Here is a 58,653-nt window from a genome sequence, read left to right on the forward strand (position 1 = left end):
ACATAAATCACATTCTGTACAATAAAATCACTGCCTAGTCTGACAAAATTTCAGTAATAAAAATCTCAGGATAATAAACTAGTCTCAAGAGTTTGACACTTCATTTGAAAAAAAAAAAGGAAAAAAAAAGGAAAAACAAAGTTCATTATTCAACGCGTTTTCAATACCAAACTCTATGTTGTCATGCTTATAAAAAGCAGTTTCCAAGTTAAAAACCTTAAAATTAGGCAAGAAAATATTCTCATGAAATGGTTAAGTTAAATGTCAACAAGAAGAGCACATGGGGAACGCCAAACATGCTCTTTATTTCCTATATTATGCAAAAAGGAATGAACAATATACATCTAGAAAAATTTCCTAATAGAAAAGAGTATTTTTGCCCACTGAAGAACCAAAAACAAACTGCACTAGAGCAGTGAAGCTGATCAGAATTGACTCAAATTGGGCAATTAATGGACAAGACAGAACTGTCACTGCCTTTACAGTTTATAAAGTTCATTACAATATTTCATTTGGCAAATATTGACAACCGGTCAATTCATGTTATCATGATTTTGCTCCCATATTCATCTCAATGAATCAAGATACAAGATAAAACTGAAAAGAATACCTTCACAATTGTTTGAACCTTTGATGTTTCTCAGTTCAGTGCTACTATTTCAACAAAAGGATTTTTTCTTCTACTATCACACTTGAGAATAATCTGATATATTGTAAAAGATTTGTTGCTTAACTGACATTAGGCATCCAACAGAAAAGTTTTAGAAAACTTTGACATTAAAAAACCATGTTTTCTTTGAGCTCTGTCTCACATCACATTGAGATCATCTTCAGCTTGTAGGGCATGTAGGTTTCTTCCACAGTGTAGCCAAACTTGTCACCTTCTTGGCCGTTCCATGGGAAAACGAGGGCGTTTTGAGGATGCCTGACGACACGGTCCGGGCCTTGGCTTGGACCTGCTGGTGGTGTGCCAGTGCTATCATCATCGACGGCATTTTGTTGGGCAGCATCCTGCCACTCCAGAAATTCGCCAATTCCCATCCCCAGCCCCAGCTCAAGACTCTCACCTTTAAGACAAAAGAAAAAAAAAGAAGCTTGGATTAGAATGGATTACTGAGACTTTTGAATTCATCCCTGAATAGATTGAATAAGATATACATACCAGGGGCTGGGGAATTGTGTTGTCAGTCGTCGTCCTTCGGTCTCACATACACTTCACCGAATTTGGCCATGTATTTCTTAATGAAGTCTCGGGCTTTGTGTTTAACATTGTCATTGCACTCTAAGTCATCAACATTCCTGCAGTGCTTTAATTCTTTCAGCATCACAAAATGGGTAAGCTAGACAAAAGAAAGAGAGTGTGTTAACAGAAATACAATATTCAGCACTAACTTTAAAAAGGAGTCAATCTGTGCCACTTACCTTTCTAGCTAAGTGCTTGAAATCTTCAGTATTGGTAATACGACCCATTTTACAATCAGGTTTGCGGTATGGATTCAGATGTGTCACTATCACACCTGCCATATTTAGTCTAAATTGGTCTTTGATGCGACGTGCAGCATCACTAGAAGTATCTGCAGCAACAGTTACAGGCTTTTCAAGTGAGTACACAGTTTTAGATTTGTCACTGTCTCTGTGACGTTTTTTGCTGCTTTTGCCATCTCTATCTCTCTGTCTCCTTTTCTCTTTCTGACGACGAAGCTTCTCCTTAATCTGCTTGTAAACTTTAGGATCTGTTCTCTCCTCGTCTCTTCGAGGCTGAAATTTTAAAAAAAGAGCACGTTAGCTAATGGACAACAATACTTCATTTAGTGGTACTAATTTGAATGAAGGGTTAGTAACTCACACTGATGATATGCTCTTGCACTAGTCCTACACGCCGTTTCTTTTTGGCATCCACGCCCGGTCTAGGACTGAAGTTGGGATAGTCTGGATCCGCCAGCATCAGCTGTTGATGGTGAGTCGCCATTCCTAAGCCCTGCTCGACAACCAAGGGCATGTCCACATCCGCCTCTGGATCTTCCTCCTCCTCTTCCTCCTCTTCTTCCAACTAAAATAATTAGAAAAAGAAAAATATGTTTCATTACAATGATGTTTTTTTTTTTTTTTTTTTAAAGAGAGAGAGAGAGAGAAATAAAACCAATGCTTAAAAAATCTTATGTGGCTCTCAAGTCCAACATACCTTGTTCTCCTCAGGCTCGCTAGAATCTGACTCCTCCTCTTCATTTTCGTTTTCATCTTCATTTTCCTCTTCGCTAGAACTTGAAGAGGACTCACTGTCTACAGTCTCCGGGACAGAGACAGGCAATGGCGGTGGCTCCCATTGAGAAATTCTAGTTTTCACATGGTAGTAATAAGTGCGGCCCTCAGCATCCTTGGCACATTTCCACTTTGGTGGAAGCTTCACAGGTACAGGGGGTGGCAAGTACTGAGCGGCTGGTTGCTGACTTTCCGCAGGAATTCCAGAGCCAGCATAAGCCTGTGGTAGAGCATCCTAAAACAGATAATTTTTGGTCAGTGCAAATTTTAAAATATGGCAAATTGAAGTACAGCAAAAAATGCTGTGCTTACCTGGGCTCTGAAAGAATCCTCAGTTCCTTGCGGCAGTTGGTACGTGGCTGACTGAGGATCCACAGCTCCCGCCTGCACCATTAGGGATGTATCTGCAGTCGTGGCGGTGGCACTAGAACTGTGGGGAATTGCCACCAACACTCCGGGGGAGACTCCATTTGGTACAGGTGACACACCAGGTATTCCAGGGGGTAAGTGAGTAGGATCATAGGGTGACGGCTGAGTAGGAGCAGCAGTGTACATGCCAGGGAACGCGGCTGCTTGAAGCTGAGTCGGTATCGGACTGTTGGGATCAGTTGGGAACAGTACAGGGTTTTGACCAACTTCAGATTGATATGAGTTTTGTGGAAGATTAGGATCTGGAAAGAATTGAAAAAAATTAAATTTGCAGAAATATCATGGATAAGTTTTTCAAGAATAGAACAGCACCAACCTTGGGGATGAGTGTACGCCACCCACTGATTGGTTGTTGGGTTGTAATACTGAGAATTGAAAATGGCAGCAGTGACGTGAGGATCCAAGCTCAATTGCCTGCACCTTTCCTCATGATAACGCCACCACTCTTCCTGTGCATGTCTCTGAGCTTCCGCATCCTTCTCCGCTTGAATGCGTCTGGCTTCTCGCTCTTCCTCCTCCTGCTGAACTTTCATAGCAAATGCTTTCCGGCGAGCTTCTTTACTTAGTTTGACATCAATTTGTCTATCATCTACGCGGGGAACTTCCTCTAAAGTCCTGGGACGATCTTCATATCTTCTTTCGTCGTGTCTTCTGTCTTCGTACTTCCTCTCGTCATATCTTCTGTCGTCGTACTTCCTTTCTTCGTATCTTGATCTCTCTCCATAGCGAGATCGTTCGTCATGGCGCCGATCATCGTACCGAGATCGTTCCTCTAGTCTCGGGCGTCGGTACCGGTCATGTTCGGGGGACTCCCTTGATCGTTTCCTCCGGTCATCTCTATGCCTGTCATACCTGTCGTAGGACGGCTTCTCGTCATCTTTGTACCTTTCATCTAACTCTCCGAAGTGCTGGTCAGCTTCCCTTTCATGTTCCTTCATTTGTTCTATGCGCTCTTTCTTGGGAATGCGGAAGACTTCCTTCAAGCTGTTCCATGCCTGCATTATGAGTGCAGCCAGTTCAGCGCAGGCTTTGGCTCCAGCATCAGAGCTAGCTACTTCTTCCTTTGGTTCTCCATCTACTTCCATGCCAGAGTCCAAAGGTGGCTTGATGTCAGCTGATGGTGCATCATTCACTGGAGATATTGTCTTTTTCTCATCAGACTCGACTTTGTCTGACAGGTCATTGCTAGATTCCTCTTCAAATGCTCTAAAAAAGGGAAGGGAGAAACATTAATACATTGTATTAGAAACTGTAGGATTAAAAACTTTAACCAAATTAAAAAAATATCTAAAGAAACAAATAGTAAATACCTGTCAGCATCTGGAGGACTCGGTTCAGCACTCAGTTTACACTGAGACCATCTTTCAACTACACCCCATACTTTACTATCCATAAGCATAGTTTTGTTTGGTATAGGCAATTTCTTTAAGGTTCGCAGAATCTAAAGAGAAGGCAAACACAGAAGCAAAGCGGAAGTTAATATACATTCAACCTTCTTCTGTTCACTGCTTTGGTTGATTTAAGGAAATATTACCTCTGTTTTTGCTTGCACATTATCAGCTGTTCTAACATCAATCATCCAACTCCAAATGAGGCGCAAACCATGATAATCTAGGAACAACCGGCAACAGGCTGCTTCTCCATCTCTTAAAAGCTTCAATAATTTCCCTCGAGAATCAACATCTTCTGCTCGTACCATAAGCCTACATAGTGTCAGTGTGTGAGCACGGCTCTTCAGTCCAGTGGAACATAACTTTTCAATTTCTTCTTCAAGCTGAAATTACAATAACTTAATTAAAAACAGCATATTCTCAAAACATGCACCACACACAAATCATAAAATGTACTCACATCTATATCCTCTCTACGTTTGTCCTTGTCTTTGTCTTTATCACGTTTCTTCTTTGCAGAATCTTTGTACTTCCATTCTTGCCACTGACTTTGGCTCTTCTCAGAGTCCGGATCTCCTCCAATCCAACCGCGGCAAGAACTGGTCTCACAGTAACATCTTTGAGCATCCTTCCCATACCTTTGGAACTGGTAGTCAAAGGTGATTTCCTCTCCAGCTCGGATGGATTTTGTGGTGAAAAACCCAATGCGAAGTTCCCCATTCACAGTCCACTAAAATAAATCAAAAGTTGTTAGTAACATCCAGAAAAGGGACATACCCCCAAAAATTTGTAACAAATCATACACTTATTAGATAATAATATAAAATACAAAGCAGTAATCAACACTTGAATTTACCTTTTGAGTTTCAGCATTGGGCTCACAACTATGGTTTATGAATCTTGAAATGTTTCCCTTGGTGGTAGCATCAATAATTGCATCAGATTTTAGGGCCATAAAATAATAATGTTTGTTTTGGTCTTTGGAATACTCTTTGGCACGTTTCCGGAATTCCTTTGGATCCAATACTTCCCCCACATACTCCATTATGAACGAGCCACTGTCAAAAGAGAAACACCAAAGAACAGTCAGTGACATGAAATAATTTGATCACCAAAATTAACCAATATTCTAGAAAGAAATCCACTAGATAGATTGATTCATTGCAAGACACACACCCTGGAAGATCCTCTGTTGTTCGTAAACCAAAGCCTTTCTTTTCAGTTTTAAAAACCTCGCATTTGGCATATTCAGCAGATTGAAATCTTTTGTTTGAGCACATGTTCTTCACAGGACACCGAGAACCACTGTAATAGATTTTACAAAACATATGAAGAAAAATACAAACAGAGAAATGATAAATAAGAAAAAGGAAATTATTTACCATTCAATCATAAGGAGTCTGTTAAGACAATCTTCTCCACATCCCATTTCAGACCGAGAAATTTCTTCTTTACTCAATGAACAATCGCAAACCATACGCTTTGCTTCTTTGCTTTTAATTCTGTAAAAACAGAACGAAAAAACAAACTTACAATTAATGCATATTTGGTGAATGTTGAATGGAATTTACATAATGGCCAGGAGTCAAAACAACACATTGTAATGATAATTTTAAAAATAATGTACCTTTCAGTCAAATATAAATTCTCCTTCAAGATTTCATAACCTTTCAGTCTTTCTGAAAGTTCTCTCTGCTCCTCTTCTTGTTTAGCCTTTAACTCTTTCTCTGACAAAATTCTACTAGAGGCAGGTGGGGTGCATGCCATGGGAGGTTCAGGTGGTTGGGAAGGTGAAGGGACGGTGGTTCCTATATCTTGGTCTGAAGTGGCCATGCCTCCCATTTCTAGCTCACTTGATCTCCGCCACCGTGATTTCACTTTGACTGGCATAGAAACTTCTGCAAGGGAGGTGTTTGAAGAAGAGCGATTTGATGAGGCATTTGTTGAAGATGAGGGATTCTCTTTGGTGGAATCCACAGAATCTGAAGACGAATTCTTTGGTGTAGTTTGTTTCTTCACAGCAGGTGGTGCGCGGATTCGTGTACTGCGGCGTACCGTCGGACTCCGAGACCCACTGTCTGATCCTGTAGTATCACTACTGCCACTACGATTACGAAGAAGATTAGCAGCTTTAAACTCTTCTTCAGTTAATTTTGATTCCTTTCTGATTGGTTCTATACCCAAATAAGCGTGCCCATCTTTGGAAGCGGGTTTAACTGAGATTTCTTTCTTTAGGGTGACGGAATTTAAATCTACATTATACAGGTTGCCCCCAATGCTTGAAATTGGCAATTCATTACAACTAACTTCTTCCTTCTTACTTGAACCGCCAGGAGTAAATATTGAAGGTGAATCATCTATGCATATCACATTTTTTCTTGGAGGGGTAGTTAATCCACAATTGTTTTTAATCACAGAGCTTTCAGGTGTTTTTGTTGGCGACTTATTTTTCTTAGGATTACCATACACATGAATGGGATTCCCTTTCAGTCTAGAGTTCATGTCTACATCCATATCGATTTCTTCACTACTTCTTCGGGTAATAACACTTTCTCTACGTTGATTAGTAACTGAACTTTCTTGCTTGTCTTTACTAACTTCACACAATTTACGTTCCACTGCCACGTTTGCACTTCCACAGTTAAGACCAAGAACCATTTGAGTTATCTCATCGGGAGAAAGTTTATTTCTCAGGGCAGATTGGTCATCATCCACTTCCCTGTCTGACATGTCACTGTCAAGGGTTGATGGATGCCGGCTGGCTAGAGATGACATGTCAGGGTCCAGTCCTTCACTCTTCTCTGTGATACCAGAAGATGAAACGTTATTCACAGCAACATCTTCAGAGGCTTCAAATGTCTCGAAGGTTTCTACAGTCTCATCTACCTTTTCCATCAGAACAACCTCCTCTTGCCCTGATGCATCGTCCGACTCATTGCCCTCATTGTCTACCTCTTCCACAGCCTCCACCTCCCAGATAGTTGCACCATCTTCTTCAGAGTACATCAACTCTTCATCAACAACCTGCACAATAACTGTGTTTTGATGGTCAATTTCATCCACCATCCCCTCTTCAACCTCAACTACAATTGTTTCAGTGTCGGCATCTTCCATGCCTTCCACATCGTCAACACTGCAACCCCCCGTTTCACCTTGTTCGTGTGCCAAGACCACTTCCAACAGTTCAGTGCCATCACAAGCATCATCATTTCTGGTGTCTTCATCCATTTGAACGTCTTCCTGGTCGTGACTTGAACCCTCAGAGTCCACAGTAGGATCATCGTCCTGTGATTCTGGAGGCAAGCAATTGATTTTACCAAATTTCTTGTGTACAACCGTAGTTGAGGGAGACATTGTTGAATCTTTAGAGGCTTGAGATGAATAGGTAGACCTCACTTCTTCATCATCATGACCATCGTCAGACTCCGAGTCACCATTCACATTATTGTCAGATAAGCCATTCACTTTAGGACCACGACATTTTTGCATAGGCGACTGCTCACTCTCATCAACTTGGGATTTTTTTCTCCGGGCCATCCTAACAATTTGATGATAGATGGAGTCACGTTGAGGGCTGCAAATAAAAGAAGATTAAAAATTAATTTGGGAACTGGAACAATCACATAACCTCACTACAACAAAAATAATGTTTGCTATGAAAATTTTGTCACAATTCTCGGCATTATATTTTTAGTATTAATTGAAAAAATGATACGAAGCCACACATAAAAGTCACTAATGATTTGAATATCTCACAAATTTGTATATTGTCCGACAAAAAATTAAAAACTCATGAAAACAAAAAGTTGTAAAATTTTAAAAAAGCTTTTTTAGGGAAGAGGCATGAAGACTACAGTCAATTTCTCAAATTTCAGAGCTAAAACAAGTAAATTAGTCCACAAAAATGAAATAGGAAAACTTATTCCCCTCCTAACCTCCAAAAACAGCAAAATTACAAGGAAAAAAATAAAAGTCAACCCTTTATGAGGGTAAACTAACTCAAAATATATAGACACAAGATAGACAATGATTTTAAAGCAGGACTTATAAAAGCAATATTTCCAATGTAATTAATAACACACAAACCCCAATCAAAATGGGAGGGGGCAGATGAGCAGATAATGGATTTATATATAAGTTTCCAAAAATTAGGAAGGATACAAATTAAAAACGACTTTTTCTGAGGACCAACACAACCAGTGAGTGCTATAGTAAACTTAAAATACGACAAGAAAAAAGATTTAAAAGCAAATAGCCATTACCAAAAAAACAGGGCATGGTCCTGTACCCATTGAGTTTCTGAGGCCACCTAATAAATCTCTATTGAACCGTGCTAAGGGGCTTTGCCGGTCGGTTGTAGGTTTGTAGAATTCAACCACAACACAGATGTGACTTGAAAACAAATACATTTACAGTTGAAAGAGAATATCCTGCCCCAGAAAAACGAAAACGAAAATGGTACTGACTGAACTGGACAGGGACTGTTCCTGTCTATACAAATCAATACCAAGTTACCGTCTAAAGAACTAAAATTGATGATGTCATAATTAACAATACTCTGCCGAGGCCCCTCGAAACAAGCAAATCACTCGGGCATGCTACGAGGGATATGCAGAGGGATGTGTTGATTGCTAGTGCCCTTTGGGTAACTGCTGTAAAATCTCACATGCTGACCGCCTCCTCGGCTCTGTACGGCTGGGCAAAGCCGGGTGAGATCAGAAAAATACTGAATAGATTCGAGCCATAAAAACCCCAATGTTACAAGAAATGCCTTGCTCCCTGAACAAATATGAATAGCCTTCACAATATATTCATATGGCCTCAACCTCTCAACAGACAGCTAGGTTCGAGACCGACGTGTTCCTTTGGCAGAATAATTTTTACCTTCACATTGAATCATGAGGTCGCCGTCTAGTGCAGAAAACAAACCATTTCGTTGCGTGCATAAAAAATTTCATCTAGTTCCTCACGAATTCCATTAATCATTCACAACATCGACGAAAATTAGTCGGACGCTACAACAGCAACGCCATATTTCATGATCTTCAAACACGAACGACACCGTACCAAAAACATCGACGTTAGCAACCTGGTAAAGATCTCATAAACAAGTCGATTTTGAGGTGATTGTGTCACAAATACAAATCTTTGAATTGTCGAGTGAAAAAACGGCTAAAATTGTCATTCTCTAGTCGAAACTAACTCCAAATGTAAAGGTCAGTGGGCAAACTTGACCACAAAGTGGCAAAAGAACAAAAGCAATCACAAAGCAAAGCGGGGCAGACGACACAAACTTGAAAACATGTGTACAACATAACCCTCCTCTCGAATCTTCTGTGATACTATTTTTGTTCCAACTTCTTGGTTATCGTTAATCAAAATATTTCCAGAAGCCTTTTGAACCCTACAAAGATATGATTGTAATTTTGAAGTGCAGAAAATGCCGTCACGAGTTAGTGAGAGAAACTGCCACTCGGCATATAGTTGTCTCTTTCCATGGGGAAAGGCTTGATTTACACTCCAAAGACGCTACTTGCTCCAATTCTGAACAAGATTCTTTATATTTCCTTGAAGAAACAGGAACGCCGTGGATTTCAGATATTATCGAAAAGGTGCCTATCTCTCTACCTTACTGAATCCTTGGATCTTGTCGTCTTTGTTCCTTGTGTTCCTTGGTGATTGTGCTTTCAACATTTGAATCTCATCTCCACCCTATTGATTTATTTGTTTGTGCTTTTTCAGTGCGATTGGACCAAGGGAAAGCTGAACTGTCCTAACTGCGAAGCTCGGGTTGGGTCCTTTGACTTTGTGTCGCAATCCAAGTGTGCCTGCGGCTCCGCATTACTTCCAGCTGTTCATCTAGTTAAAAGTAAAGTGGATACATCTTTCCAGGACAGCAATGTTTTAACATCATTGAAAACATAACTGTGAACATATTAAAGGAATTGTTAAGTGTTGTGAGTAAAGAACAGTCAGTAATTGAAAAACAATATTCAACATTTTGAATTTTACTACAATTTGAAATATTTGAAATATACATCATTTTTAAGAGGCTTGAATGAACAAAGTTGCCGGATCTATTGAACAATATGTTCTTAACAACCAAAGTCAATGAACACCAAAAGAACAACTTTAGAAATAGAATCAAAAAAACCTAGGAATATAATAAGAATTCTGGCAGTATTCCTCTACACATAGTCAACATTGCAGAAGCTCCACTATGTTAAATAACATTTCTGAAACTGATTCAGTCTTAGCTCAAGGAATACCACATTTAACAAAACAAAAAGTACTACAGTAAGTACTATCAGGATGTTAGAAACTAAATAAGAGATATGATGACAACAATTAATGATGGGCATTTACAGTCCGTTCATAAAATGATAAGAACTTCTTCACATAGGAGAAAAATTGAATCGACAAGCCACTAGGGCAGGCTGACAAGCTCTTAAGCTCATGTCTTCAGTTCAGCCAGTCAAGAAAGCAAAGTGAAGGATGGCCAGCTAAATATTTGAGGGAGTAAAATCTTAAATTTCTACCAACCCTCAACCAGCATTATTTACATCAGAAAATTATGCCTAACTTAAATATCACTTGTAGTTGTTGACTGTCATGAAGAGATTTTTTTTAAATCTATGCCAGCAACATTTTTAACGCCTTGAGGCTTCTTCCACTACAGCTGAAACAAAAATGCAGAGAATTTGTAAAAAATGATTATTGGTACTCAAAATATTTCATAATGGGAAGATTAATTTATCAATAAAAGCCAAGAAGAAAAATTTAATTTTTTACTCACCTTTCCCATCACAAGCCACAACTTTTACTTTAGACACTTTCGCTATTTCCTGCACTTCACGAAATTCTACATCGTTTAGCATAAAAGTCCAAACATTATCACAAAATCTGTAAGTGTTCAGTTTTCCTGCCTGAAAATGAAACAAGATTATTAGGTACCGTTTCAGTTAACATGAGAAACATGTCACATTTTCAACAACATTACCTTAAAAGACAACCGTGATCGTACTCGACCAGCAAGAGCACTGTTCACAGATTTATCAAACTGCAAAAGGACCTTCATTGCTAATTGTGGAGTGATTTGACCATACTGCAATACAAAAATAGGCAAAAATTAGAAAGGATATGAGATAAAAACTCTCAGATACAGTACAAACTAGTGGCTGTAGCTAAGTTAAAAAACTGAAATTACCTGAATGAGTTCGTCCAGACTTTCTTGAAGTGTACTGCCTAGTGTTGTATTTCTATACAGTTGGTACGTCATTTTGACCTGGAACACGTTCAAACATAAGTTATCAAAGATAAACAAGGACATCCTGACATGTACCTAAAATCAATTCCCATTCATTCATAACCTCTACTTTTCAAAAAATTGAGCACGGATTTGACTGCAAAGCCCCATAAATTTAAAAAGGATAGGACATATGTCGTAAAGAAGCAAAAATGTAGGTTCAGTTTATAATGGTTTGAGATAAAGAAAAATCACAGAAAATTGACAGAGAAAAGGTGTTTGGGTTCCTTAGTGCAAAGAAGTAGGACATTACTGAAACTTGCAGCAAACAATACGGTAATTTAGCAGATACAGAAGGAGGCTAATTGCAGAGCTCTTAAGCAAATCCACAATTACGCACAGCGTTAATGACAGTACTCAAATCTTTGACACTCACTAACCTAGTTGTTATCGGCTGCCGGGCATCTGAATCTGAATGTTATGTTTGTTGGAGTGTGTTTTGCTTTGCAAAAACCGGAAGTTACCAGTTTGGCCAGCGGTTTTAAGTTTTCTCTCTGTTCCAAAATGTGCGTTGGACTTGTAGTAAACCAAAATTAGACTTACGAAGGAAGTGAAAAAGAAATCATGAGAAAAGGGCTTCTTCCTCATGAAGGAATGCAATGTGTGAAGATCTGAATCATCATGACAACCAAAGGCTGAGGCCCAATCTAATGGACTTCCCCAACTTGAATTCTGTTCAATCTAGCAGCAAGTAGTTTCAAAAGAATCATATTTTAACAAATTTTATGTGCTGTGGCACAGTTGTATTTCATAACGGAAACATCGTTTGTACATTAGGTCCATTAACAGATGTAGACAGTGAAGATGAATGAGCAAGTTGCTGAAAACAGAAAGGAAAGCAATGGAGTATTTATAAATTTTTAGAATATACATTACTCATTACGTACTTTACAAAAAAAATACACATATATATATTTTCAATAAATACAGAGGTAACTGAAAATGGCCTGCAAATGGCTTTCTTTCTGAGGCAATAGCAACTATTTAACATTCTAACAGAAACGTTTCAGAAAACAGCATTGGAAATACTTCAATAAATAGCGGCAGTGTAAAAGTACTTCACATTGCATTCAACTTCTAAACACAATGAATGTTATTGGCTCTATGAAAAAAAAAGAAAAACCTTGCTCATGATTCCCCTTCAGTCAAAATTTCACACTCATTCAAATCTACATTGGTACATTAAAATTGTCCTCACAGAGGTAACTGCTAATACTTAAGCACAGAGGTACCTTCCTTTACAATTTACTCAATTGAGAACATTCACATATTTAACATTATCATTTGCCAGCTACATCCAAAAGGGTAGAAGTGCTGTTGACTTACGTACTACAACCATTGAAGAGAGGCATTTGTTCACTTATAAACAAAAGATTGAAGCAAACCTACTTTCTTGCTATTGGAAGGGCACAACTTTATACTGGCAACAGGAAAGCTAGTGGGTACCCTTGTGCTGTGGCAAATATTAACACTTTACAATAAATATTCTTTTTAAAATCTACTTTACACTTCTTTAAGAAGGAAAACTGAATACAAATAACATTCATTATGCATTTTGTACACATTGGTTGATAAATTTCTGCACAGCATCACATTTTCAAAAAAATGAACTAAAACCATGAGTTATGGTACACCGGATATCAAATACTTTGATTAGAAATAATAATTTTCATAAAAAATAAAACAACAAAAATAACAGATAACATGATAACATAATTTGTTGGACAAGTAATGACCCTGTGTAACTATCATCTTAACAAGGTGGAACTGGAGTTTCATCACTGTCACAATTGAATATTGATGCCAGTTGGACTGGATTGGCAGGTTTAAATTGTAAGTCTTGTAATAACTTGCTGTTTCATTTTTTAATTTCCTATAGCAGCATGGAGTGGGGCTTCTCCAGCAGCTCCCTGAAGGCAGATAGCCACTGGGCTCCAACAGCTCCGTCAATGACACGATGATCACAACTAAGTGTGACAGACATAATGTCGCATTTCCTGAATCTGTTGGCAAGAAAAACAGAAAAAAGGACGAGTGTCAACTGTTACAAAAACAAGCAAGAGATCTTTGCTTATTTGATAATTATTTGTTCAAGAAGACATACCCAGATTCTGAGTCTTTGTCAGGGAGAAGCTGTGTTCTTGTTCCTCCAACAGCCAATATACATGCTTGAGGGGGATTCACAATGGCAGCAAAGTTCTTGACTCCAAACATGCCAAGGTTAGAGATAGAGATGGTGCCACCCTACACAGAAGAGAGGAAGGATTATTACAAAGATTGCAATACATATACCTAAATCTTTCAAACAATGCATGTAGACTGTCTCACCTGGAATTCACTAGGCTGAAGCTTGCCCTCCTTTGCCTTGGAAACAAGCAAGTTAGTTTCTTGCCTGATCCTAGACAGACCTTTTTTGTCAGCTCCAAATACAATAGGTGTGATCAGGCCCTTGTCTGTTGCTACAGCTATACTGACATCAACTGAATGGAATCTGAAAAGAAATGTGTGTTTCATTTATGTTTTGTTTTTCTTACAGATCACAACTCTAGTTCACATCTAATTGTAGAAGCTTGACTACATGAATTAATACTTACTCTCGAATAAAGGTGTCCATCCATGCAGAGTTGGCCTCAGGGACCTTCTTGCATGCCAGGGCAGTTGCTTTGACAATGAAGTCATTTACACTGAGTTTGACACCATCCTTTTCTGTCATACTATTGAGCTTCTTACGTAAATTCAATACTTCGTCCATTTTAATATCGACCGTTAAGTAATAATGAGGAATTGTCTGAAGAACAAAATTTATTTTTAAGCGTATTCAGGGAACATGTAGATGCCAAGAGCCTTCAGTAGGACTTACTTGTTTGGATTGAAGAAGTCGCTTGGCGATAACATTTCGCATGCTAGAGAGGGGAATATCAGTAAATGAACCAGATGGTGCCGCAGCAGCTGCAGCAGCGCCAGCTGGAGCCGCCGCTGGTGACCCTGAAGTGGCTTTGGAGAGATCTGCAGCAGTTACGGATCCAAACAGGCCAGACCCAGTACCTACAGACTGCAGACAAAAGCCCATTCAGAATCAAATCATAATCCAACAAGAAAGAGAATTGGAACAGACTCACTGGTTTACGTACCGCTAAGCTAAGCCCCTTTTCAGCAGCAAGTCGCTTGGCGAGAGGACTGGCGTAAACTCGGTCTCCAGCACCTGGAGCAGGGATGGAGACAGAGGGGGCAGATGGGGGTGGTGGGGGTGCAGCTGCCCTTGGAGCAGGAGAAGGGGTTGGTGCGGGGGCAGCAGGCGCAGCCTTTGGTGGGGCTGGAGCACTGGAGCCGTCGTCCTTGTAGTCTTTGAAAGCGGCAATATCTGATTCATTCTCGACAATAATGCAGACCAGCTGAAATAGGCAATGCATGTGATCAGATAAAACAAAAACTGCAGGAAACAACAAAAATAATCAATACTGTTAAAGTTACAGTTGTTCAGGTTCCCTTGACTCACCTTGCCAATCGGCACCTCTTTAGTTCCTGCGGGGATGATGATCTTCGCTAGGTAGCCTTCCTCTGGGGTCTCAAATCCCATCGTAGCTTTGTCTGTTTCAATCTCAGCTAAGAGATCTCCTTCATTGAGCTTGTCACCTAAAGTTAGTAAAAATATTGTCATTGATGAAAATGAACTCGTGCTAATTTAATGAAGCGCATTGCAGGCCCAGTGAAAAGAGACCAGAGCAAGGTGACATGACGGTGATGCAACATACCTTCCTTTTTCTCCCAGCTGATAATCGTACCCAACTCCATGGTTGGCGACAAAGCTGGCAGCAAAACTTTGTTGTGGGGAGGTAAATCGGGACAGTAGTGTCGCACTGGCTGCCGAGTTTCCACCAAATGGTGGCTTCCAGTGAGGACACATGGCTGGCTAACTTTTAAACTGAAAATTAAACCAACATCACTTTAGCTGTCAATGTCATTATGAAGGAGCCAGGATGAAATGTCAAACAGCCATCATCAATATCCTTCAAATCATCAGTGTCGATATCAGCTTTTTCGCACAGGGTCGCTTGGCGAAACTGAGTCGTATGCAAATTGACATGTTCCAATACCAGAAAACACATCAATTCTTTCTCAATAACTAGGTTATACTGTCAGGATATATCGAACAGAAAGTGGAATCCCTGGGGATGACTTTTAATTCAAGGAGTGTAGAATTGGACAAGAGCCAAGAGCATCTTGGCTGGTTGCGATATGGAAGTCTAGTTTAAGGTCAAACGGATAAGACTGTATGTGGCCGTAACAGGAAGGTCACACTAACCCTACACCAGTCTCCAGATTACCTGTGGAATTGGCAAGCCTTCACGCACGCTGGGCCGACGAGGCGCACGGAGGTCGGCTGGACTGCCCTCTTGCAGAATTGCACCACTTCATTTCGAATCAAAGTTTTTCGTAACATGTCAGAGCTTTCGTTTGAGAGGTGAGGGTTTGAAGGAGGACCAGAGGGAGGACAGACGGGCAGCAGACGACGGCAGAAGACAGATGGACCGGAAAAGACTTTCACTTGTTTCGACGCAGAGAACTCGCGCGACGGCGGATGTGTCGTTTCGCGGGAGCGCGCGCGTTTTGAAGTTGGGAACGGCGTGAGCCGGGGGAAGACCGAGCAGTACTGATCACGCACACAAGCAGGGAAATTCGTTTCTCTGTAAGAATTCATGTCGGTGGTGGGGCGTGCGGTACAGAAAGGTGGCTTAAAATGAAATCGAAACAGGCCGCCGGTGAGGTAGGCCACCCAACGGGCACCTCTCAAACGTATATTTTTAAGCAGAGGAGTTACTGTAACTTTTCCAAAGTGTAAGAGGACCAATAAAGAAGAACATCAATTTTACCGTACTAATCACAGTATTTTTTACTCATAACCAAATTACAAAGTTTGTTTTCCAGTTACACAGCGGAATAAAACTTAACAATCATGAGAGATCTTGCTTGTAAGAGATCAATTTGTGCAGAAAATTTTACTGTGAAACTCTAGAGACAAATCATTTTAGTTGAAAAAAAAATTTCTTTGGCAATTACTAAAGTTTTATACAATCCACAAGCATATTCTATTATATCCAAACAACATAAATCAGTGGTCCATAAAGATGATTAGACTTCACATCCTCTGGATAAAAATTTATTTAAAACCAAGCAATACTACATAAATTTGAGAATTAAAATTAGGATAGTTAAATCTATCGTATACAATATATGGAAATCCAGCAAACTTGCCAGAGAAAAGTCATCTAACAAATAAAAGAGACATTAGCTATCTACTTTTACCTAGAATCAATAAATTAAACACAAGATTGGAGCTGTTTCAAAAACATTTGAGACGACAACTCTCATGATAAAGGAAAATTTCAAACTTAAAAATTAATCATAGTAACAATGACTGAATTGTTCACAATTCAATGGTGACCAATTCATAAAAGGAACAAGATCCTCACCATGTCATCACTCAAATTTTTCCAACAGCCATCAGGCATGCAGAAAACAATTAAAAATTGTGGTTGGATCCTATCACAGAATTTAATAGGGCACAGTACAATGTTTTTGTTTCATTTTCTTAGAGGGACAAAAATTATAAATTGCAATTTGCATTAATGATGTTTTCACTGCTGTCCAGGTGTTCACTTGCACAATAAGCTGGTTTGACGACCCAGAGCAGGAGTTTAGGAACTAAGTCAGCCGCAGGCCCAGTAGCTTTCATAGATTTCACATCACCTGGAACGAACGACTTTTAACATAAGAGGACTGTCCCACAGAGTTGTACAAACTTCGGATTGAAAAGACTCCAAACTCACCTGAAGCATCATGCTTCCCTCGTAGGCTGTGCCAGGCAATAGCATCACAGGCGAAGTCACTTGTCCAGGCTCAACGCATAGCATACTGCGGTACTCCTCTGCGCACAGGTCTGACAGCCGCTGCACGTCCTGGGACCAAGGGTTCCAGAGCACTGAAACAACACAGAGCAGAGTCATCAAAATGATGTCGAAACTGAGTTTGAAAACAGCCGAGAAACAGACGGGAGCCTGCTGCACTATACATACCTGTGTCCGCCAGGTTGTACTTGAGGACGCGCATCTTGCGGCCGGACACCACGTTGGTGACGATGTGCTCCGACGGCGTGTTCCGGTACACCCGGTCGGTCCACTCCGTCACCTGCACGCCCTCGCTCGCCTCCTGGAAGACGGCCTCATCCCGCGTCTGCAACAGGCCGACAGGTCAACGGTTCAAATACCACTTTATTTTTATTTTTTTGGGTGGTTGGCCGCGAGGGCCAGAAGACCGGTGGAGGCGGTAAAAAAAAATATCGCGGACGCGTTTTGAGCTCCAGAGTCGCTAAATGGGACTCGAGCTGAGCGTGTGACCCCCACCAATGGATTGCTGTGCAGTCGCGTGCAGTACCTTGTCAGTGTAGGTGCAGCCGCGCAGGCCGGTGATCTGGCAGCGGGTGACGTCGGGCACCTTGAGGTAGGTGTGCAGCAGCAGCTGGAAGCACAGCTCCCGGTCCCTGCTCGGGTTCACCACCTGGACGTGGCAGTGCAGCTCCTTCTCCCGGAGGATGAGTCGGTACGTCACGCGGAACCTGCAACGTCACGGGTTCGAATCACACCCGGAGCCTTTTTTTTTTTTTTTTAGCCCCGAAATTTGGGCGTTTGAACGAGACGGAGACGGTCGGAGGCTTACGCGTGGTTCCAGTAGTGCTGCGTGTGCTCGTTGTCGGTGAGGATGAAGGCGGCCTCCACGTCGCCGGTGGCGGGGTTGCGTTCCGGCGGTCGCTCCAGCGTCCAGGGCAGGACGCGCGCGAAGCCGTGCTGCGGCCCGCACGGCCACGACCCGAAGTGCGCTGCGGAAAGAAAAGAAAACGCCACGGACATCGCAAACACGCCGGATTCATTTCCACGGCGCGGGAGGGAAGGCCCACAAAAAAGGAGAAAGGGAAAAGAAAAAGGGATCTTTTCTTTTTTCTTTCTTTGCAAAGTGTACAGTTAGGATTACTGGGAAGAACAGAAAAAGGAAAACAGAAGGACGAGCCCTTCCCCGGGGGGAAGACGCGGGCAACTGTCACGATGACTGCTCTACGTGAAATCGTGGCCGCGGGTTTCAAATACCCGCGCGCGCCCGACTCTGTTTTTGCTCTTTGGCCTTTTACTTCGACGGGATGATCGAGCAGGAAGGAAAGTTTTGGACTTACGAAAGACGAAGGGGATGCCTCCTCGGATGGCCTTCTTGCCGTCGAACACCGCCTGCTTGCTGCAACAGAAGCGGGTGGCCGTCAGTTCAAACTAATCCAAGGCGGCGGGAAAGAGAAAGAGGGAGGCGCGGGCAGGCGGGCACACTGTACAGTCGTAGTACAGTGTGGTGGCATCGACGTATCGAACTCGCGACCGGCGCGAAGCGCGAACGCCTCGTCGGGGCTCGCCAGGGTTATCAACTCGACATGCATAAAGCATCAGCCACTTGAGACCCCAGAGCTAGAGACGTCACGGATGAGCTGAGGTGTGGGAGCGGGGAGAGGGGGAGGGGGGCAAATCAGTGACTCGGACTTTTTTGTCGAGCTGTTTCGCTCTTTTCCCTTTTCTTCGGTGTAATCGAATTGGGAGCAGATAGACGGACGGACGGACGGACAGACAGGCAGGTGCGACATGCCGTGCCGCAGTTATGAGAAGTGCTCCGGCGGCGTTTATTGCCGGGTAGCTGCGAAGACTCGTTGCGTCGCTCCGTCTCAGTCGCACTCGCGGGTCGTCCCGTGGGGGTGCGAGGGAGATGGCTGCAGTAGCCCTTTCCCCCGGCCCTGTGCCGCCGCTGTGCCGCTGCTGCATCTGGCCGGCAGCCCTGTGTGCACTGCGAGCTGTGTGCCCTCGGTCCTTCTCGGTCGCGGCAAGGGCCCAGGGCCGCCCAGGGCCGCCAGGGGCAAGTGAAGGCATTTCGGGTGCAGGCAGTGCGGGCACACTGGGCACAGGTAGAAGAAGGGTATGACTGGGCGGTCTTCGTGCACTCGCGCGGGAAGGGCCGGGAGAGGGCCCGTCTAAGATTTACCAACAGTGCAGCCGGGACCTGGAGGACAGTGTAGGACGCCGGGGGACTAACAGTGCAGGACTCTAGGCCGGAGCGGGGAAGTCCACGCTCTCGTCCTCGCCGGACAGGTCAATGGTTGGACACGGGCCCGCCTCCAAGGTGGCGCCTCAGGTCTCGGCCTCGTTGGTGCACTGGATGAGCGCGGCTAGCGAGGCAAGGGAGGCAATAGCCAAGGCGGCGGTTGTTCAAGGGGCCTAGGGGCCTCCAGGGGGTGCTGCCGGGGCTGCCGGCTGCGGGGCTCGTCTGCGGCGGCGTGGCCACGGCGTGGCGGGCCGTCCCCGCTAAGCGATGGTAATTTGTAGACGCCCCCTGCCCCTCCGGTCCCCCGGTAGCCGCCAACTGCCTCCTACGCCCCCTCGAGTCTTGCTGGAGTCCTGCTGGAGTCTGGAGGACTGTGGAACGGATCGGGAGCAGAAATTAGGTCCTACAGTGAGGGAGGGAAGGGGGAAGGGGGCTGAGCCGGATGACGGCGGGGCAAAAAACCTGGACGGCGTGGCGGGGAGGGGCGTGGCGGGGCGTGGCGGGGTGGGGCGGGGCGGGCGGGGCGAGTAGATTGCGTTCCGGGCAACAGAGGCGGGGCAAAAACACGTGGGCGCGGGGCTCGCGGGCGGGGTGGGCGGGGGTGTAGCGGCGGGCTGCTATGCTGTGCTCTGCACCAAAAAACAAGTGGCTCTGGCTGCTGGAGGAACGGGGGGAGGGAGGGGGGTACTTTGCCCCTGGTGCACAGGCAAACAGTGTGCCACAGCGCGGGCTTTGGCCGCTCGGTCGGTGGCAAGTGCTGGCCAGCCAGGCCGCCCGGTTCGAGAGCGGTTAGTCGTTCTGTCTCTATCGCACCCTTTTGGACAGCCCCAGAGTGCGACGGAGGACAGAGCGAGGAAACGACTGTTCTAACATTGGCGGTTCAACGTTGAACCCCCCACAGTGTGTACAACGTCTACGCCGAACGCAGGGCGGTGCACCATGACCTAGATGCATGCCGACGGGGAGGGCAACGCGTCGCCGCGGCGGCCGCGGCCCGCGAGGCGCGGACAGGACAGAGAGAGAGAGAGAGAGATGGAGATACAACAAAACACAAGGCGTTCGCGCACTCTCGCACCCCTCTTAGTTTCCCATGCCGAAAGGGGTGACGACGGCGAGGGGGTGAGAGGGGAAAGGGTTAAGACAGCGCGAAGACGCGCGGCGGGCAGGCAGGCAGGCGGGCAGGCAGGCAGGGCGCGGCAGTGCGGCGGCCAACACAGCCAGCACTGGGTGCACTCTAACTCGTTCATAAGAAGCCGCGCTGTACTGCTTCCCCGCCATTTGTCACGCCAGTTCGAGCCGAGCAGAGCGGCGGCCGAGCCGAGCCGAGCCGGGCCGAGCCGCGAGCCGGGGCGGGGCGGGGCGGGGCGGGCGGCCAGCCATCCTGATGGGATGGATAAATGAAGCGGGCCCGCTGAGGGAAGAGGGAAGGGCAGGGCAGGGATGGGGGTAAGCAAAAACCACGAGGGCTGCCTCCGAGTCGCCGAGAGACACGAGAGGGCGTTGCTCTCTCTATCCACGTCCCTCGGGAACGCTGCAACCACGGCCGGCCCAAAATTCACTTTGAGCGGCGGCGGTTCGGACTTCGGACGCGGCCGGCCGCGTACACTGTCTGGCCGCGCGTCCAGTGTCCAGCGCGTCCGGCGTCCCGTCGACGTGCTGCAACTCCACTGTTGGAGGACGGACTTGGAGAGCGATCTCCGGCGCCAAACAGGTGCAGGGGGCGCCGCGCCCTCGCCCGCCCCAGGACCGCCCAGGAGCCCGCCAAGACCCTCCTGGTCCGCGACGTCCTCGTGGCGTGAGCAGCCACCGCGTGCGCCTATCCGGTGGGCCTATCCGGCGGGCCTATCCGGCGGGCCGGCGTGGGGCGATGATTAATCGCTCCTTTAATTGCTGCCTCGAAACTCGGGCCGCTCTCCGCGCCCCGCCGCTGCAGCAGCACGCTGCACTCCCCGGAGATGGACGGCTCGCACGACACACGACACGCACACAACACGGGCTGGGCTTGGGGCTTTGGCGACGCGTAGCCAGCGGAGCGACGCCCCTGCCGCCAGCGCCGCCGCTGCTGGCCTCCCCCGAGTACACGGCGCGGGGCGGGGGCGGCGGGGGCGGCAGGGGCGGCAGGGGGTTGCAAAAACTGGTGGCTCGCAGCGCGCAGCACAGTGCAGAGCAAAAACAGGCTGTGCGGAGCTGGGCGGCCCGGCAAGGCCCCTTCGCAAAGGGCCTCACAGCACAAACGGGCGCAAACTGCAGGCCAGAGGGACCTAACCGACGCCTACGGTGGGCGAGGCGCGAGGCGGTGGGTCATCGCCTGCCTCGCCTGCGCAGTCTTTCCTCAGACGCACTCGAGATTAGACGACCCCTTGATGGGTTGCGACAGAGCGGCGGCCGGCTTCTTCTAACGAGGCTGCTGAGCTGAGCTGCCCCCGCGAGGAGCCCAGATAAGCCCAAGACCTGGCCGAATGGTCCAGATAAAAACTAGAACACAATCACAACACTCGAGGTGTCCGCAGGAACTATCAGGGCTAGCAGAAACTACGTGTGCAGTTTTGGATTTTGTTGCGGGGAAATGACGAGGAGTGCTAGCCAGCTTTCCGTAACCTAGGCATTGCTCTGACAAAATTAACGGGTATTAACTACGGAAAAGATATATCCCATGTTTCAGTTTAAATACATATAAATGCCTCTCCAATACTTCTAATGTTTAATGCATGCATAAGGTTTCATTAGCAAGACAATTTATTTTGTCCTCACATACGCTCAAAATGCTTTGCGTAACAACACTATTTTGATCACATTATTGTTTTACCATAAGTGCAAATGATAAATACAACACCACAGAGAGACTGTCAAAGACTACAGCAGTTAAAACCAAGTCAGAAATTACTTTCCCCCACCTTAATTCTGACCAAGTCCCAAGGTCGCCTTAAAGCAAAGCAGGCCTTAATTTTCAAGCAGAGGCACCTGTTGAATTTAGGTTAGGTGCGCCGCGCGCGGACGGCTAGGACGGGCCGCGCTGTGGAGTACTCACCTGACAAACAGCTGCTCCTGGTTGTTCACCCTCCACGACACCACGGTGGCGCCTGCGGAACACAAACACGCACACATGCATCATCGGTCAGCGAGTCGATCAGCTGACCAGGCTGGCCGTCGGGGCGCGGCGCGGCGTCGCCTGCTGCAGCAGTGCTGCAGTCGCCGCGCCGCGCTGCACCGCGCCGCGGCCTGACCAGTCTCACTCACCGTGCAGGTTCACGGTGCACGTCGTGTTGTTGCCCCTGTCCAGCATGACCACGCTGGACGCCATGGTGCTGGTGGCCTGCACTGCCCGCTGCACCACTGTTAGTTCCGCGCCGATTCACAGCTCGCCGACGACGGCGCGAAGTCGAGGACGGGACGCTCCTGACGGCGATGTACGCCAAGATCCCTGACTCGAACTCGACTGGCCGGCCACTGACTTTGAAAAGGAGGCGCGCCGCGCGCCGCCGAGCTCCCGAGGGCTCCCGAAGCGGCCGCGACTTCGGGTCCTCTTCGGGTGCGCTTCGGGTCCGCTTCGGGCGCCGCGTTCGGCGCGCTCCGGGTGGTGCTGCCCTCTGTCGGCCGCAGCGCGAAGTGTCCTTGCCAGCGCGCGCCGTTCAAACGCGGTCGCCGATGTGGCGGTGTGGTGGTAGTCCCTTCCCCCTTCCGGTGCCCGAGTGCACGCTGCACGCGGCCAAGCCCGGTGTCACCGGCCAGCAGTTCATCCCTAATAAATCGCCCTGGTTCGCGGACCTCGGACCGGTTCCGTTTTTCCCCGGCGGAGCTTTCGTGCGGCCCGCGCGTCGAGGTCTCCCAATTTGAATACGTATCGCGGCCACACTAATTTGCGAAACGGGCCAAACCCTGGGCCCGGCGGGGCGGCGGCACCGGGCGGTCCGGCCCACAATAACAGAATCCAGAATCTAGACCAGTCCATCTAGATGACTGCCTTCCGGCGTACTCGGGATGGGACCGGAGGGTGGATTCGAACGGCTGCGGAGCTGCGGCCCGTTTTGATCGGCCGAACACGATCGAACGTTTGTTGTTGGTATCCGCCCCGCCGCGCCCCGGCCCGGCCCGCCGCCCTGCCACGCCCAGATCGCCCTGGGGGCTCCCCCGCGCGATGAACGCCCGGCAAGGCCCGGCATTCCAGCCTAATCGGCCATTGTTGGACGTTGTCGGAGCGGGCCGGCCGAGCAGCGCGGAGCATCGCCAAGCCCTCGGCGTGCGCGTGCGTGCGTGCGCGTGACGTGGCATCGCGATCTTGAAACTAGAACCCGGCGGCGTGCTTGGCCAGGAAAGTGTGCAGGGCGGCGGGTAAACGGTGATGCCCTCCAGGGGGAACTCCAGCCTCGGCCTGCAGCTCGCCGTGCCGCCGTGCCGCGGAACCGCCGTGGAGAGGTCCGGCATGCTGGCTCCGCTGCCAGCTCGCTGGAATTTGGATCCACTCGCCCAGCAGCAGAAGCACCAGGGTGCGCCGATTTTCCAGTTGTTGCGTTGCCATGGTTACCACCCTGCGGGCTGCGGGCTGCGGGCCCAACCTCTGCATATGTGAACCCCCTCCCCTCCCTCCACCTGGCGGACGGCCGGACGGCCACGCCTGCCGTCACCGACCTCCTCCTCCTCGTCCTCGTCGTCCCCGTCTTCCTCCTCCTCCGCCTCCTCCTTGGTTCTCCTCTCTTTTATGTTCTGGTGCCGAGTCGAGCATCCGCCCAGCCGGTCCAGCCGGGGCCGCGGCGCCGAGCCAGGTGCCCCCGCGGGCTGCGGCCGCTGCGGCCCGTACCTGGCAGGTGAGGGACGTGGGGGAGGCGGGGGGAGGGGCGCGGTGGGGACAAGCCAGAGAACGTGTTGCTGGCTTGCTGGCTGGCTTGCTGGTGCCAGGCTGGTGCCGAGGACGGCCGGGCGGCTGGAAGGCGGACAGACGGGCGGACGTCGGCGCGGCCAAGGCGGCGCACCACGAGTCAAGTCAGTTTGTCAGTTCAGTTGGGCCGAGGCCGAACCGCACGGCTGCTGCAGGCTGCAGGCCAGACGGCAGCGGCGTCGCTGCGTCGCGCTACAAGAAGTGCAGTGCCACAGTGCAACGGTGCAACGGTGCATCGGCGAGGATGCGTGGAGTGTAGTGCAAGACGGCGTGCGCCCGGAGGGCCTGGAGGGCCAGCACCCACGGGGCCGCCATGGCCGGTGCGCCGCGGACCTCCTCCACCTCCACCACCACCAGCAGCAGCTGCAGCAGGAGACGGAGGCGTCGCACCTCGCGGACCTCGCGGACCTCGCGGTGCAGCGAGCCCTCCACCGCCCCGGCCGAGGCCGCGAAGGCCGTGACGCCGCACAAGCAACAGGTGAGCAGCTTCGCAGCCACCTTGGTGGCGCGGCGGCACCAGCTGCGGTGCACATGTCTGACATGCCCGCAGTGTGCAGTGCTTGCAGTGCTGCAGCATGCCGCCAATGGGCCGGCGGCCGGCGGCTGTGTTGACGCAGTGCTCGCCGAGGCTGAGCGGCTGAGATTTGCCGGGGCCTAGAAAGTGAGCCTGCGATCGGAATGGGGGCGAGGAGCACGACTCGACTCAGCCTCGCGCACCGCCCCGCCCCGCCCCGCCCCGCCCCGCCCGGACTCGGCTGGCTGCCGGGCTGCGGTAGGCTGCGGCTAGCCTTCCAGCGTGCTTCCAGCGAGTCTCTCTCTCCGGGTCTCCAGCCAGCCGCTCCAGCGCTCCGGCCTGCGCGGCCTGCGAGGCCTGCGTTAGCCCCTACACTGTGAGAAGCAAAGCGAGCGCGGGGAGCACGCTGCTGCATGCCACGCGGAGAAAGGTGGCAAGTCCGCGCAAACGCCAACTCCAACTCGAACGCGGACTCGCGGTCGCGCCATGGCCGTGCACGCAGATCGGGACACTGCCAACAAGCCAAATTAATAGCAACAAAACAACCCCGCCGATTGGTTTGCTCTTCAGCATGCGTCCGAATGGCCGTCACACACTTTAATGATTCGCTGATTCGATTTTTTTCCCCCTTTTCGTTCTTTTATTTTTGTGTGTGTGTGATCTGCTGCGATGCAATTTGCATTCAAGTTCGAGCGTGCGCCAGATGTTGATTATTATTCGTTGTTGTTTTTTTTTTTTATTCTGAGACTTTGCCGCCGGGTACGTACACAGACACACACACACACAGCGCCTGTCCGTCCGGTCCAGGGCCACTGCAGGGCCACTGTCACATGCCTGGCGCACATCAGGCAGTGCCTCAAGGGCTTAATTACCTTAAGGGAATCGTTTAGGCCGGCGACGGTGCGCCGGTACGCCACAGCCAGCCACAGCCAGCGAGACAACGGCCGGAATTCGTGTCGAGGCATTATCGGCATTCCGATACACCACGAAGAGGAGGAATGTCAGCTCACGCAACCTTGTGGTGTGTCTGAGTGTGCGCCCGTGTGTGTGTCTGGGGCGTGTTTAATAATGCATAAATTCAAAAATTGAAGTCACCGGCTGGCCTTCCCCGACCCTGCTCGCCGGGCCCCGTCCCCGTCCGCGCCGTCTGCGCCAAGCTGGAAGATAAGTGACAGCCGCCGCCCCGCTGGAGTCCTGGAGTCCCTGCGGGATCCCCTCCCCCTCCCCCCCGCGGTGCCGTACAGTGTGGTGGCCCCCCGCCCCTCCCTCCCCCCTCGGGCTTGGCTTATCCTGTTTGTCGTGATCTCGACTCCTTGATACACCCTTCCTTTCCTTCTGACCCAGACAGTTAAAAAATTACACAATCATGTTTTTATTTTGGGCGTGGCGCGAGCCCCGGCGGGCACACTCACTCACACACAGACACGCACACATTCTCACTCGGACACTCACGACACTATACAGAAATAAACAACAGGAACGATATCGAAAATAATTTAAAAGGACAGCTTTTCTGTGTACAACACTTTCTTTTTCTCCGAGGGAGATGAGACCTTCAATTTGCCAAGTGCCTCGTTTTCCCCGGAGCGACTCCCTTTCGGTCACGATCTCGCTGTCCCTCGGTTCCGGTCGGAGTCTCCTTTGATTGGCTGGTCTCCGCGTCCTTCTCTACAGTGCCGCACCGCCGTGCTCGGGCTGCTCAGGCAATGCCCTACAGTGTCCCCGCCGCGCCGCCGCCATGCCGCCGCGCCGCCCAGTCATATCCAGTCCCGCGGTGCCGCGGTCCGCCCTGCCGGGGCCGTTTCTTCAAGTGCCGGTTGATTTGTGAAGTTGTCCGCCGTCCCCCCGCCATGACTGCCATGGCCGCGCACCAAGTGTGTACACCCGTAGACCGCGACGCCGCGTCGCCGCGCTACAGTGTGGTGCACCGGTGCCAGGCACTGCCAGGCCATTGGGGCCCGACAAAGTCCCGAAGCAGCCCCGCGAGTCCAACAAGTCCCCCACGGCTGCCGACGGCGCGGCGGCCTGCACGGCGTGCAACCGGCTCGGCACAGCGGGCGCAGCGCGGCGCGCCGGGCTATAAACGCCGGCCGGGTACTTTGGGCCGGCCGGGGGAGAGATCCGGGACGTATCCCGGGGACACGAGGCTTCCCCGAGGATCCGGGCGGAGGCCGCGCCAGGGCCAGGACGGCGTCCAGGGCGTGCCCAGCCTGGTCCAGCACGCCAGGCCTCGTACACAATGGAGACCTGCTCGGGCGGCTGGGGCGGCCGAATCCAAATCGAAGCATCGCCGGGGGCGAGTAGCGAGTGCCTCGCCCCGCAAGCTCTTGCCCGCGGCCGCGCGTTGCCCGCCTGCCTGGCGGTAGGCAACCCCGCAGCCCTCCCGAGGGAGGAAGTCCGAACGGGAACCGTCATCCTGGAGTGGAGCAAACCGGTAGTGACGCGACGCGACGAGGAGACGCGACGTGTATCATGTCGACTCCCATGCGGCCGGCCCCGCCAGGCCGCCGGCCCCGCCTCGCATTCCACGCGTGCCTCCAGCCTGCGCGCCCTGCGCGCCCTGCGCCCTGGAGCCTCCAGGACAGCGAAAAATGACTGGAGAATAGTTGACGTTCTTCAATTCCTGTTGCGTGGAGTCTGACCGAGCCTTTGCCTTTTGTTGCAGGTGGAATGACTCACCATGTGGCCCCGCCGCGGCCCGCGCCTCGGCCCTGCCCGCCCAAGAAGCTGGCCCGGGACTCACTCAAGCGGGAGTCGCTGGGGTCGCTGGGCCGGGAATCGCTTGGCTCTCTCGGCCGGGAGTCACTGGGGTCGCTGGGCCGGGAGTCGCTTGGCTCCCTCGGCCGGGAGTCCCTTGGATCGCTGGGCCGGGAGTCGCTGGGATCGCTCGGCCGGGAGTCGCTTGGCTCCCTCGGCCGGGAGTCGCTTGGCTCCCTCGGCCGGGAGTCACTGGGGTCGCGGGGCCGGGAGTCGCGGTCACAGCTGCGCAGCCCCCGGCCGACCCCGGGACGACCGTCCCCCGTCGGGGCGCCGGGAGCCCCGCCGCAGAGCAGCTGCTACAAGTACCGGCCGCCCGCCGCCTTCCCGTCACCAGGTAAGCGACGACGCCACCACCACGCTAAAATGGCGAGACAGACGAGGCTTGAACCCTTGACCTTGCTCCCCAGGCTTCCCCCGGCTGGTGACGGGGCGCGCGTCGCCGTGCGTGGACCAAGGCTACCACACGCTGGGGTGGTGCAGTCCGTGCAGTCCGTGCAGTCCGTGGCGGCACGGCGAAGGCTGGCCCGAGCCGCAGCCGCCGCAGCCCTGGCCCGACCTGCCGTGGGACCGCAACGCAGGCATCGCCGGCAACGCCAACAACGGACTGCCCCGGGGCACGCCGTCGACGCAGATCGCGGTGCGCTCCGCCACGCCGTCCAGCACCACGCCCGCCTTCGACAGCCTGCAGGACGACGTCGTGCTGCAGGTACGGAGTCGATCCCGCGACCTCCGCCTCGGTAGCCCCGGGCGGACTCGACGCTACCGCTAGGCCGCTCGGCGCCGCGCTAACCCTTCGGCTCTTTGTTGCAGGTGTTCTCGTGGCTGGACAGCCTGACGCTGGGCCGCTGCGCCCGCGTGTGCCGGCGCTGGAGCTCGCTGGCGTGGGAGCCGACGCTGTGGCGCTCCGTGCGGCTGCGCGGCCCCGGCGTGAGCGGCGACCGCGCCGTCCGGGGCATCCTGCGGCGCCTGGGCGGCTGCGGCGCCACCATCCAGCGCCTGCAGGTGTCCGACGGCGCCACCCTCACGGACCGCGGCCTCACGCAGCTGGCGAGGCGCTGCCCCGGCCTGCAGCACCTGCAGCTGCACAACTGCCCGCAGCTGGGCGACGCCGCGCTGGCGGAGATCGCGGCCCGGTGCACCAGCCTGCACCGCCTCGACCTCACCGGCTGCTCCAACGTGTCCACGCTCACCGTGACGCCGGGGCCCGAGCCGCCGCGCCGCCTGCTGCTGCAGTACCTGGACCTGACGGACTGCGACGCCGTGGAGGACGCCGGCCTGCGCATCATCGTACGCAACTGCCCGCAGCTCGTGTACCTCTACCTGCGCCGCTGCGTGCACATCACAGGTGAGCCTAGGGCGCTGCAGCGCGTCGCCTGGCGTCGCCACACCCGTGTCCGGGAAGCCCCAAACTAACGCGCCCCTGTTCTCGCTCCCATTCCAGACGCCGGCATCAAGTTCGTGCCCAGCTTCTGCTCCCAGCTGCGCGAGCTGAGCGTGTCGGACTGCAGCCAGGTGACGGACTTCGGCCTGTACGAGCTGGCCAAGCTGGGGGCCACGCTGCGGTACCTGTCCGTCGCCAAGTGCGATCAGGTGTCGGACGCGGGCCTCAAGGTCCTCAGCCGGCGGTGCTACAAACTGAGGTAAGGGGAGGACGAAGGGAGAAGCCCCACGCGTGCAAGGAGGCGGAGCGCCTGTCGAGCGAGGGTAGGCAGCCCGCTGCACTGCCCTGGCGACGGCGTTGCCTACCCTCGCTCCGGACGGCGGCGATAAACGGCGAAAAAGGACGACCCCTGCCGGTATTCGAACCCACACCTGCCGCTTCCTGTGCAGGTACCTGAACGCCCGCGGCTGCGAGGCCGTGAGCGACGACGCCATCACGGTGCTGGCGCGGTCCTGCCCGCGCCTCCGCGCCCTGGACATCGGCAAGTGCGACGTGAGCGACTCGGGGCTCCGGGCGCTCGCCGAGAGCTGCCCGAACCTCAAGAAGCTGAGCGTGCGCGCGTGCGAGCTGGTGACGGACCGCGGCATCCAGTGTATCGCCTACTACTGCCGCGGCCTGCAGCAGCTCAACATCCAGGACTGCCAGATCTCGCTGGAGGGCTACCGGGCCGTCAAGAAGTACTGCAAGCGGTGTATCATCGAACACACCAACCCGGGTTTCTTTTGAGACCGAGACAGACCCAGAGATATATTTTTAAGCCGTCTCTTCCTAAAGTGTGTGTATTTTTGAAACCTTTCCACACGGGGAAGATTTGGTTTACTTTGCCAAACTTGTATATTTTTAATTAACGCTGTACATTGTTGTGAATGTACATTGTCTTGTTTTTACTGTTTCCCTGTGCAGTGTTATTTATTTATTTCATGTAATTAGGAAGTGATGTGAGAAAGGGTCATGATCTATGACATTTATTTGGTTTCCAATTTTAAGTGACAAGGCCTCAATTTGGTTTCATTGTTCACAATGTATACCTGCGACTGATGACAATTTTTACAGGTTTGCCATATACTTGAATATGACTTCTAAGTAATGTGGGTGAAGTTCGATCATTTCATCATTCTTGGATCATTGAGTATGTATTTGTAATGCCATAACAAGTATAAAGATGTGTTGATTTCGACTCTATTTTATGAGTGCCATAATGAATTTCTTATACATGCCATTGTACGAATTGAATGATGTTTCTGGTAAGAGGGGTATGCAGAATATATAAGCTGAAAACAAATTGACGTAGATCTACTCTATCATGTATTATGCAGAGTTGTCTCACGCCCCATTCCAGATTGACAGATATTTTATGACAATTATTAATGTTATAATAATTTTAAATTTGCTGTTGAATTAAAGTGGAAGTCTGTTAAGTATTATGTCATGATTTGAAATCCTTAAAATCCAGATAAAGTAGGATGCAGTAAAAAATATTTTTCACAGATTTTGGTAACATTTGTACTTTTAAAGAGAAACTTCTGGATGTATTCCTCCAGGCTGCTCTTTCAAAATACTATATATTTCAAGCATAACAATTGGTACAAAAAATGGAAAAATATTCTTAAAAAAAATCACATCACAGGTGCATGACAGTCAAAGTAAAATTAATTATCAAAAACACATTTGTTTTGTACAGGGTAGTTGTTATCACAGGTGACAAATAGACAAAAATCATTGTCAGAGTGGCTGGGAACAGATTTCTGTAATCATGGTTGCAATGGCCATTTACCTACAGTTTAAACCACGTATACCCTACCCAAAATCATTTTAAAGCAAGTGTGCCCGCCCATACCTTCATTACACCACATTAAGAGACAACCCATCCCAGATTTTCCCACCAATTTTAGCTCCTCTGCTACAATTTTTTCTAAACTTGAACAAATTTAAATTTATTTAGCAGGAACTGCAGACATTTGTTCCCGAAGGCCTTTGAAGTAAAGCATATCCTCTGAACTGACAGATGGCACCATGTTTGAAACTGCTTGGATGAAATCTTCCTGGTTAACCTCCACCTCAGTCGAAGGTTGTGTTTTCCTCTCCTCATTTTGTTTGATGATACGCCTAACGGCCCCCAGCCAGGCACCAGAGCACACAGCATACATGTCAGCTCCAGTTACTTCATGTGGTAGCTTTTTGGATATTTCTTCCAAGTTCACATCCGAAGTAAGCTTGAACCTGAGACAAGAGATAATTTTTACAACTTCTGGACCAACATAACAAAGATCAGCGATTGTTCCATGCAGTTCACTCACTTCCTTGTGAGTGCATTCAAAACACTCAATTTGGAGCTTGAATCTTCATATGCCCCTACATACAGCAGCTTATCAAACCTGTGACATGACAGAGCAATTGAATTAAATTATGTACGGAAATGGCAAAGGAAAATTAGCCCTAAAAAGTTTTAACTTCAGTCTTTGCCAACCTTCCAGGTCGTAGGAGGGCCGGATCTATCAGATCTGGCCTATTTGTAGCACCAATCACAAATAATAGGCTTGATTTGTTGAGTCCATCCATTTCAGACAGTAATTGAGACACAACTCTGAAAAAGGAACGATGAAAATGTTACCGAAATCTTTTCTTGAATGATGTCCGTGCGACTCACTGTTCACTATGCATACCTGTCCATAACACCACCAGAATCCCCACTGCGACCCCTATTTGGCGCCAGAGCATCCAGCTCATCAAAAAATATGATGCATGGTGATGCTCCTCGAGCTCTTTCAAATACTGATAACACAAAATTAAAAATAAGATTTTGTGAGTCTTTAGCACTATGAAGTTGATTTGAAATTAAAGTATACTTTATCAGTTGGATTACTTACTTTCTCTTACATTAGCTTCACTTTGGCCAACGTACATATTTAATAGCTCAGGACCTTTCACAGAGAGGAAGTTCAAATTACACTCTGTAGCCACAGCCTTGGCCAATAAAGTTTTCCCTGTCCCAGGAGGGCCATAAAGCAAAATTCCTGTAAAAATTTAAATAATGATAAACAATTCTAGTAAAGTTTGCAGATTATCAGCGCAAGTGTAGACATATATTCCAGACCTGAGCGCCCAAGACCTCCAGCAGTCAGTTCTGGGTATTTCAGGGGTAGGGTGACAGTTTGAAGAATTTCTTTTTTGACACTTTCAAGGCCACCCACATCATTCCACTTCACGGAGGGGATTTTTGGAGCTCCAATGGAACCAGCATAAGCACTCTGCATTTTTTCTACAAAATTTAAAAATTTATTTTAGAGGATGGTTGCTTACTCTATGATCAAATAGCATTACTTATATTTTATTAATTTCAATGCTTACCTAGTGCATCACCAAAGTTACTTGCAGTCAAATTCAAGCATGGACTTTCACTCACAGTTTGCTCCAACTGTTGTTTTCCACACAAATTGTTCCTGATGGTTCAAACAAACGGTTAAACAGTATTTAGGTATAAAATAGATCTTGTATTTAATTTAATTCTTCCTAACCTTATTGCCAGGGACACAAGCTCATTTAGATCTCCAAGCAGAAATCCTGAGCAGCGAGATGCAATATCTTCAAGACATTCTTCACTGGCAGAAGCACAATGCTCCGCAATCAACTGTTTCAACTGAATTTTTCTCTCCTCTTTCTCCATGGAAATGACAGGGATCTCTAATAGAAATGTTCGAGCAAAGGCAGAGGTGAGATCTGTTGAGGATGCAGCAGTTGCAACCAGCACTATTGGCAATTTGGATGATTTCAACACGGCCAACTGATCTTGGAACTCGTCAAGAACGCGAGAATCGTTTCGTCCATCTTGATCATGAGAAAGAATCTAAAAAGAGAAAGGCACAAAAAATTATAAATGTCACCGAGAGTTACTACTGCACCGAAAAATGTTGTGTGCTGAATTTACTTACTTGAATATTGGACATCAGTACAATACAAGGAGCATACTGTTTTGCTTTGGCAAGCACTGCACGTAATTTACCAACAGTTTGTCCTGAGGTACCCCCTTTAATTTCTGCACAGTCAACTGCCCAAAAATTCATTCCAAATTGGGCAGCTGCACTGGACACAATACTACGTTTTCCACAGCCTGCTGGGCCAGTCATCAAGAAAGCTGGTTTCAAACCTGGAAACATGCGAAGAAAAATGTATTGAAACCATTTCATATTTAATATTAATACTGTTCTCTTTTTAGCAACTGTAATATTAGCTTACCAGGGGAGGCACCTTTGAGAAAAGGAGTAAGAGCATTTGTCAGTTTGTTATAAACATTTTTCAGTCCTACAGGATGTTTTTGCAAGAAGTATGTTAGAGTGCTTTTGCTAGATAATGTACAACAGGGAAGAAAGCTGTTCTTATTGACATCTTGAACTAGTGTTGTCTCTCCCTTGGCAACAAGGTAGCCAATGCTATCTTCCGCCTTTTGAATACCTCTGTATCTTGGTCCATCAATACTTAAAATCACAAAATAAAAATCTTTCAAGCCAAACTTTCCTGGTGCCAGCAACACCTCTGGGGCATGTTCCGATAATTTTATCCTAAACACATCACCCTTGTGTAAATGACGAGGAACTTCGAAGAAGCCACTGAGACATGCAGAGATAATGCTGTCATCGGCAACTTGAGGCTGCTGAATCCATGAGACTGCGGCATGGGAAGCATACTTCAGACCCACTCGCCCTTCTCCAATAACTTTATCACACCGCCTCACATTTAAAACTATGCTTTTCTCAGTGCGGTGGGAGGAACCATACAGAGACGTTATCACATTATGATGCACAGTTTCATTGACCAACATTTGGTACGGAGGCACTCTACGATTGGACATGATTTGGACTGCGTACACCTTGGGGGTTTGTCTTGCCGTCTGACATGATGGTCCACACTCCTTCTCTGAGAGCAGGGGACAGGAGCACTTTGAGACAAAGCCCAAACAGGCCCCTCCAACAGGGACACCCAGCTTGACCGCAGCTCGGAGACCAACAACAACACACATCTCATGGTCAGCTACGCTGTCACTGGGCGACGAGGAAGTCACCAGACTCTGTATGACTTCCTGCGGCACTGCCACGGTTTTTAACCGGGTCCGTTTGCTTCTAAAATCGTGTCTGAAGGCGGTCTGAACTTCTTCCAGATTGCGAATCACCAGTTTGTGGCTGGGGCTGAGCATCTCCATGACATACTTCGCCACGCCCAGCAAGCTCTCAGCTGTCAAGTCACTCGTCTCCTCCATTGTCAAAAGGCACGGAGTCCCAGGGAAGACAAATTACATGAAAACGAGGGACACTCGTTGTGGTTATGTCGTCCTTGCCATCTCAACCAAAACAATGACAAACAGACAGCAGACAGCACTGCGCGAACAGACGACGATCGCTCCGAGATCTCGATGTCACCATCGATATGTCAAGAAAAGGCGCCAAGGTTCAAACCACTGCGCGGCAGCGGCAGGGCAGGGCCGGACCTCCCGATGCAGTTTGCGCTTGCACCCAAATTCTGCCCCGGCACTGTCGGATATTTTCAGCAGAATTGGAGGATAAATTGCGGTGTAGAAGCGGGCCGGGGCAGAAAGCCTCCTGGCCTTCATCGCGGGGAGCCGCGCGAAGCGTGCCGCTGGTTCCGGAGTCGCTGTTTCATCGCCCTGTCTCTGTCCCACTCACGGGGCGTTCCGTGGCGGCGCGAGAGAGACGAAACGGCTCCTCGGAGTCGCTTGGCCGCTGCGGTGCTGCGGCGCGGCCCACACGTCATCGCCTCCTGTCAAGGAAGAGGAAGTCCATGCCGGGCCGGCACACCGGTTCCGAGATTCGTCGCTCTGTCTCTCTCGCACCTTTACGAGACGCCCCACGAGTGCGAGAGAGACAGAGCGACGAATCTCGGAATCGGTCCGTGCTTCTACGAAGGGGGGCGTCCAAAGCCTCCACCCCGGCGGCGGCGGCCTCGACGGCGTGCTCGAGGTCTCGGACGCCGCCGCGGGCGACGTGAACGCCCTGCCTGGCCCAGCCTCGACAGCTACTGACCACGCGCCCTGTTTGTCGGCACGGCGGGCAAGGTGCGGAGGGGATGCCTGTTGCCGATCCTAGTAGGGATCAGGGCGGGGAAAGGGGAAGGGGATCAAGGATCGGGCCTGCAGGGCTCGGCCGTCGGCATGCCGTCGGCCTGCCCGGCCCGGCCAGGCCCGTCCGTCAGACAGGTGCTGCTGTACTCTGGGGGCGCGGAGGCACGGCCGCAGGCGTTCGCCGAGCCCCGCAGTCCACGTCCAGTCCACGTCCCAGCCAGCAGCCTAGGTGAGTTGCCTCTCGCACTCCCCATCCCCTCCCCCTCTCTCTTCCGCTCCAGAGAAAATTTCACGGCGCATAAAAATTGGACCGACGGCCTCCTGTCAAAGAGGACTTTTTCCCGCTTTTCAGTTTGGCTCGGGCAAAAAAACACAAACAGCTCGGACAGGTTGATGTTCGCAGAATTATGACTGACCAGTAAACTTTTTATTCTATCTTTTTTTCATTTTGAAAACACAAATAAATGCTGGAGGCGTTTTTTTCTCTTTCCTCGGGCCGCGAAGCTGGTTGGCAGCATGTTCCCGGTGACGGCCATGGTGGCCGTGGCGGTCGTCGCGGTGACGGGGCGGGCCGCGGGTCTCTCCAGCGAGTGGAAGTTCCCGGAGGGCTTCTTGCTCGGGGCCGGGTCCTCGGCCTACCAGATCGAGGGGGCTTGGAACGTCAGTGGTGAGTGGCTAGAGCGCGGCATGACCATGTCGATGACCTTGCCGATGACCTTGCCGATGACCTTGGCAGGCAAGGGGCTCAGCAACCTGGACCGCGCCTACAGCCGCAGGACGGACGGTGGCGGCAATGTGGCCTGCGACTCGTACCACCGCTTCCGGGAGGACATCGAGATGCTCAAGCTAATGGGGGTGAGGAGGGAGCACAGGCGGCGACGCAGCGTTGCCTTTTCTGTTTTCAATAAAAAAAGAAAAAGTTGCCAGTCCACCGAGCGCCCGCGGAACGTCGGGTAGGCAACCCGGCCAGCGCGCGTGTCGCGGGGTTGCCTACCGACATTCGCAGGCGCTCGGCTCGGGCGCTCGGTTCGGCGACCCATTCTCTCTCTCCCCCTGCGCAGGCTACCCACTACCGCTTCTCGCTGGCATGGGCGCGCCTGCTGCCGACCGGTGAGTCGGACAACGTGAACCAGGCCGGCGTGGACTACTACAACGACTTGCTGGACGAGCTGGAGGCCAGCGGCATCGAGCCCGTGGTACGTGCGTGTAGTGGTGCGGCGCCCTGTGGGCCGCTGAATGGGAGCGAGCGAGAGGCGACGACGGGGTCGCTTTCGGAATCAGCCTGCAGCCCGCCATTTTCCTTCCGCGTGGCCTACATTTTTTTTCGTGATAATTACGGCGAGAGCTCCGGCCGAGTTTCTCGCTCCAGTCCCCCAGTCCTCCAGTCCCTCCAGCCTCCAGCCCCCGGGAACGGGGAACAGACGCGCGAATCTGGCATTCGGCGTTACGCACCGGCGTAGCGGCGTAGCGTACGGCCTTTCGGGTCCTTGATGCATAAAGGAATGCACGAACTGGGGCTGGAGAGGATGTTGAAAAGGTGGCGGGAGGGGCGGAGGGGCCGGGGGGACGCCGGAGTGGATGGTTAAGTAGGGGGTGGGAGCTTCAAAGTCCTGACAACTTTGCGCGTGCCTCTCTCGCCACCAGCTGCCGACTGGAGCCGCTGGAGCCGGGCCCGAAGTCAGGCCCGGAGCCGGCCCGGCCCGGAGCCAGCAAGCGGAGCTCCGAGTTGAAGAGTTGTTAGTTACTCCTCGTGCACCTCACTTAAAGCAGTGGATGGGGGGAGGGGAGGGAGATAGCCCGAATCAAAGCCGATAGGTCAATACTGAGAAAATTTGCGCGCCAATTTCGTTTTCCGTTGCGTAAGGTTTTTTTTTTGGCGTACTGCTTGTAGGTGACGCTGTACCACATGGACGTCCCCGCCGCGCTGGACGACAAGTTCGAGGGCTGGCTCAGCCCCCAGATGGTGGACTACTTCGTGGCGTACGCCGTCACCGCATTCCGGCTGTTCGGCGGCCGGTACGTTTTCCGGCGAGTGCTTCTGTGCGGGGCTCGAATCGAGCGTGTGACCCCACCAATGGATTGCCCTCGGAACGAGGAATCCATTGGTGGGGTCACACGCTCGGTTCGAGTCCTGTTTAGCGACTCTGGAGCTCAAAACGCGTCTAGAGTTTTGGCCGGCCTGCTGGCCCACTGTGTGCTGGTCGCTTGACGCGCCTTGTCACCCCACTGCAGGTGCGGTACTGGGTCACCCTCAACGAGCCCTTCATGTACTGCTTGTACGGCGTGGGCCACGGCCGCCTGGGCGCCGTCAAGACCTGGCCGGGCCACGGCGAGTACGTCTGCGGCCACCACATGCTGCTGGCGCACGCCAGGGCCTACCGCGCCTACAAGAACCACTTCGCCTACCACCACGGTCAGTACCCAGACGCCGTGGCCGCATGGGTTAAGAGGTGGACTCCCAGTGGCAGGATCGCGGGTTCAAATCTGTCTTTTCGGGACTTTTTTTCTCATGCATTTTCTTTGACTTTGTCATTGAGAATGTGAAGGATTCGGGGAAGTCGATGGGCACGAGGCCAACTGTGGCGGCGGCAGTGGTAGTCACGTTGTGCCGCCTGGTGCACTGTGTGTCCAGGGTCGGTGGGCATCACGCTGCAGAACTTCTTCACGCGGCCGTGCAGCGGGTCGGCCGCGGACCGTGCCGCCGCGGACGCGCACCAGCAGTTCGAGCTGGGCTGGTTCCTGGAGCCGCTGCTGTCGCCGACCGGCGACTACCCCGAGGCCATGCGGCGCAAGGTGGACGCCCAGAGCGCGCGGGAGGGCCTCGCGGCGTCCAGGCTGCCGACCTTCACCGCCACGGAGCGGAAAGTACTGAAAGGTGCGCGCTTTAAAAAACAAAAACCAAAATTTTAAAGTTACTTGCGTTTGAATGGGATGGAACGGACGCAGGCGCGCTGGACTTCCTCGGCCTGAACCTGTACTTCGGCTGGGAGGCCTGCGACGGCGTGCCCGACGGCGCCGGCAAGCCCTCCGTGGAGCGCGACGCCGCCTTCACCATCAAGGGCACCCACGACCAGTTCCTGCCGCCCGGGCCCTTCCGGGTGAGTCCCTCGCGGGTTCGAAACCCACACATTTTTTTTTTCAGAAAGTTGATTTTAATTTGGGTGGTTTTGGTCAGAGCACGCCGTGGTCCATGCGGGCCACCCTGGACTGGCTGCGGAGCAGGTACGGCAACCTGAGCATCATCATCACCGAGAACGGCTTCGGCGACGACGGCGCGGAGGGCCTCCACGACGCCACCAGGGTGGCCTTCTTGCACGTCCGTACTCCCCACACTGACAACAGAGTTGCCCCATCGTCGCTGTGGGCCAGAAGAGCGGCGCCGGCGGCCAAAACTCTAGTCGCCAATCAGGGCTCGAATCGAGCGTGTGACCCCATCAACGGATTCCTCGTTCGGAGAGTCACACTTTCGCTTCGAGTCCCATTCAGCGACTGTGGAGCTCAAAACGCGTCTAGAATTTTAACCGCCTCCGTCGCTCTTCTGGCCCACTGTGAAGCGTGTGTAAAACGCAGCCCGCTGTTCCCTCCTCCCCCGCAGGCGCACCTCGGCGAGGTCCTGGCCGCCCTGCACGAGGACAAGCACGACGTGAAGGGCTACTTCGCGTGGTCGCTGCTCGACAGCTGGGAGTGGGGCGTCGGCTTCAAGTGCGTGCCGTGGTGTGGTACCTGCTGCGTCACTGGCAACGAAAACTAAAGCACCCCCTCGTTGTTGTTGTGTTCGGCCAGGCTCAAGTTCGGCGTGGTGCACGTGGACCACGCGTCAGGGTCGCTCCGCCGCACGCCCAAGGACTCGCTGTTCTTCTTGAGGGACGTCATCAGGGAGAGGGGGTTGCCGTCGTTGCCTTCGCTGGCGTCGGGCGGCGCGCCGCGTCGCCGCGCGGCCTTGGCGTCCTTGGCCCCCGCGGCGGTGCTGAGCTTCGCCTTGGCGGCGCTGCGCCTCTAGCGTCATCGCCCACCTCCCACCCTCAGTGGCCACAGTGTCTCTTCCATCCAGTCCGCGCGCAAAGGACGAGACTTCTCATTGCAAAAGCGTTAAAAAGTTTGCGCTCCAGTTATTTTTTTTTTTCGTCGCCGTTCCTCGGAGCGCGGCGGTTTACCCGCCTGCTGGCAGCACTCGGGGTGGACGGTCACCCTTCCTCGGAGCCACCGCGGGGAGCGGCTTGCTGGCTTGCTGCTTCACAAATCCAAAGTGGCGATGATAAGTTGGTGGAGCGAACCACTTGTTGGCCTCGCAGCCCAGCGGGCCCGGGGCCTGGCCTGGCCCAGCCCGGTGCCCCGGTGCTGGCAAGCCTGCGGGCTGGATTCCGCACCTCGTCGCTCTGTCTCTCTCGCACCTGCAGGGAACGCGCGATGGGTGCGAGAGAGACAGAGCGACGACTCTCGGAATGAGTGCGCTGCCGAGGCCTCGCAGCCCAGCGCGGTGCTGCCCCCTGGCGGCGGCGCCGCGAACAGCGCCGAGCACGGGGAGGGGTGGCGGCGAGGCGCGAGGCGCGAGGGGGGGGGGGGGGGGGGGTGAGGGGCGCGCGTGAGGACCATGAGGACCGTGAGGACCACAACAAAGGAGGCGAAAGCGAAAGCGAGGGCGGAGAAGCACGACCTGAGAGTACAACAACAGGGGAGCCAACCCCCACGGCCCCGCGGAGCAGGCGAGCAGCCGAGCACGGCAATGAGGCACCAGTATTGCCAACGCCAAATAATAAACAAAGTTTGGCAAAGCGAAGCGGGCGAGGCGGGCCTCTGCCCGGTCCCCTCCGCAGACCGCCCTCGCCTGGTTGGCCTTGCCTGGCCTTGCCTGGCCTTGCCTGGCCTTGCCTGGCTCGCGACGGGGACGCGCGATCGCTCGGGTCAAGTGTCGCTGCGGCTCCAACAACTCTAACTTGACTGTGCCTGAGCGCGCTGTGCGCCCCCGCGACGCGACGGCGAGGACGGCCCACGCCTCGCGCCAGGAGGCGTTCGTATCCCAAAGGGCAAGTCAGACGACGGCAAATTAAGAAAGGACAAAAACCCCCGCTATGCTGTCGCAATGCTGCGGCGCCCCGTCGAGTTGTTGTTCTCCCCGCGACTCGCGGTGTCCCTCACCGTCCAGCGGACTGATTCCGAGAGTCGTTTTCGTCGCGCTGTCTCTCCCGCACTCCCGGGGCGTTTCGTACAGGTGCGAGAGAGACGGAGCGACGAAGACGACTCTCGGTCGCCAGTGTAAAGACGTTCTCGCCTCCGAAGACAAAAAGGCCCACCGGGCATCCGGCTCGAGTCTAATCCGGTGACGTCATCCTTCATTAGCACAAAGTGAACAAAGTGATTTACCCTGGCAAAACGTTCGAGAGCTAAAAAGGCGACCGAGATTGCTGCGCTGGACAGGAAAGCCTCTCTGTGTCGGGAGAGGGAGAGGAGAGAGAGAGAGAGAGAGAGAGAGAGAGAGAGAGAGAGAGAGAGAGAGAGAGAGAGAGCGCAAAAAAAGAGGCTCTGTAATTGCCGCCGTGGGATGAGCGCGCTAGCTTTATCGTTCCCGATCACGTTCTGTCAGGAAGCCGAAATTCCATTTAACTTTTGTGCTCTTGAAAAATTTGTGCGCCGACGCGCGTCGCCGTGCGAGCCGAGCGCTGCTGTGCTGAGCCTTTCTCTCTCCGTCCTTCCTTTCGTCGCCGTCGGTGTCTGGAGTGTCTGGTCGCTGCGATTTGACGCGGTGGCCCGCTAATTACTTGGCCCTGGTTTTACCAACGCCAAACACTCCCGGCTGCTGTTGAAAGTTATCGCCCACTCCAGAGACTGCCAGAGGCTTGGGGGCCGCAGTGCCGCAGCCGCACGCGTCAGCGGCGGCGACCGGAGGAGCGAAAAATACTGCTGGAGTCATGTCGGCGTGTCGTTGCTGTTGCTTTCACGCGCGCTGGAGTCGTCGTCGCACTGCCGGAGTCAAAATAAAATGTACTGCCACAAAAATATGTACATGTAAAGGTTTAATTAAAAGGTGTGTAATTATCGGGCCCGATATCGGGTGTGCGGCTAGCGCGGCATTCCCCCGCTCCCACACTGATGAAACATTTGGAAAAGCGAGATGAAGAGGATGGCGTGAAGCGCGAACGCGTGTGATCCCATCTGAAAAATTCATCCCACAAGATGAAAAAAAATCCACCAGGGTCATTAAGGAGTCAAGGAGTTCTTCGTTACTGCAGAACCATTTTCTTTCAGTGGGAACTTCCGTATTAATGGGCTGTCGAACGAAAGTGACACTCACGCAAAAAAACAAAACAATGTCGAACGGGCCACAACAGAGCAGGGCTGACGGTGGGCCAGACTACTACAGGGACTAGTGTTGACTCGCCCCAAGTCGTCCGGAGCCGCCCCGACCCTGGCCGTGCCTGGCCGTGCCAACGCGCCCTGGGGACCTTCTCATTTTCCTGCTAAACCCCAATAATCCATACACACCCTACACCGCGGGGCCGGGCCGGGCCGGGCCGGCTGGACAACAAGTCCCAGATCAAGTCTGGAGAGCAGCCCCCTCCCCAGTCCCCAGCCTCCACCGCGGCACGGCGGCGGCCACTTTCGCGAAATGGCCCCTGGAGCTGGAGGGAAAGGCCGCGGGGCTGGAGACGGTCTCGACGGCCTGGTGGCGACAGCACACGCCGTCGCGACGCCCTCGGACTTTGGACCCTTCGTCGAGTGGTGTACACATCTGCCCTCCTTATGCAACAGGCAGGCTGGATGGCCAAGTGGTATGCATGTGCCGATACGGTGTGCCGGCCCGCACGCACGCGCACACACACACACACACACAAGCGAACGCGGGGGCGCCCTTCACTTTTAGGCCGTATATACAAGCCCAGCCAATGTACCGGTCCCTGGGCGTCCCGTTCGCTGCCATCGCCGTGCCGACGTGGAGCTCGGGGAGCTCGGGGCCCGGTGGAGCCCTTCCTTTAGGCCGGTGCCTCCAGGGACACCTCCTTGCTTCCAGCGTCTCGGCGGGGCCCTATGCCTGGCCCGGCCAGTAGCCACGCCGCCTGGCCCGCCGGCCGATTCGGAAGAATCGGTCCGTCGCTCTGTCTCTCTCGCACCCTTACGGAGGGCCCCATGAGTGCGACAGAGACAGAGCGACGACACGACTCTTCAGAAGCCTGGCGCCCCGGGACCGCGGATGGCGGCGGATGGCCCCCAGGATGTGTTGTTCAATTATCAGCGGCCCCGGGGAGCACCCTGGGGCCTGGGGGCAGGGCTGGCGGTGCTGGCGGCGTGCCGGGGGGCAGCCGGGGGCGCGGAACACGAGGAGAGAGCGAGAAAGGAGCGGAGAACTCCGCGAGAGAGATGCGGAAGGAAAAGGGGAAAATCGGCGGCAGTCGGTATTCGAACCCGGAGGCAACGCGAGACGCCGGACTGGGTCTCTCGGCCAGTGAAACTGGGCCACGCACGCAGCACCCAGCGTCCCTTGTGTCCGCAGGCGTGTATGCAGAGTCTCTTGAGCGAGGGAGGCCGCGACGGTGACGACTCGGTTTGTTTTTGGCCGCGAAAGGAGACGAAACGAAACGAGACTGTTGGCCGCGCAGTGAATATTATTTTGGAATGGCATGAGTCCCGTGCGCGCCGGGCGGCACGCCGGGCGGCCTTCCAGAGAAAGGCTCCCTGCTCGGCCGGGCATTCCAGGAGGCCCGCCCAGCCCGCTCCAGCAGGCCGGTCCCGAACGGTGCCTCTGTCCCTCTCGCACTTAAGGGGGGCCCGCAAGGGTGCGATAAAGACTTCAGAATCGGCTTCCGAGAGCAAAGCAATATCGCTCGCAGTGACAAAAGGCAGGCGGACTGACTCTCTCTCTCTCTCTCTCTCTCTCTCTCTCTCTCTCTCTCTCTCTCTCTCTCTCTCTCTCCGTCTCCGTCTCCTTCTCTCTCTCTCTCTCTCTCTCTCTCTCCGTCTCCGTCTCCTTCTCCCTCTCCCTCCCTCATCCAGGCCGCAACAACACCTTTCCCCGCGAGTGGCGTGAGCTCAGCGCGTGGACGTAATTGGTCCGATGGTGGTGTGGCAATGCACACTCCTTTGAGTGAAGGCTCTAAAGCGAGTCGCGCATTTAGAACTCAATTTCAAGCCAGAGGTACGCCGTCTCCCACAGTCTGAATTTTCATTACAAATACGAGTTTTTCATAAAATTCGTGTTAAGTTGTGGCCCACTTTTCTGGCACACCTACACTATTTTCCTAAATTTAACAGTGAGATGACGAACGCACTTCGGCAGTAGCTGACTCGTCCCGTCTGTCAGGGTGTCACCGGGGCCCTGTGATAATTAGGTCGCTGGGAGATTTCGTTAATTTCTGAGTCGCTCGCTGACAATCGGGTTAGCCGCGCGGCTGATCCCGAGCAGATGGGGTTCGCGGAGGGTCCCGGCCCGGCGAGGACGGCGGCACGGCACGGCACGGCACGGCACGGCACGGCAAGGTAACCGGCGTGTGAAGGGGAGGTAGGGGACGCGACGCGGGAAGTGGCGGATTAATTTAAAATTTAAAACTAAACCGAAAAAGGGGGACCGGGCGGTGCGTGTTCCGTCTCACGTGCAGGCTGATTCGTTTCGTCTCTTTCTCGCTCTGGTGGCTCGTGGGGGTGCGAGAGAGACAGAGCGATGAAATACCGATGCTTCGGGTGTCTCAGCGCCTGCGAAACGGAGGCAGGCCGGCCCGTCACGAACAGCCGATCGCCGGGTTGCCTACCCGGCCCACTGCAGGCGCGCGGCCCGCCTCCGCCGGGTGAGGACGCCGTCAGTGGACCGATTCCGCCAGTCTGTGTCCCTACAGTCGACGACCGAAAACCAACGACACGCCCCATGAGTGCGAGAGAGACAGGACGACGAGACCGACTGCAGACGGCCAGACGGACAGGCGGCCGGACGGACACGGGGCTGACGGACAGGGCGGTGCGGACGGCCAGGCGTGCAGGAGGCCGACACTTTGGGGCGGAACCCGGAGTGACAGGCTGCCTGCTTGTAAATGCACGCCGTCGGCTGCCGTCGGGCCGTTAGGCCGTTCCGCGTGCGGGGTTGGCGGCGAGGCGCGCACTGCGACACGGTGACACGACGCCGCGTCGAGGCCCGCGTCGAGGCCCGCGTCGTCCTGTTGCCCTTTTTGCTCCGCGCCGCCGCGCCGCCGCGTCGCTGTGCCGTGTCGAGCCAATAATTAATGTGCGTCTCGGGATGCGTGCCTTCGGCCTGACTCGGCCTGCCTGCGAGTGTGTGTACTTATCGCGACACAATTAGACCGAGGCGTGTGTGTCACCCAGCTCGAGTCCCCGGTGACGCACGCACGCCGCTGCGCCTACGCCGCTACGCACTTCGAGCTCGTTCCGGCTCTTCGAGGGCGAGAGCGCGGCAGGCAGGCTGTCAAGCTCCTGGAAGTCCCCTGGAAGGTCCTGGACGACAACAAGGAGGGCCTGCGCTCCACCAGGACGACGCGACACTCGCTTGTCCGTATCGCCGGCAGAGTACGCTGCCACGTGGGGCCTCTCTCTCTCTCTCTCTCTCTCTCTCTCTCTCTCTCTCTCTCTCTCTCTCTCTCTCTCTCTCTCTCTCTCTTGTCACGTGTCGCGGCGTCCTGCCCCGACAGGATACCGACGCCCTCATTAATCCTTAGCCGATCCTGAGTGGATTTCGCGCTGAGTGAATTCGGAGTGGACGCTAACAGCGGACGGCGCTTAGCTGGCCGGCCGGTCGTCGCCTCACTGCGTACCTGCCGGTCTGCCTGGCCCTGGCCATGCCCGCCCTGGCCGACGAGGCGAGGTACTCCCCCGGGGGCCGTGCGCACCGAGCGTGGCGGCGGCGCGCCTCCCGGGTGGGTACTGCTGGCTGATGACGTTAGATTTCCAGCCCCCTCGGCCCACGCTGCTCCGCTGCTCCACGCTCGGCTTCTCGAATTTGCGCCGGAGTGGATTCACTGGGCACGAGGCGCACGACGCACAAAGGTTCCCGCCAGCGAATCCTGCCCAGGCGTCGCCAGGCGTCCTAAGGAGGGAAGGGGCTGCTGGAGGGGCTGCTGGAGGGGCTGCTGGAGGGGCTGCTGGAGGGGCTGCTGGAGGGGCTGCTGGAGGGGCTGCTGGAGGGGCTGCTGGAGGGGCTGCTGCTGGAGGGGCTGCTGCTGGAGGGGCTGCTGCTCGAAGGGCTGCTGCTGGAGGGGCTGCTGGAGGGGCTGTAGAGCCCCCACCTGCCTTGCCGCCATGCTGCCATCCCCACCTCCACGCACCGCCAGCAACATCATTACATTCCAGGAGAGGAATCCGACGTATTCATTATCGTACTAATTTCGGTGGCCGAGCCCCGTCGTGCCCCGTCGAGCCCTGCCTCCCCTTTCCTTCGCCCTTCTCCCGCCCGGTCCTCCTCGACATTTCTTCCCGCTGAAGACTGATTCCGAGAGTCGTTTCCGTCGCTCTGTCTCTCTCGCACCTGTGCGGGACGCCCCATGAGTGCGAGAGAGACAGAGCGACGGAATCAGTCTGCTGTGCTTCCCGCTCCGCGCTCCGCCTCGACGAGCGCGACTCCCTCACGCCTCCCAATACGGCGACCAATCAGACAACGGCTTCCTGGAAGGTCGAAAAAGGCCGCGCGCCGGGATGAGATAAGATTAGCGACCGGAAGCAAACACCTTCGGCGCCACTTCCGGCATTTCCGGTCGGCCGGGCCAAGGCGACGCGCTGGCTGCCTGCCTGCCTGACTGGCTGCCTGTCTGTCGGAGGCAGTAAACGGCCCAATTGGTCACGCTGAACGTCTCACCTTCTACACTGTCCATCAAGACTGGGCATTGGAATGGAAAACCAGGCTTGATTTGCAGGTTTGGCCTCACCGTCTCTGGCCACTTTCCCCAGGACGACGCTGGTGCGCGCTGGAGTCTCCAGGCCGTGGAGGCCATCCTGGCCGTCCAGGCCACTCCAGCGCGTCCCGGGGACGAGGGGGGGGCGAGGGGGGCGAGGGGGGACGCGGGGACACGGTCCCCGGACGGGGCCCGGCGGCGCGAGGAGCGCCGAGCCAGGCGCAGGCCCGCCGGGTCCTGCCGGGTCCGCAGTGAGCAGCGCCGCGGCGAATATTGGAAATATTCTTGGTTTATTGGCAGGCTGGAGGCTGAGAGTTGAAAAGTGGGGAAGCACGGGGCGGGGCGGGGCGGGGCGCGCTGGGGGCGTGCGTGGGACGGAGCGGGAGGGAGGCTGCCTACCTGCCACGTGCCAGCCCAGCCCGGCCCGCCCCACCACACCCCGCCCCGCCCCCAGCCTCGCCTGCCCCCCCACGCGGCCGACCCCCCACCAATATCCTCCCCGCTGCGTTAAAATTACAGCTCCGTCCGCCATGCTTCTTCTTCTTCTTCTTCTTCTTCTGCTTCTTCTTGTTGGACGCGTGTAATACTCTCCGGACTGAGTACACGCGCACACTCCATCACGCGCGCGCACGCCTGACACACTTGCCGTCTTTCTTCCTCATGGCATTCACTGACTGTTTCAGCTCACACAAGTCGCCGAAGCGCAACTTACATTTGCCTCATTAACGTGCTGAATGAACACTCGCTCCTCGGGCCACGGCCGCATCGGCTTGGAAGGCGCCGGATTCAGCCCCTTCCTCCTCCCCCACCCCCAAACCTTTTCATTTTTATTTTCCTGTAGTTCGTGCATCATTCAGTCGAGTCCCACTATGTTCATCCAGACTACGCTGGAAACACAAAGGCGGCGGTTTTGTGGGCCCCCGCATTCGCACCGATAAACGAAACGGCGTCCATCATTGATGCTGCGGGGCGCAGGGGTGCGCCGGCACAGCCGGCACCGCAGCCACCGCGCCTTTGTTTCCCAGTGTGCGTTTCGCATTTCTTTCTCTTCCGAACAATCGACGCGATGGTATTACGCCACCGTGCACAGTGGGCCAGAAGACCGGTGGAGGCGGTCCACACGCGTTTTGAGCTCCAGAGTCGCTAAATGGGACTCGAACCAAACGTGTGACCCCACCAATGGATTCAATCCATTGGTGGGGTCACACGTTCGATTCGAGTCCTGTTCAGCGACTCTGGAGCTCAAAACGCGTATAGAGTTTTGACCGCATCCTCCGGTTTTCTAAGCCACTGTGTCCTAGTTGGCGACAGACGCTCCAGACCCTATTTGACAGTGTCGCGGCAGTGGCGGGGTATCGCCGGGCCAGTTCTTTGTCCGCAAAGACGTAGTACAGTGTAGTGCGCGGCGGGCCTGGCGGGCGTACTGGACGCGCGGGGTATCGCCGGACCGCGCGGCGCCTCCACTGTGATTCTCGCTCTCCCTCGCTCCCCTCCGCGCCGCCGCTGCGGCCGAGCCACGGCCCTGGTGGTGCCGTAGACTACGTAGTGTCGCCCCGCTCACCTCTGCCTCTGCTCCCCGCCTTTGTAACTCCAGAAGACTGCGCGGATGAGGGCTGACGCGCCAGCCCGCTAATCCGGCCTAATCAAACTGTAATCCTCAATCTACAAGCGGCACGGCGCCCTTAAGCGCGCCCAGGTGCGCGCCGAGGACGCCGAGGACGCCGTCAACGGCGAGGACGACGTTTTCGTTTTTGGCGCCTCATTATCGCGCTGATCCCGCGCTCATCCCGACTACGGCGAGGTGATCCATAGTCGCCTCGCGGTAACGGACGCGCTTCCCCGGGGCCGGCCGCCGGCCAAAGTCGATCCCCGGCTACTCCAATCCGACGTTACACAATATTGAAGGCGCGGCAAATCAAATTCCCCGCTCCCCCTCCATTTTGGTGCCGCTGCTGTGGGGTTGTCAGATTTCACTTTGGACACGTCGGGGTGCGGCGGGGTGGGGCGGGGTGGGGTGGGCGCTGCGCTGCTGGAGGCACAGCCAGGCACAGCACACGTTATTAGCAGGCTGTAATTATCGGACTCCTGTACCGCGCAGTCCGCCGGAGCTTCGCTTTGATTTTGCGTGCGGGGCGGCGGGGCCGAGGCGGGGCGGTGGAGGCCGAGGGGGTGGGCTGCTGCCGCTGGAGGCCGTGGAGGCCGCGGTGGAGGCCGTGCAGGCCGCGGGGCTGGAAAGGGGTTGGAGCAATATGTCTGTCGATGAAAGGGAGGCTCGGACCGGTGGATCCAGGACATCCAGGATCCAGGTGGCGGCCGCCCCGCCCCGCCCCGCCCCGCCGCACGGGCACCACGCCGACGTGGTGACAGGATCATGACATCATGACACCCAACCCCGGGCCGGCACTGACTCCGGCACCGACCGCCACTCCCCGGGCGGCAGGGTGCGCCGCGACGGCTCTCTTGTACTCGCCGAGGCACTACAGCGGCGGCAGCGCTTCGCTTTGTCGGACCCCCGGGCGGCGGACTTACTTTTAGACGTGCGGCGCCCGGAGCCCCCGCGTGTAGCGGCGTAGCGCACCTATAGGCCCCTTTGTACGGCGTGCCCCTGTGTGCGTGCGCGTGTGTGTAAAAGGAAACGTGTCCGTGTGTGTTTTTGCGCGTGTGCGCGCACTGGGGGCCGCGCCGGGGTAGGCTCTGTGTGTGTGTGTGCGTGTGTGTGGATCCGAGTGTGATGTGATCTATATTAAAAGGTCCCGGCGCGCATGGCACGACACAGCACGACGGCGAGGCGGACGCGTCCACGACGTGTCCACGACGTGTCCATCCCGGGCACACCACTGTTTAACTAGAGTGGCCGATAGTGGAGTCTCGTCCTTTGACGGCGCGGTATGACCGCCGACCGCCCCCGGCACTTCCCACCCCTACACGCGCGCACTCTCTCTCTCTCTCTCTCTCTCTCTCTCTCTCTCTCTCTCTCTCTCTCTCTCTCTCTCTCTCTCTCTCTCTCTCTCTCACACACACACCACACACACACGTGAACGAAGTGCGAGGTCGGCGGGGCAGGCCGGGGTGGCTGAGGCCCGGGCGCCACCAACCCCGACGTCCGCTTGATGGCTGGAAAGTGAGAACGAGGAGCGACGCGCCCGGATTCTCGGAAAACTGAAACACTGTGTGCACGCGCGAGAGAGAGCCGACGAGAACTTGCCGGTTTTCAGCGAAGTTTTGAGCTCCCGTTTTCCCGGGATCGACGCCAACGCATATCGACGCGAGTGTATCGTCGCGGCGCGCTGCGCAGCGCGCGGCGAGCTGTCGTCGGGGATCCGATGTCCTCTTCTTCCTCGTCGGCCACCTGGCTGAGTGATGCCTCCTCCTCGCTCGTCCCCGGCCGTCCCCGGGAGCCCTTGGCCCTCGTTATGTAGGCCCAGGGGCTGGCGCGCTGGCAGGCTGGCTTAGCAGCTGCTCTCGACAGCGAGGTGCCGGGGCCTCGCCCCGCCCCGCCTCCCCTTTTGCATCTCCTCGTAATGCCACCCCTTCGAGAGAAACCCCGTTACAGGCGTTACACACCTACCCCGGCCTGCCGACGGCCTGCCTTGTGCCTGCCACACACTTCCGCTCGACGGCGAGCTGCTGGTTGCCTTCTTGCCGCCCTTCCGGGCCTCGGCCGGGACGCGGCTGCGGGGCGACCGCCACGAAGGCCTCCTTGTTCATGTCCACGGCGTTCACAGTGCCCACAGCAAACATCGCGGCGGGGCTGGCCGGCCGCCGATAACGCCTCTCGGTGTCCGTCCATATGGAGGGACGGCGTCAGCTCCGCAGCCCCAGCATCGCGGCTGCGTCGCAGGCCGGTCGCAGGGCGCCTGTCCGGCACAGGGCCCCTTTGTCCTGCCCCAGCGTCCTTGTCTTTGTCAAAGCCCCGCCGCAGCCCCGCCGCGCCCTGCCGTCGGAAGGGCCCGGCGTGCGGCCCAGCCCGACCGGCAGCCTGGGCTGCTGCCTATCAATACGGAAAACATGTACACCCGGCCAGGCCAGGCCACCAGGCCGCCGGGGCGACGGGCCGTGGGGTTGGGCCGTCAGGCCGACGGCCGCCGACGGCCCACGGCTTGCCGCACCGCCCGGACGGGACGGCCTGGGCCCGGACTTGTGACGTTGTTTTTGATTGACGGGGTGCCGGCGCTGGCGCTGCCCCGGACTTCATGGCGGAGTTAATGAAAGTGACACAGGCAGAATGTTAGTGAACGCAGTGGAGGCGGCGGTGGCAGGGCGGCCTGGGGCCCTGCCCGCCCTGCCCGCCCGGCCTAATACAACCTCCGGCCCACGGGGCCGACAGCCCTTCGCCCAAAACTTTCATCGGTCGGCCGATTTTCGATGCCCGCTTATGACTCGGCCTGGGAGTCGTTTCGTCGCTCCGTCTCTCTCGCACTCACGGGGCTCTCCGTGAGGGTGCGAGAGAGACAGAGCGAGAAGGCGATCCTCTGAACCGCTCGCCTGGACGGGCCGCCCATGGCCCGGCACGGCCGCCCGGCACGGCCGCTAAACCCCTGTACTGTACCTGGCCGTCTGGCGAGCGGTCCGTGCTTGTACTTTCAGCCCCAGCCCTCTCTCGAGGGTCGAGGTGGCCGTCGAGGCCGTGGAGGCCGTCCGGCACTGCGGCCAGCAGGCTGCTCTCCAACAGTGGTTCGGTCGCTGTCTCTCTCGCACTCGTGGCGCGTGCCGTAGGCGGTGCGAGAGAGACAGAGCGACGACTTCGGAATCATCCTACTGGGGATCAACGCGTGCCTTTTCACGCGCCAAAATGTTGAGTGGTGGCGGCGAGTTCCAAACTCGAGCGCGTTTTGCTGGAGCAGGAAAACCTTTTCGTAACGACTGCCTCTCCCTCTCTCCCCCTCGCGCAAGGGATTGGTTTGCTAGTTATTGCTACACTTTTGATGTCGGCGAGTTGGGTGAGGAGCAGCGCCGCGAACACAAATAGGAGGCCGGTAACGAGACGACACACACCCAGAGCAGCCCGCCCTGCGTCGCCCTGCGCCACCATTAGCGAGCCAAGCTAGCGAAACCGCAGGGGCGGGGGAGGGGGAGCTTTGCCCTTTGCAGTGTCGGGGTGTCAGGCGCCGCCAGCCCTCGCTCACGCCCTTTTTACCGCCCGCTATTACCGCCCCGAGTAGTCGAACCCGCGACCTCCGCGGCGCGTGTAGCGAGAGTGAAAGTGTGTGTGCACACAAAAAGCAGTGCCGCAACCGAGGCCGGCGAGGCCGTCAAGGCCGTGCCGCAATCAGCACACACTCCTAGCGCTGCCGGTGCTAATTGGACAGGACAGCCTCGGCGGCACGGCGGCCAGGCAGCCAGACACGGGCCTCCGTTCGGAAACTGGCGCCGAAACGGAGCTTCCCGATTGGCTGGTTAGTGTGGGTTAGTGGCGGTGGTGGTGCATTGCCCTGGCGAAGGACACCGAGGCCGTGGCGCCGCCCCCCGCCGCGCCCCCGGGTCCACCACGTCCACGACGTCCACGACGCCCACGTGCTGACCCGCACCAAAGGCCGCGCAACCTTTTTTTTTTTCGCTCTCTCTCTGTCTCTCTCTTTCTCCCTCCTCCCTTACCCTTCCTTGGGGAGGCGGCCGGCAAATTGGCGTAGCATGAGCAGCACTGCCGTAACGAGTCCATTTTGGGGTGGAGCAGTCTCATTCCGGGAGTCGTTTTCGTCGCCCCGTCTCTCTCGCACCGGTACGGCGCGCCCCGCGAGTGCGAGAGAGACAGAGCGACGACTCTCGCAGTGTGTCTGCAGCGCCACCTGCCGGCGGAGGCGTGCATCGGGGCGTGCTGCGCGAAGCGCCTCCCTCGCCTTGCAAACAACCCCTTCCCCTTCCCCCTTCTGGTTCCGGCCATGTAGACGTCTCTCTTTGACTCTGGTTTCGGCTGCAGCCGCTCGCCCGGGGGTTTGTGGACTCGTGCCGCTCTGTCTCTCTCGCACTCATGGGGCGTCCCGTTTCGGCGCGAGAGAGACAGCGCGACGAGAGCGACTCTCGGAATCGGTCCCTCGGTGAAGCAGCGCGCCTGTCATCGGGCGAGTAGGCAACCCGCTCGCCGCGCCTGCTCGACGGGCCTGCAGAGGCGTGGCAGTCGGGCGGACTGGGCTGGACTGGGAGGCGCGTTTTGAGACTTTGAAGCCTCGGGCTGGGATACGTGTTTGGAGTAACGGTCTGGATTGAACGCAACGGCCGCCAAAAGTCGCGCTTGAGGACCTCTGCCAGCACGCACCGCTACCGGCCAGGTGCACCGCGAGGCGTTTGAGTTTTACAGGGTTCCCTCCGGTTCCCTGTATCCCGTCTTCCTGCTTTTCCCGCGTGTGTCCGTCCGCCGTGCCTGCCCGCCTGCCTTTCCGCCTGACGTGCTGCCTGCCAGCCCTGCCTGTCTGCCTCGGAACAAAAGGCCCGCGCTAAAGGCAGCCGGCCGAAGGGCCGAAGGCAGCAGGGCCGATGCCGCCGTGGGCCTGCCGTGGGCCGTCCGTGGGGTCTGTTTTATCATTTACAGCGTAGCGTAGCGCAGGCAGCGGGCAGGGCAGCGCGGCCCAAAAGGGAAAAAAGGGAAAAAAAAGGGGGAATCGATGGCTGAACGGACGGACGGCCGAGCGACGCGAACGCACAGCACAGGTCAGACGCGACTGCGCGTTCATCACAGCGTCGGCGTCGTCCTCGGACGTCGAATCGATGAATCCAGTGTCGAATCCACGTCCACGTCATGCCCGAGCAGCCGGAGGCCCGGCACGCCACAACGCAGGGCCACTTTGCTGCACAATTTGTTCCCCTCGGAACGAAAGACCCCAACAGCAACGGCGGCCGCATCATCGCCAAAACGCGGCCCATTATCACAGTAACTTGGCGGGGTTTATTCAAATCGGACGGACCGGCTTCGCCGTCGTCGACGTCGCGAGCGATCCGCCGTGCCGAATTCGTTCCGCCAGTCTCGACGTGCGGTGCGCCCCCGCGGCCCCGCAGCCCCACCAAGCACCCGGAAACGACTTGGCAACCTCCTTACTTCGGAAAGTGACGACTTACTTAGGGAAATAGGGCCCCGAGGCCCGAGGCCCGGGCTGATACCCCAACCGCGCCTCGCCGCCCCGGCGGCCCCTCACCTCACCGCCCTCCAGGTTGGCCTCTGCCCCGCGCCGCGCCGCGCCCTACCTCCGCGGCGGGGCTCGGGTGATTTATCGCGCGGTGTCAAGGAAGGCGGCGGACGGGGCAGGGCAACCCGGCGGGCCAACCCGGCGGGGTAAGGCAGGGTGGGGCCCGGGCCGGCCATCTGTTGCTCTGTATAAATAACACCACAACACGAGTGGAGCGGTAGTGTTGTTAGCTGCGGGCGTGTCTTGGCGTCTTGGCGGCGCCGGGGCCAGGCCGGAGTTTGGCGGTTCGTATACCAGCCGCACGCCGTTTTGTTCGTTAAAGAATAATGAAAAGGAAAGTGTGTGCGTGCGTGCGTGTAACCCGACCCGCTCGTGCCGGCCGTGGCTCTGCCGGGCGGCGTGTCTGTCAGGCTAGACGGAGTCGACGGAGTCGTGCGTCTTGCAGACAAAGGCGGCCGAGGCAATTCGCAGTGGCTCCGCCAACGCCGCCACCGCGACCCGCCGCCAGCGGCTCCAACCTGCTAGATGTTTTCGGACTTCGGACGCGCGGTTCCGGTTTCGCCCCCACTGGAAAAAGAAATCCTTTCTCTCTCTCGTATTGTTCTCCGCGTTATGGAAAACGGATTGTTTGATATCCGCGCGGCAGCCGCGCGGCCAAAAACCTGCCTGGGCAAACAGGCAAACAGGCTGCCGGAAACAAAGGCAAACAGCGCCGCCGCCCGGACTCTGTCTCTCTCGCTCTCTCTCGCTCGGGGTGGCGTCGACGCGCGGGTGCGAGAGAGACAGAGCGACCGTCCGGAACCAGCCTGCCGCCGGGCCGCCGGGCCGTCGCACGGGTGATTGCAGGCTGGATCAACCATGAGAAATCAACTGTCGTCTCCCACAGGGCTCCCGCAAGGGCTCCCACAGGGCTATACAAAATTCTCTCGCTGGATCAGGCGGTGAATTCGGTCGCGTGCGCGCCGAGGACGCGGAGGGGAGGGAGGGAGCCCTCAAGGACGGAGCCCTTTCTGCTGCGTAGCGCCGTGCGCCATGGCAGCCAGCCCCTCCCCTCCCCGGCTTTCCCTTTCGGCCGGCCTCCCCTCCCCTCCCCTCCCTCCCTCCTCCACGTGCGTGCCACTGCGTGGGCACGCCAGGCACGCCAGCACGCATGCGCGCCGGGACACGCGACACTGCACGCCGGCCACGCCGTCACGCTGGCCACAGCGTGCTCGCCAACGCCGCCAACGCCGCGCTGGTGCCGAGGTGACCACACTGTGACCGCCGGGGTAGCGGTAGCGATGTACCACCGCCAATGTACCGCAGTGTACCTGTTGGCCTGAGGAGCAGCGATGATTGACTGCGTGGGAACCTGGCGAGGGGGTGGGGGGACTCAACACGGCGACGGGAGACGCTGCGTGCGCGTGTACCCATTTCCGATTGCCTCAAGCAGGTGGTAGCTGCGTAGTTGCGTTCCGAGATGAGGCTGTAGCAGAAGCAGGTCGTCCGCTTGGCCGCGCCCTGTCGCCCACTCCCCCCACCCCCCGCAGCCCCGCAGCCTCGCAGCGCAGGCCCGGCGCCGGCACCCGGGAAGGCAGGGCGGCAGGGCGGCAGCGCGGCAGGGATGGCGTCCATTTCATCAAACTTTTGCATGCACTCGGATCGATTAGATGACAGCTCCGAGGGCGGTGGCGGGGCGGGGTGGCGGGGCGGCCGGGCGGCGCCACCCCACGTCGCAACTGGGCCTCCTGTCCACCCGCCGAGCCGAGCCGAGCCGAGCCGAGCGCCGAGTTCCGAGTGCCGAGCCACCCCCCGGCCCGAAGCAGGCCCGAAGCAGGCCCGAAGCCAGTCGAGGTGTTCCGAGGGGCTACCGAGGGGCTAGGCCTAGCCGGCGAGGCCCTGTGCTGTGACACTTGAGCGCACGCGGGGCAGGGGAGGGGAGGGGAGGCCGCAGCTACAGCAGCTACAGCCCGCGCCGCACAACCTCATCCCTTTCGCTTTTCGAAGCCTCCCCCCGATGGCCCGAGCGGCCCGGCCCGGCCCGGCGGCCTCACGGTCCCCCCACCACCGACCGGCCTGCCTTTGTTCGCGGCACGCGGCACGCGCCGGGGGTGGGGGAGGCCGAGGGAGGGGGGGGGGGACTCACCCCTCTGACACACTGAGGTGGCCTTGCGCAGGGGTGAGGTGGACTTCCCCGCTTCTCCCCGTCTCCCTCCCTCTCTCTCACTCTCTGTCTCTCACTCTCTCCCTTTGCGGGGGCCGCACTGAGCCGCGCTGTTCCCGAAGGTGGCTGTTCCGCTCCCCGTTCGGCACGCCGCGGCACGCCGCCAACGCACTGAGCTTCCCGGACGGACTCATTCCGAGAGTCGTCTTCGTCGCTCTGTCGCTCTTGCACCCGTAAGAACGCCTCACGCGTACGAGAGAGACAGACAGACGAAAACGACTCCGCGGATCAGGCTGCAGCTTGCCTGGATGCCTGCAAGCGAGTCCCGATGATCCCGAAGCAGCCCCGGGGACACACTAATAAGACGGAGTCCTGCCGAGGCTGCCCAGGCCAAGGCCCAGGCCGCCAAGGCACGGAGATTAAAAACGGGGAGGAAGGGCGAGGAGCGCGGCGGAGCACGGCGCCACTTCGGAGACTTGGAGTGGACTCTGTCGCGCACAGCGCGGCGCGGCACGGCGCGGCACGGCGCGGGCTGCTTGAAAAGGAGAGTGAGAGGGGAGTGAAAAGGGAGAGTGGAGCGAGAGGGAGAGGCGGGCGGCCCCCGACCAGATTCATACGGGGAGGATTTCCGACGCGCCACGTCTGGCCGGGCCGGGCCGGGCCGCACCGCCGCTTTGACGGATTTTCGTCATGGGATTTGGGCGTAATGTGTCGGAGAGGCCTGGCCCGGCGCGGCCCGGCCTGGCCCACTGTAGGACGCGCGGCGCACGGCGAGCTGGGCGAGGCGACCCAGGCCCACACGAGGGCCCACGGCAGCGCAGCGTCACGCACGCAGCACGCAGCACACGCAGCGCGGCCCCGAGCCGCAGATTACTTATGCACGGGCCCCATCCGGCCGAACAGGCCCCACCAGGCCCCACCAGGCCCCACCAGGCCCCACCAGGCCCCACCAGGCCGAACCCGCCGCACCTGGTGGCCACCCTGGTGGGGTCCTGGTGGTCGTTCGGTGGTAGCCCTGGTGGTAGCCCTGGTGGTAGCCCTGTTGGTATCCCTGTTGGTATCCCTGTTGGTATCCCTGGTGGTATCCCTGGCGGTACGTAGCCCCTGATGGTAGCTCTGTTGGTACCCCTGTTGGTATCCCTGGCGGTAGCCCCTGATGGCAGCTTTTTGGTAGTAGCGCTCGAACCGCTAAAGGTCTGAACAGGCCTAACAGCGTTGATGATGATGATGATGCTTGGGTGGTTGTAGCTCTTGCAGCAGCATGATGTTGGTGGTGGCGCTGGTGCCGGGCCTGGTTGGCGGCTCTGGCGGCGGCCCTGGTGGCGAGAAACTGTCAAACTCGCCTCCGGAAGGCTGATTTCCTTTATTCAAAAACAAGAATCGTGCCGCCGCGCCTCAGGTCGCGGAGTCTGCAGCGCCCCTGGCGGCGGCCCGCCGAAGCTGCCTCGCCGTGCCTCTGCCTCGCCTCTGCCTCGCCTCTGCCTCGCTCGGCAAACAGCCGCGGGAATCCTTTTGCAGCTCAATATGCGCGCACAGCCCTCCATTACCGGGAGGCCCAAGAGCGAAAAGAGCAAAACGAACCGAGAAAAAAAAGAGCGGAGAGAAGAAGAAGACACACACTTTTCCTTTCCATTTGTATTCCTCGTCTCTTCAATAATGCAAAGCACAAAGGATCAGGGAATAAAAGTGCGGGGCGACATCATCAAGTGCCTGCCGGTTGCAGGGGCACGCCGCGCGCCCTCGTCGTCGTCGTCTTCGTCGGCGGCGTCCTTGTAGGAATCCGGGCAAGGCGGCGCGGCGGAGGGGTGTGTGGCCGCGCGGGGCGCGCACGCCGAGGGGCAGGGCGCGCGAAACCCACACCGTTCTTCCAACCAACTCGGCGGCGCGCCGCCACCCCGGCCAACCTGTTGCACACCCTTGAGATATGGATGTCTTGCCGGACTACAATGGGGTCGATTTGACTTGTGGAGTGGCTGGCTGGCTGCCTGGCTGGCGGCGCGCCGCCCGACGAAAGAAAAGAAACAGGGTAGTACAAAGGGAAGCCCCAGCGGGAAGGGAGGTGCTATTTCCGGTGTGTTGCCAGACGCCGCGACGGCCGGGAAGCGGTGTCAGAGACAAGCCAGTGAGTAGGGAGGCCGGACCCGCGCCAAAAAGTGGCGGGTTCGAGCCCCGCCGCCGCCGTCACATTTTTTTTTTGGCCTGTCGATTCTGGCGCGGGGTTCGCTCGCGTGCCACGGCACCACGGATGATGTGATCGGAGATGGGGTATTGAACCTTGATGATCGCTTCCGCGTCGTCAAGACCGGCAGGACGAAGGAGAGGCCGGAGCCGGGGGCAAGGGCGGGGGCGCGGAGCAGCGGCCCGGTTTTCCTGGAGCCTCCTCTGGATCTCCGAGCAATTTGCCTCATCAGATTCATTATTTCGGCATTGGATTACAAACTATCCAGGCTTGCCGCTCGCCTTGGGGGGCCCTTGCCTCTCGCCATGCGTGCAGACTGATTCCGAGAGTCGTTTTCGTCGCTCCGTCTCTCTCGCACGTCTAAGGGACGAACCATGAGTGCGAGAGAGACAGAGCGACGAATCAGTCTGTTGGTGCAGTGTGCCTCCCTGGAAGGGAAGGGCTGCCAAGGCCGTCGTGCCGCACCCTGCGCTCCTTCTGCACGCTCAGAGCGCTCTGTCTCTCTCGCACCCCCATGGGACGTCCCGCGAGTGCGAGAGAGACGGAGCGACGCGAGAGAAGCGCTCTTCGGAATGGCCCTGCAGGGCTGTGTTGCGGCCGCCTTCAAATTGGCCCTTTTCCACAAAGCGAGGTGCGGCCACAAAGTATCGGCCAATACCTTGCCGCTAATTAGCCCTTTTTGGGCAGCAAGGGCGCCGAGGCCCCGCCAGGCCCCGCCAGGCCCGGCGCAGTGTAGGCCAAATTGGGCGGATGGCAAAGGCGGGGCGGGGCGGGGCGGGGCGCGGCGCCCGCTTTTGTCGTGCAGAGGACAGTTTGGCCGGGACATGAAGGGACGTGGAGGAGCGCCGATGCCTTTCAATAGCTTGATAACGCCCTCATCAACAATCACACAATGTATGGACCCCCCGCCCCGCGCCGCCCCGCCAGCACCCACCCTATGGCACACATGAGCAGGCGGCCCATCATTTGGGAAAACGTCGGGGACGATTGTGACGAATGCGGGGGACACCCACACGCACGCAGCGCACCCACACGCCGACGAACACACACACACACACACGTCGCCATATCGCCCACGGTGAAAATGAAGTTGAAAATGATTTCCCCCGCCGCGGTGCCGCGCGGTATACGCTCTCTCCCGGCGGCGGTGCGTGTGATGGTCGATTCCTCCACTTTCCCGCATTTTCCTCCCCATTATGACGATGATTATTTATATTTTT

At 55.3% G+C, this 58,653-nt stretch overlaps 8 protein-coding genes across 12 annotated transcripts; 3 read left to right on the forward strand and 5 right to left on the reverse strand.

The window, feature by feature from the left end:
• Nucleotides 1-281: 281 nt before the first annotated feature.
• On the reverse strand, nt 282-9,216 carry LOC117647380 (histone-lysine N-methyltransferase SETD2). The gene is made up of 15 exons (XM_034389104.1): nt 8,964-9,216; nt 5,707-7,653; nt 5,462-5,581; nt 5,256-5,384; nt 4,936-5,137; nt 4,540-4,809; nt 4,223-4,462; nt 3,999-4,129; nt 3,005-3,894; nt 2,572-2,930; nt 2,183-2,494; nt 1,847-2,050; nt 1,423-1,758; nt 1,163-1,340; nt 282-1,067 (listed from the first exon to the last, which is right to left on the reverse strand). The coding sequence occupies exons 2-14, from the start codon at nt 7,614-7,616 to the stop codon at nt 1,185-1,187; spliced, it is 5,259 nt and encodes a 1,752-aa protein (XP_034244995.1). The 5' UTR covers nt 7,617-7,653; nt 8,964-9,216; the 3' UTR covers nt 282-1,067; nt 1,163-1,184.
• A 136-nt stretch (nt 9,217-9,352) lies between these two features.
• On the forward strand, nt 9,353-10,553 carry LOC117647387 (E3 ubiquitin-protein ligase RNF180-like). The gene is made up of 2 exons (XM_034389111.1): nt 9,353-9,691; nt 9,822-10,553. Exons 1-2 carry the CDS (start codon nt 9,494-9,496, stop codon nt 10,002-10,004), a joined length of 381 nt encoding a protein of 126 aa, XP_034245002.1. The 5' UTR covers nt 9,353-9,493; the 3' UTR covers nt 10,005-10,553.
• Nucleotides 10,554-10,708: 155 nt separating this feature from the next.
• On the reverse strand, nt 10,709-11,921 carry LOC117647388 (transcription initiation factor IIA subunit 2). 5 transcript variants are annotated; one of them, XM_034389112.1, is made up of 5 exons: nt 11,766-11,921; nt 11,287-11,364; nt 11,080-11,184; nt 10,876-11,005; nt 10,709-10,758 (listed from the first exon to the last, which is right to left on the reverse strand). In XM_034389112.1, exons 2-5 carry the CDS (start codon nt 11,356-11,358, stop codon nt 10,730-10,732), a joined length of 336 nt encoding a protein of 111 aa, XP_034245003.1. In that variant the 5' UTR covers nt 11,359-11,364; nt 11,766-11,921; the 3' UTR covers nt 10,709-10,729. The 5 variants fall into 5 exon arrangements, with proteins under 5 accessions (XP_034245003.1, XP_034245004.1, XP_034245005.1 ...); XM_034389113.1 differs by lacking the exon at nt 11,766-11,921 and adding an exon at nt 11,639-11,761; XM_034389114.1 differs by lacking the exon at nt 11,766-11,921 and adding an exon at nt 11,726-11,755.
• A 170-nt stretch (nt 11,922-12,091) lies between these two features.
• LOC117647384 (dihydrolipoyllysine-residue acetyltransferase component of pyruvate dehydrogenase complex, mitochondrial) lies at nt 12,092-15,914 on the reverse strand. Its single transcript, XM_034389107.1, has 9 exons — nt 15,711-15,914; nt 15,138-15,307; nt 14,882-15,018; nt 14,517-14,777; nt 14,246-14,437; nt 13,980-14,173; nt 13,714-13,876; nt 13,490-13,629; nt 12,092-13,388 (listed from the first exon to the last, which is right to left on the reverse strand). The coding sequence occupies exons 1-9, from the start codon at nt 15,824-15,826 to the stop codon at nt 13,259-13,261; spliced, it is 1,503 nt and encodes a 500-aa protein (XP_034244998.1). The 5' UTR covers nt 15,827-15,914; the 3' UTR covers nt 12,092-13,258.
• A 336-nt stretch (nt 15,915-16,250) lies between these two features.
• On the reverse strand, nt 16,251-22,973 carry LOC117647386 (putative glucose-6-phosphate 1-epimerase). The gene is made up of 8 exons (XM_034389109.1): nt 22,750-22,973; nt 22,541-22,592; nt 18,608-18,666; nt 18,100-18,259; nt 17,818-17,998; nt 17,460-17,616; nt 17,214-17,365; nt 16,251-17,133 (listed from the first exon to the last, which is right to left on the reverse strand). The coding sequence occupies exons 1-8, from the start codon at nt 22,811-22,813 to the stop codon at nt 17,125-17,127; spliced, it is 834 nt and encodes a 277-aa protein (XP_034245000.1). The 5' UTR covers nt 22,814-22,973; the 3' UTR covers nt 16,251-17,124.
• Nucleotides 22,974-24,420: 1,447 nt separating this feature from the next.
• On the forward strand, nt 24,421-30,518 carry LOC117647382 (F-box/LRR-repeat protein 7-like). Its single transcript, XM_034389106.1, has 6 exons — nt 24,421-24,863; nt 27,565-27,993; nt 28,067-28,365; nt 28,470-29,004; nt 29,101-29,299; nt 29,490-30,518. The coding sequence occupies exons 2-6, from the start codon at nt 27,570-27,572 to the stop codon at nt 29,824-29,826; spliced, it is 1,794 nt and encodes a 597-aa protein (XP_034244997.1). The 5' UTR covers nt 24,421-24,863; nt 27,565-27,569; the 3' UTR covers nt 29,827-30,518.
• A 130-nt stretch (nt 30,519-30,648) lies between these two features.
• On the reverse strand, nt 30,649-34,479 carry LOC117647381 (peroxisome assembly factor 2). Its single transcript, XM_034389105.1, has 10 exons — nt 33,334-34,479; nt 33,030-33,244; nt 32,616-32,944; nt 32,449-32,540; nt 32,195-32,359; nt 31,968-32,114; nt 31,764-31,872; nt 31,568-31,684; nt 31,398-31,475; nt 30,649-31,320 (listed from the first exon to the last, which is right to left on the reverse strand). The coding sequence occupies exons 1-10, from the start codon at nt 34,349-34,351 to the stop codon at nt 31,035-31,037; spliced, it is 2,556 nt and encodes an 851-aa protein (XP_034244996.1). The 5' UTR covers nt 34,352-34,479; the 3' UTR covers nt 30,649-31,034.
• A 790-nt stretch (nt 34,480-35,269) lies between these two features.
• On the forward strand, nt 35,270-39,527 carry LOC117647385 (myrosinase 1-like). The gene is made up of 11 exons (XM_034389108.1): nt 35,270-35,399; nt 35,675-35,837; nt 35,907-36,025; nt 36,232-36,366; nt 37,062-37,186; nt 37,402-37,583; nt 37,803-38,045; nt 38,117-38,268; nt 38,346-38,486; nt 38,766-38,872; nt 38,954-39,527. Exons 2-11 carry the CDS (start codon nt 35,687-35,689, stop codon nt 39,168-39,170), a joined length of 1,572 nt encoding a protein of 523 aa, XP_034244999.1. The 5' UTR covers nt 35,270-35,399; nt 35,675-35,686; the 3' UTR covers nt 39,171-39,527.
• Nucleotides 39,528-58,653: the final 19,126 nt, after the last annotated feature.

The sequence above is a fragment of the Thrips palmi genome, unplaced genomic scaffold (genome assembly GCF_012932325.1).
Source record: "Thrips palmi isolate BJ-2018 unplaced genomic scaffold, TpBJ-2018v1 HiC_scaffold_2, whole genome shotgun sequence".
Taxonomy (NCBI): Eukaryota; Metazoa; Arthropoda; class Insecta; order Thysanoptera; family Thripidae; genus Thrips; species Thrips palmi.

What these genes read in the sequence shown, in the direction of transcription:
- LOC117647381 (XM_034389105.1), bottom strand. Translation starts at nt 34,351, where the DNA reads ATGGAGGAGACGAGTGACTTGACAGCTGAGAGCTTGCTGGGCGTGGCG. An exon ending in TAACTTTGGTGATGCACTAG is followed by an intron (nt 32,360 to 32,448) that starts GTAAGCATTGAA and finishes TAAATTTTGTAG; the next exon opens with AAAAAATGCAGAGTGCTTAT. An exon ending in GCCCTCCTACGACCTGGAAG is followed by an intron (nt 31,476 to 31,567) that starts GTTGGCAAAGAC and finishes GTCATGTCACAG; the next exon opens with GTTTGATAAGCTGCTGTATG.
- LOC117647387 (XM_034389111.1), top strand. Translation starts at nt 9,494, where the DNA reads ATGATTGTAATTTTGAAGTGCAGAAAATGCCGTCACGAGTTAGTGAGA. An exon ending in TTTCAGATATTATCGAAAAG is followed by an intron (nt 9,692 to 9,821) that starts GTGCCTATCTCT and finishes GTGCTTTTTCAG; the next exon opens with TGCGATTGGACCAAGGGAAA.
- LOC117647380 (XM_034389104.1), bottom strand. Translation starts at nt 7,616, where the DNA reads ATGGCCCGGAGAAAAAAATCCCAAGTTGATGAGAGTGAGCAGTCGCCT. An exon ending in ATGTGCAAGCAAAAACAGAG is followed by an intron (nt 4,130 to 4,222) that starts GTAATATTTCCT and finishes CCTTCTCTTTAG; the next exon opens with ATTCTGCGAACCTTAAAGAA. An exon ending in AGGATTCTTTCAGAGCCCAG is followed by an intron (nt 2,495 to 2,571) that starts GTAAGCACAGCA and finishes TATCTGTTTTAG; the next exon opens with GATGCTCTACCACAGGCTTA.
- LOC117647382 (XM_034389106.1), top strand. Translation starts at nt 27,570, where the DNA reads ATGACTCACCATGTGGCCCCGCCGCGGCCCGCGCCTCGGCCCTGCCCG. An exon ending in CGCCGCCTTCCCGTCACCAG is followed by an intron (nt 27,994 to 28,066) that starts GTAAGCGACGAC and finishes CTTGCTCCCCAG; the next exon opens with GCTTCCCCCGGCTGGTGACG. An exon ending in CGGCGGTGCTACAAACTGAG is followed by an intron (nt 29,300 to 29,489) that starts GTAAGGGGAGGA and finishes CTTCCTGTGCAG; the next exon opens with GTACCTGAACGCCCGCGGCT.
- LOC117647385 (XM_034389108.1), top strand. Translation starts at nt 35,687, where the DNA reads ATGTTCCCGGTGACGGCCATGGTGGCCGTGGCGGTCGTCGCGGTGACG. An exon ending in CCAGCGGCATCGAGCCCGTG is followed by an intron (nt 36,367 to 37,061) that starts GTACGTGCGTGT and finishes TACTGCTTGTAG; the next exon opens with GTGACGCTGTACCACATGGA. An exon ending in TGCCGCCCGGGCCCTTCCGG is followed by an intron (nt 38,269 to 38,345) that starts GTGAGTCCCTCG and finishes GGTTTTGGTCAG; the next exon opens with AGCACGCCGTGGTCCATGCG.
- LOC117647386 (XM_034389109.1), bottom strand. Translation starts at nt 22,813, where the DNA reads ATGGCGTCCAGCGTGGTCATGCTGGACAGGGGCAACAACACGACGTGC. An exon ending in GTGCACCGTGAACCTGCACG is followed by an intron (nt 22,593 to 22,749) that starts GTGAGTGAGACT and finishes TGTGTTCCGCAG; the next exon opens with GCGCCACCGTGGTGTCGTGG. An exon ending in GCTGCACCTACACTGACAAG is followed by an intron (nt 17,617 to 17,817) that starts GTACTGCACGCG and finishes GGCCTGTTGCAG; the next exon opens with ACGCGGGATGAGGCCGTCTT.
- LOC117647388 (XM_034389112.1), bottom strand. Translation starts at nt 11,358, where the DNA reads ATGACGTACCAACTGTATAGAAATACAACACTAGGCAGTACACTTCAA. An exon ending in GATCACGGTTGTCTTTTAAG is followed by an intron (nt 11,006 to 11,079) that starts GTAATGTTGTTG and finishes TTTCATTTTCAG; the next exon opens with GCAGGAAAACTGAACACTTA. An exon ending in TGTGGCTTGTGATGGGAAAG is followed by an intron (nt 10,759 to 10,875) that starts GTGAGTAAAAAA and finishes TTTTTGTTTCAG; the next exon opens with CTGTAGTGGAAGAAGCCTCA.
- LOC117647384 (XM_034389107.1), bottom strand. Translation starts at nt 15,826, where the DNA reads ATGTTACGAAAAACTTTGATTCGAAATGAAGTGGTGCAATTCTGCAAG. An exon ending in CAGCTGGGAGAAAAAGGAAG is followed by an intron (nt 15,019 to 15,137) that starts GTATGTTGCATC and finishes TACTAACTTTAG; the next exon opens with GTGACAAGCTCAATGAAGGA. An exon ending in GACTTCTTCAATCCAAACAA is followed by an intron (nt 14,174 to 14,245) that starts GTAAGTCCTACT and finishes TTTGTTCTTCAG; the next exon opens with ACAATTCCTCATTATTACTT.